The 72,089-nt window shown below is 36.2% G+C and overlaps 5 protein-coding genes across 5 annotated transcripts; 1 reads left to right on the top strand and 4 right to left on the bottom strand.

The window, feature by feature from the left end:
- Nucleotides 1-34,649: 34,649 nt before the first annotated feature.
- LOC131036339 (protein FLOWERING LOCUS D) lies at nt 34,650-39,174 on the top strand. Its single transcript, XM_057968199.2, has 2 exons — nt 34,650-37,422; nt 38,185-39,174. The coding sequence occupies exons 1-2, from the start codon at nt 34,887-34,889 to the stop codon at nt 38,991-38,993; spliced, it is 3,345 nt and encodes a 1,114-aa protein (XP_057824182.2). The 5' UTR covers nt 34,650-34,886; the 3' UTR covers nt 38,994-39,174.
- A 4,210-nt stretch (nt 39,175-43,384) lies between these two features.
- LOC131860009 (acetyl-coenzyme A carboxylase carboxyl transferase subunit beta, chloroplastic-like) lies at nt 43,385-43,768 on the bottom strand. The gene has a single exon (XM_059214349.1). It carries the CDS (start codon nt 43,766-43,768, stop codon nt 43,385-43,387), a length of 384 nt encoding a protein of 127 aa, XP_059070332.1.
- Nucleotides 43,769-45,985: 2,217 nt separating this feature from the next.
- Nucleotides 45,986-46,369, bottom strand: LOC131860008 (acetyl-coenzyme A carboxylase carboxyl transferase subunit beta, chloroplastic-like). Its single transcript, XM_059214348.1, has one exon. The coding sequence runs from the start codon at nt 46,367-46,369 to the stop codon at nt 45,986-45,988; it is 384 nt and encodes a 127-aa protein (XP_059070331.1).
- A 2,221-nt stretch (nt 46,370-48,590) lies between these two features.
- On the bottom strand, nt 48,591-48,974 carry LOC131860007 (acetyl-coenzyme A carboxylase carboxyl transferase subunit beta, chloroplastic-like). Its single transcript, XM_059214347.1, has one exon. The coding sequence runs from the start codon at nt 48,972-48,974 to the stop codon at nt 48,591-48,593; it is 384 nt and encodes a 127-aa protein (XP_059070330.1).
- A 2,221-nt stretch (nt 48,975-51,195) lies between these two features.
- Nucleotides 51,196-51,579, bottom strand: LOC131860006 (acetyl-coenzyme A carboxylase carboxyl transferase subunit beta, chloroplastic-like). The gene has a single exon (XM_059214346.1). The coding sequence runs from the start codon at nt 51,577-51,579 to the stop codon at nt 51,196-51,198; it is 384 nt and encodes a 127-aa protein (XP_059070329.1).
- Between the last annotated feature and the right edge of the window lie 20,510 nt (nt 51,580-72,089).

Below are 72,089 nucleotides of genomic sequence, written 5' to 3'. Positions count from 1 at the left end.
GTTGATGTCCAAGTATGTGGGTGATGGTGTGTGAATAGCATTTCAATCATTGCATGCAGTTTCATTTGAAGATCATGTGCATTATGGGAGGAAGTTCTAAAGCTGATAAGATCAAAAATAAGTTTAGTATCTATCCTTAAAGGTATGCATTTCATATCTCTTGTATTTTGATGAGATTGGAGTCTCACATGTTAAATTGGTGCTCAATTCTTTGGTTAAGGGATTGGTGTCTCCTATAGGTTGGTGCCTACAAATGTAATTGGGTATTGGTGTCTTTAGTAGGTTGGTTCCTAATTCATATTGTAAGTTATTCATTATATGTTTGTGAGCATGGATTTGGGTAGTATATCCAAGGAACTATTCTCATCATGGTTTTTTCTCTTTCTAGGTTTCCATGTAATTTTGGTGTTCTCTTGTGTGGATATGTGTTTGTGATTTGATAAGTTGTTTTATTAGTATGGAGATATTAGTAAATTTTGCTATGGTGATTTGGATTCATTATTTGGAAATTTTGTAATGATACTTAATGTTCAATCAAGTTGAAATTGACATATACTGATTCACCCCCTCTTAGTATATTAGTGTGCTTAATAATTGGTATCCAAACTAAGTTATTTGGAAGAAGCTTAAATAATTGAGGTAGATCTAGGATGGTACACTCAATTGCTCAATAATGTCTCTCTTCAAACAAGGCACAATTTTTTGATTAATCCAATTATGTTTTTTGGAGTGTACAAATGGAAGCATATTTGATGGCCCTTGGGTTTCATATTTGGTAATCAATTATGGACAATTATGAATTCCCTAAGAGTCTCCTAAGAGATTAGGTCATAAAGAAGGCTTGTGAGAATAATGCCAAGGCATGAAATGCTATTCTATGTGGTTTGAATTCACACCTTCGCTTGCCTACCCTTGCTTGCACATTTGGATATTTTTTAAAAATCCTATGAAAATGGTGAAGGATAAATTAATTAAATAAAAAATAAATATTGATTTAATTAATTGGCTAGGACAAGGTAGAGTCAAGTGTGGACATGTTTAGGTGTCTACAAAAAAGCATCAAAATAGGGCATAAAACTACTAAAACAAGGAACAAAATCATCAAATGACGAAAATAACAAACTATACCTATGAGTAGAATCACTAAAGTGTGTTGCATATCTACTGAAAAAGAGTGTAAATTTGCTACTTTACAAATTGTTTACTCTAGTGAAAAACACATGTCTTGATTTAGGTACAAATATCACTAAAATATATAGTGCATATGTTGAATTAGGGAGCACATATGCCAAAACATGATATTTAGATAAAAATTATAAATTTTAGATAAAAATATATTTGTCTATATAAAGTGAGATTTTGATAGCATAATCTTTGACAAAATAATAAGATTTAGCTGGTCAAGAAATATAAAAAATGGATAAAAATTTGGACTATTAAAATATGTTGCATATTTTCTAAAATGCAAAGTGAATTTTCTTAAACACATTAAAATTGCAAGGATTTTCAAGGTGTGTTAGGCTCGTAAAACTCATATTAGGAGTCAAATGGAGAATATAATGGCTTGTAAAATTTGACCCCATGTCAAAAAATTAAATTTGTCAACATTAAAAATCACTGTTTATGGTAAAAATGGAAACAACAATATTGAAAGACTAAAATAGATTCAACCACGAAACTCTAGCCTAACAACAACAAAGATCCACCACAACATATGAATATTACCTAAGACGATGCAAATCAAATGAAATCACAAAGATTATACCATCACATGTCCAATAGGGTTTGGATCTCCATTCTTCCTATCTCCATTGATCTTGTTTGATATATTTGCTCTCATATTTTATGTGTGCACAAGAGCTCAACAAAGAACGGAAATGTGGTTGATAGCTTGATCGCATATGAAAGTTCGAATGCTAGAATGCTTGAAGGATTGATTAGTAGTTGATAATGAAGGAAGCATCTCCTTATATAGAAGACACTATAAGAAATGGAGAGATAATATTGAGATGTGTAAAAGATAAATAGTCGGCTAGGATTAGAGGGTAGGTAAAAGAAATAAGAAAATAATGAGAGGGTAGGTAGTGTAGGAATTAAGAGATGAATGACATGTGTCATGGGTAGAAAAGGCTAATGAATTAATTAAATAAATAAGGATTTATTTAATTAATAGAGGAAATGGGATCAATTAAATAAATGAATATTTATTTAATTTAGGAAAAGGATAATTTAAATAAATAAATGTATTTATTTAAATGAGAAATAAGGCTAGAAGAGGGTAAATGAATTAATTAAATAAATAAAGATTAATTCAATTAATAGAAGAATTAGGCTAAATTAATTAAATAAATAAAATATTTTTTTAATTAGACAGGACAATTTTAGGTGTCTACATTTTGCCCCTCTTTGAGACAATGCAGCTTGTTGTGTTGTTTCAAAGAAGATGAGATGAACTGATACAAAGTTGCCCCAAGATGGGAATGATATGCCCCCTCGAGATATTGGATCAAAATGTCTGAAAAGATCACAAATAATCTCTCGATAAGAAAGAAAGGCTAGAATGGACTGACAAGATAGGATAGAGTGACAGAGTCACGGGATAAAGAAGACAGACTCGGGAGATGACGGCTAGGGTAGTCTATAAGATAGATTATGAGGGAAACATACTCATTGTCATCCACACATCCAAGAGATTAGAGTGCGGAGAGAGAAGAGAGCAGTCAACAATTAGCGTATTGGTTCACAGATTTGATCGCATTTGCCAATATCAAAGGCCAGCAGAGGCAAGAGAGTCGGTAAGTACCACAAAATCTCCTTGTACTTTTTTGCATTAATTATTGTCATAAATGCATGCTAGGTAGTGTAATAGATGTGCTCTAGGTAGGTCTAGAAAAATGTCAAGTTGGGGGAAAAATGTTAAGGCGCGTCTGCATTGGTGCCAGGCGCGTCTGGGTAGGCTAGGCGCGTGCGTGTTTGTGCCAAGCGCGTCTACAATTCCAATAGCGTTTGTGTTCAATGAGAGCACATATGTGTGATGCAGGCATGTTTATGTAGGACAGGCGCGTCTGGGTAGAGAAGAGACATGTTTGTGTGATTCAAGCGCGTCTGTGCAGGGCAGGTACGTCTGGGGAGGATTCAAGCGTGTTTGTGTCATGAATGTGTGTTTATATCTTCAAGGTCAAATCTACAATTCTGTGATAAACATACGTTGTCGATAAGATAAGTTGTTGAGAGGATACAGTCAAGCAGGTCCTCTAAGGAAGACTAGGATAACAGATAGGGCTAGGATTGAAAATTTTGTGATAGAACATACGTTGCCAATCGAGAAACTACTCAAGAGGATACACTCAAGTAGAGGCCCTAAGATAGGATAGATCAAAGAACTTTGTTTGTGTTGAACAGGGAGTACCAAAGAAATTGACAATTCTGTGATAGAAAACACGTTGCCAATTGGATCAGGTTGGAATTGACAATTTTGTGATAGAACATATGTTGTCAATTAGATAAGCTACTCAAGAGGATACACTCAAGTAGGTGCCCTAAAATAGGACCAAAGCAGCACTGTGCGATGAACAGAGAGTACCACTAGGATTAAAAGAAGCACTGTGTGATGAACAGGGAGTACCACTAGGATAGGAAGCAACACTTTGTGATGAACAGAGAGTACCACTAGGATAGAGTGCCATATGATAGATATAAGCACAAGGATAAAAAGCAACACTTTGTGATGAATAGGGAATGCCACTAGGATTGACACGGTTGATTTTCTTGAATGCAGGAGGACCTACCGATGTTGGAGTCATGGGAGAGATTCCCTTTGACTCAGAGTTTATGAACAGAGCTGACATTCGAGGATAGAGCAGCAGTTGAGGTCATGGGATTGCGATATATTATGTATGTGCCTGAGTTTCAGGTGACCATGGGATTGCTGACTGCATTAGCTGAGAGATGGCACTCAGAGACTTGCATGTTTCATTTGTCGATGGCTAAGATGACAGTAACCTTAGAGGATGTGTACATGATACTAAGGATACCGATCGTTGGGGAGCTAGTTCCTTACGATTGAGACAAAGACAGGGATGCACTAAGGTGAGTGTTTCAGGATCTAGGATTGGAGATGAGGGTTGGACATGTGGCTTGGGACACCATGACACAGACAAGATTGGCACTATCGGTGGTGTTGGTAGGAGTTATCAGTGGATTCCTCTGTTCGGATAGGGTGACACGAGGGTTGGTAGTGGGATGGGGGAGGACACTGGAGACATTGGTGACGGAGCACACCAGGTTTGCATGGGGGTCATGTCTACCGACACATGTGTACTATGAGCTGCATCAGTTTGTGTATCACGGATCAGCAAGATTGGGATGTGGAGTGACCTTGCTATAGGTTTGGGCATATGAGCATTTGTTGATTACACGTTCGATACACTTTAGAGGCAGGGGACATGGATGCAGTTATGTACACCTGTATGATATGATTACTTCTCAACCATAGATTGGGAGGCTAGAGTATTGGCACAGGGTGATTGACAAGATAGATAGTGTGGTATGGAGGTCGTACCAGGACTGTGAGGAGTGGGAGGATGACGCAATGGAGCTGCCATATGTATTATGTAGTAGGTATCTGATAGGGAGGACACCATATATCATTGAGTGGTAGTTGATTGACAGGGTATGCGAGCAGTTCGACAGGATACAGCGGATGCCACAGGGTTCGAGATTGTATGCACATACAGTGAGGGATCAGGTGCATTTGGTTCCATTGCTTTCTTATGATCAGGCAGTGGCATAGTTGCAAGAGATGGTTCCCATGCCTTGGGACATATGGGCAGATGTGGAGGATGCACGGATGGATACAGAGTATACATCATATTAGGCAGAGCATCCATTTCCACGGCTAGCGAATCCAGGGGAGCCGATAGAGGGAGACGGTGGAGGTGATGGAGATGATAGTGGGGATGGTGGAGGTAGAGGCTGATGGTAGAGGCAGGGCATAGTGATAAAGAGGAGAGTGCCTCTAAGGAGAGAGGGCGGAGAGGAGAGACAGGCTCAACAGGCTCATGTAGTGAGGGGTAGAGGTGGATTGTCGTTACAGGTGCCAACAACACAAGTTCCCAGATAGGTATAGGTTCCTAGACAGGTACGGGGATGGGGACAGGGACAGGGATAGGAGCAGCCATAGGGACAGGGTGAGGGGAGAGAGGAGGAGGAGGAGCTACTATCCTTGAGGGAGATCTGTCAGGGATAGGCAGATGAGATCCAGGATCCGGAGAGGGATACAGCTAGACTCAGGAGACAGCTGAGGGACATTGAGTAGGAGAGGGATCAGGCTATTCAACACTATACAGAGGCTAAGATAGCACTTAGGGTAAGGAGGCAGGAAGAAGAGGACACAAGGGTCAAATACGCCTATGTTATGCGGGTAGGGGAGGAGATAGCCTACTGGAGAGACCTATACTATGGAGTGGTGCCACTAGATCAGCGGGCTAGCAGCTTCTGGAGACCATCGTGGACTGCGACGACCTCTGGAGGGAGAGACAAGAGACAGGCGTCTAGCGGTGGGGTCATGGGTCCTCCACCACCACCAAATAGAGGGGGCATGAGAGATGATCCCGGGGTGGGTCCTTCCAGAGCTCAAACTCCGTCGAGGCAAGTCGGCTCCAAGGGAGGGAGTTCATCATAGCCTTAGTGGGCTCCCTATGTATCAGTATTGTACCATTTTGTATGATGACACCTTTGGGTGATTGTAGCCATATGATTTTGATATCATTCTATCATGACACTTATGATGTTGATATATATATATGAGATGATCCATCCTTGTGGTAGTTGTAGTCACATAAATCTGTCCACTTAATTAAATGAATACTTAGTATTTATTTGATTATTTAACCATCAATTAATAATTAATTAAATTAATATTTAATTAATTCATCTTAACCCTATTCTCCTATTAATTAAATAAATTATTTGATTTATTTGATTTAATTCACTTAACCAAATTCAGACCATTAATTAAATAAATAAATCATATTTATTTAATTAAATCTTCTCTCACATTTAAATAAATTAATATTTATTTAAAACCCCCAAAATCCCACCTCTCACATTTAAATAAATAAATCATTTATTTAAAATCACCTTTATCCTCCACCCACTTGCATTTTCCTACAAATACAAGTTGCACAATTATTTTAAATAAATAATTTATTTAAATCACCTTTATCCTCCACCCACTTGTATTTTCCTACAAAAGCAAGTTGCACAACTATTTTAAATAAATTATTTATTTAAAATCCTATTTATCCTCACCCACTTGAAACCTTTAATGGTTTCCCTTAAAGTATTCAAACTTGATGGCTTTAAAGTCTTCAAACTTGATGGCTTCCTTCTATAATCTTCTTAAGACTTTAATGGTTTTCCTTAAAGTCTTCAAGCCTTTAATGGTTTCCCTCAAAGTCTTCAAGCCTTTTAATGCTTTATCTTCATTTTTCTCATTTAAATAAATTAATATTTATTTGAATATTTATCCAAATGCAAATTACACCATTTAATTGAAATAAATGATTTTATTTTAATTGAAAATACCAAAATTTATCCCACTTGCATTTTCCTACAAAATCCACTTGTATGCCTAAACCCCTTCTAGATTCTTCTAAACCCTTCCTAATTAGCCTAATCCATCCCGTAAATATTGTCACATTCCTAAGCAAATTGGAGTCACTTCTCAAAGACTCCAAAGTCTTTGAAAAGCAATTAATGCTTTGTGTGTTCAACAAATTAACCCTCAAAGTCTTTGATAACCATTGAAGGCTTTCAACCTTCAACCACTTAATCTCCAAAGTCTCCAATAACCATTAATGGTTACCTCAAACCCTCCCACATGGTTAAAACATTTGTTTTGACTCAACCTCTACCCAACCCAAAGGTCTCATCAAGCCTTTAATGCTTTGACCATGATTATCTCTTAATCATTTGCACAAAGGTTTATCCTTGGATTAACTCTTAATCCAATGGGTAATCTTAATTTAGACTTGACCCTTACCTTCTAGATAACCATGAGGTCTTCTCAGGCCTTTAATGCCTCCAACCTCTTCTCTCAACCCAATCCTATGTTGACACTTGTCACCATTTTATTGGTGCCAATTGTGCACATGGATCCCCAACTTTCAAACTTGGCCCTTGATTAAACCATTCAATCTTAACCCTTCATTTCCCCATTTCTTCTATAAATAGAACCCTTATCCTCAAGCAAAAAGAAGCATTTTAGAGTATTGTTGTTATACTGGCATTAGCATAGAGCTTTTTCATAGCATCACTATCTACTCTTGCATAGTATTTGCTTATCATATTCAACCATCTTGAATCTCCATATGGCATCCATGGCTAGTGCTAAAAGCTGAGAGCTACACTCATTTGCGACTTGGAGAGGAGAGAAACAAGGGAGAAGCATCATGGAAGCATCTTAGGGAGGCTCTTCTCCTTTCTTTTATTTTGTTAAACTTCTTTCATGCTTTTTGAAATCTCTCTTGATATGTTTGGAATGGTTTTTAGTTCTTTGTTTTGTTTTTATGGTTGAAACTAACTTATTAACATTGAACTTTGTTGTTGCCTTGTCCCCATTTCCATGACATCAGTAGTTATATGCATGTGTACCTCTGTGATGCATGTTTCTCTATGATGCATGTTTCTATATGATGCTTATGTTATGGATGCAAATATATATATGATAAAATGCAATATTTTTTTGTTCTTTTGTGTTTTTTTATGATGAATACTAAGAGGGGGGGTGAATTAGTATGCCAAAAATCTCTGCACTTAAACACTTTGCAAGACTAATAGTAAACCGGTAAAACAGTTTAGCAGACAAACCGGTTAACACACATGCAAACCAAATAGTTAATAATGCATTCACCTACAGAAGCAAAAACACCATAACACAAGAGATTTTGACGTGGAAACCCAAATGGGAAAAACCACGGTGAGATGGAACTCACAAGTAACTATCTGCAGAATAGGAACCAGACCAGTTAAGGTCAGACCGGTTAAGGTCTTATAATATTCTTTACCAGAATAGATCCTGTTAGGAATCTCAATCTCTGTTAGGAGATAAGTCCGATTAAATACTACCTTGCTAGAGGATTTTAGATCCACAGATGTGAACCACCTTGTTAGAGGATTTACAAAAGGCTTTTGGGCCTACCCGGTTAAGGGCTACAAACTTGTCAAAGATGTGAGTAATTAACAAGTGTTTGATCTAGCTAATAGCACAGACTGCTTGGTTAGATCCTTGATAGCTCGTTCCTAATGCATTCCAGCATTACTTTAGTCTTCTACACATTCATATTCTCTCCAACTCCTCAACCACCTTAAACCCTAGCAACAACATAAACTTTTTCTACAACCACATCAACAACCTAAAACCCTAGACATGATGTCCTTATAAAGGAATTTGATTTCATGTTGGTCCAAGAGGATTACATAACAATTTCCTAGGTTCAATTAACTTGGACATACTTGGTACCACGACACAAAAAACACCATTTAGATGTCAGCACCGTCAAGCAATCAGTGGATGGTAACTCATCACAAAATGTCGGTTGGTAACTCATCACAGAGTATTACCGGTTCATATAAAATGTCGGTTGTCGGTTTGACAAAAATGAAGACTGGTAAAAATGTGTTATGCCACTTTAATCCCTCGTACCGCTTGGGATCCACGAACCGCTTGGGGTCAACATACTGCTTCAGACCGGGAAACACATTCTACAAAACACCAATAGTCTAAAGACTATAATACAACATACCGGTTGGAACAAATACCGGTTGTGCTCTAACTCATACTTATAAAGGAGATCTCAATGCAAGTGTGTGTCCATCAATGACAATCACAACATAAACATCAAAAATGCCAATAATCTCCCCCTTTGGCATTGATGGCAACACTTAGGAAAATAAAATTTTGACATCTAAAACAACAAAATCATGCCATTAGCAAAATTGCTCCCCCTAAGCACATACACTATCCCTTTAACAATACAATGTATAACACTTTTGCATATAGAGCATAAACATTGAGATATTCAGAGCATATATCAAAATTTTGATTACTAGATACTTCTCTCAAATAGAATTCTTCTCCCCCTTTGCCAACAATGACAAAGTACAGGTGAACAACCTTGTTTTCATTTGATATTAAAATAATAAAAGTTTATGACAATAAGGAATAATACTTGTCAAAAATAGATTTAAATTCCTGCAAGAATTGTTTCATTGACAAAGACCAAGACTTAAGTATGGAGGTGGCTACTTCTTTCTCTATCTGCATCCTTTTTCTTCTTCTCTTCTTCATCCCTTTTCTTCTTCTCTTCTTCACCCTTTTTCCTCTTCTCTTCTTCATCCCTTTTCCTCTTCTCCTCTTCTCCTCTTCATCTTTCTTCTTCTTCTCTTCTTCATCCTTTTTCTTCTTCTCTTCTTCACCCTTTTTCCTCTTCTCTTCTTCATCCTTTTTCCTTTGCTCGACCTATTCCTTTGCCACTTCCTGTCTATCCTCGGCTTGCTTATCAACCTGTTCAGCCTGTTGCTCCTGTCCTGTTGCCTCGGATGGTGTTTCTTGAGTAACATCTTCTATGTCTAGGGCATCAACATCAATAGTGTTGACCAGTTCATCAACCGGATTTCCTTCATCATCAAGTACTTCATCCAATTTGGATATAACCGGTTCTTTCTCAGCTTGTCGGTTGGATTCAGCCACTCGATGCATCTTCAGAGCTTCTAGAGCACGAGTGTGTGTGTCCTTGAGCACTTCCTTACCCTTCCCTTCTAGTAACAGGAGTCTTCTTCTTCTCATGAAGAAAAGACCTTTGTATTTGTTCATTACATCGAACAGTTCTGAATTTGATACATCAGGAAAATGTTCAGCAAAAACTTTTTCTCTCATTTCCTATTCCTGCTCTATGGCAATGCGCCATTTATTGTCTAAGGACTTATATAAAGAATCTGGTATTTCAGATCTAATTTCTGAAGGTGATCGGTCATTAACACATAAATATTGAATTATTTCCTTTTCAACCGCTTCCTTTTCATCATCATTAAAGTCATCAAAATACTCAATTAAATCATGTAGCAATTTTCTCCTAATATTCTTTATTGTTCTTTGACAATGCGTCAAAGGTTTATAGGAAGAGATATCTATATTTACTGGTGCAGATGATGTCAGTTCATTCTTTGTCTTCTTTCTTGTCTATCTCGCCTTCTTGGGCTGCTCCTCAGACATAGTTTCCTCTAAGTCCGGTGTGTTGCTTTTTGTCTTCCTTTTCCTCTCGAAGACTTTAGCCGATGCTGCTTCTGGTTTCTTCTTGGCCGGTGACCGTTTGGTCACTTTTGGACTTGCTGTTGTAACCAGTGCAGATGTGGATGGCACTTCTTTTCCCTTCTTCACTGAAGGCTTTTTTCCTTTCTTTGTTGGTGGTTCCTCAACCGGTGTTATCCTCTCTAGGTAGGTGCTGGTTCTCTTTGCCTTAGGATCAAGTGGTGAGGAAATAAGGGTAGAGGCATACCCTTTCAGCATTTCATACATCACTTCATAGCCCATTGGCTCCACTTCTTCCACTCTAGGCTCAACAACCTCCATTATGCATTGATCCATCTTGATGGTGAAACAGATATCGTCTTCATATTTCTTGATGATGTCACCTGATATTCTCATTCTTTGGCTCATTTTCCGTCTAAACTCATCAAAATACTTGTTCAGAACTTTAGGGTAACTGGTTGGTCCGCCGACCACTAAATGTCTCCCACTCCTAGGAAGTATCCTTGAAAGTAAAAGAACAACCCAACCAATAGTTGTCCAAACTTGAACCTTAGTGCATTATCCTGTTTAATCGACTTCAGATTCAACAGGAGTTGCCTTTGCATACCAGTGCATAGGTCAAATGATGTATCCTCCTTGATCATCCGGTAAGCAGCATTTACCGTTGCAGTAGATACAGAGTTAATTCTGCTGGCTAAGAATGTCCGGTATCTAATCACCATACATGCATACTTCACCAGATCATCCTTGATGGAATTGGCGATCATACCTCGTGAGTCGCTCACTGAACCGGTGAGCTTGGACATTTCAGTTTTGCTTACCGTCCTTAGGGCTGGCACATCCCCTATATTGCAGAAACTGGTGGCGGCATGGATTGCTTGTGGTGTTATATCATGCGTTCTATCCAGGTACATCTTGTCACCATGAACTCTGCTCAGAATGATCCTAATGTGATCATATGTGAAATCCTCCAGGAAATAAGCAACATTGTGGAGCTTCTTCTTCTCCAAGATACTATACTCCGATTTGATCTTTTTATCATGTCCACAGAACAAACCTAGCTGGGAGTGGATAGCAAGAGACCCTAGGTCTTCGAGTTTACAATCAATATAATCTGAGATTCCCTCTTCTACTATAACACCAGCCGATACTTGAGATAGGGCATTATACTTAGACTTGCGTTGAATAAAACTTGCAGACTCAATAGATGCACTAGAACTAGTATGAGATACGAAAGCCATGATATAAACTTAAAACTTGAGAAATACCTTTTGAAACACGTGAATTTAGGGCTTTCAAATTCTCCTTCACTTCACACTCCGTCGGTTGTAGAATCACCACTTTGCGTTCTTCACTTGGTCGCTTGCAATTTGAATTTGAATCTCCTTCGCGGTTTCTCAATTTCTCAAAATCTCAGCATAAATCACTTTTTCTTCGCTCTGCTCCTTGGAAAACTTTACTTCATTCGAAAAATGATAGTGAGAAATGATTTGAAAAATCCTTTTAAGCATATTCCTCACCTACCGCAATTAATGCTCCTCCATTAGGGCATAAACCCTAATTTGCCTTTCACCATTTCTGGTCTTCTGCCAACTGACAGGTATCACATGTCGGTTAAGGTCTTTTACCGGTGTAAATTGGGGGTTCGAAACATTTTTTCGTTTGCTCCCCCTAAGCTTTTCTGAGGCTTAGTTTGTCGATTCCGTGATTTCCACACTAGGTGCAGAAACTGGTTCCTCTTTTAACACCGCTGGTTTCTTCTTCCAGGTTTTGTTCATGTCCTCTTGAACAGTGTCAACATCAATGTTTCCTTCCAGAGTGACCGGTATATCATCAGATATGTTCTTTCTTGATCTATAGAATCTGGCAATGTGACCCAGTTTGTTGCAGTGATAGCAGACCAATCCAAGTGCTCTCCAAGGTCCATTGTTCATGTTTCCATTCTTCCTTCTGCATGTTGCAGCAGTGTGACCATGACCATGACAGACCATACAGTTTTCTCTCCATCTGGTTGCTGCTTGATAGCCACCATTTCTTTGCTGATGATTGAAGGCATTAAACTGGTTGTGATTCTGGTTCACAAAAGGTTCAGGACCAGCTCCTTGGGTCCTCTAAGGATATCTACCAATGTTGTTCATGATTGACCTGCATTCAGATGCTCTATGCCCATACTTGTTGCATGCATAACAGTTACCATTGAATCTATAGGATCTAGGCTTATCATTTAGGAAATAAGGAAAATTGTTGTAAGCCTTACTCCTACACACATTTGCAGTATGTCCTTTAAGACAGTTAAAGCAAACAGGTTTAAACTTTTGCTTACCTTTATCCTTTGATGTCAGTTGTTTCTTTGATGTTCTAGCATTTGTACCAGAGGTCTCACCTTCCTCATGACCAGAATAACCAAGTCCATTGGTATTCTTGACTGGTTTGGAAAATTCAATCTTTTTCTCTAGCTTGACAGTACTCTTGTTGAACTTAGCAAGTATTTCCTTTGACTCAGAGAGTTCTTTGGAAATAGCAACATTTGTTTCCAACAGGTTTTCATTCTCAGAGATGGCAATGTTCAGTTCTCCTTGCATGTCTTCCCTTTCCACTTTGCTTGCATAGAGTTGAGCAATTAGGGCACTGATCTCTTGTTTCAGCTTGGAGATCTCGTGATCTCTTTCTTTCACCAGATCTTCAGCTTTCCTCTGGTTCTCAAGCTCTTGACACATCTGGATAGTTAGTCCTTCCAACTTCTTTCTCAGGTTGGAGTTTGATTCATTCAACTTATTTACTTCTGAAATTAGGGCTTCCATGTTTGCTTCATCTGAAGAACTATTTTCAGATAGCTCCATCATCTTTTCAGCATGTTCTCTCCTTTTTGCTTGAGATGCCTTGTATTTGACCATAAGATCATCATAGGCTTCCTCAGACTGAGTGAGTCGATGAGTACGTTCCCTTATAGAGTATTCCCCCATATCTCTTTCCAAGTGGTTAAACTTATAGAAAGGTAGGCTCTGATACCAATTGATGAATACTAAGAGGGGGGGTGAATTAGTATGCCAAAAATCTCTGCACTTAAATACTTTGCAAGACTAATAGTAAACTGGTAAAATAGTTTAGCAAACAAACCGGTTAACACACATGCAAACCAAATAGCTAATAATGCATTCACCCACAGAAGCAAAAACACCATAACACAAGAGATTTTGACGTGGAAACCCAAATGAGAAAAACCACGGTGAGATGGAACTCACGAGTAACTATCTGTAGAATAGGAATTAGACCGGTTAAGGTCTTACAATGTTCTTTGCCAGAACAAATCTTGTTAGGAATCTCAATCTCTGTTAGGAGATAAGTCTGATTAAAGACTACCTTGCTAGTAGATCCACATATGTGAACCACCTTGTTAGAGGATTTACAAAAGGCTTTTGGGCCTACCCGGTTAAGGGCTACAGACTTGTCAAAGATGTGAGTAATCAACAAGTGTTTGATCTAGCTAATAACACAGACTGCTTGGTTAGATCCTTGATAGCTCGTTCCTAATGCACTCCAACATTACTCCAGTCTTCTACACATTCATATTCTCTCCAACTCCTCAACCACCTTAAACCCTAGCAACAAAATAAACTTTTGCTACAACCACATCAACAACCTAAAACCCTAGACATGATGTCCTTATAAAGGAATCTGATTTCATGTCGGTCTAATAGGATTACATAACAATTTCCTAGGTTCAATGAACCTAGACATACTTGGTACCACGACACAAAAAGCACCATTTAGATGTCAGCACCGTCAAACAATCGATGGATGGTAACTCATCACAAAATGCCGGTTGGTAACTCATCACAAAGTATTACCAGTTCATATAAAATGCCGGTTGCCAGTTTGACAAAAATGAAGACTGGTAAAAATGTGTTATGCCGCTTTAATCCCTCGTACTGCTTGGGGTCAACATGTCGCTTCAGACTAGGAAACACATTCTGCAAAACACCAATAGTCTAAAGACTATAATACAACATACCAGTTGGAACAAATACTGGTTGTGCTCTAACTCATATATATAAAGGAGATCTCAATGCAAGTGTGTGTCCATCAATGACAATCACAACATAAACATAAAAAATGCCAACATTATATGTTATGCAAATGCAAATGTGAATGTATGAAATGTAGGTGAATATGATAATGTAAAATGCGCTAATATGTGTTGTGTGCAGGATGTGATGCAATTGTGATATCTATATGTATGAATGAAATGCTAACATGTGGTAATGCAGGTGCAAACTACATGAAATGCATATATATTTGGTGTGTCATTATACTCAGTCATGTGATTGCAGGCTACATGGACTCAAGAAGGGACGATGAAGGTCAATCAAGAAAGGGACATGAAAGATAGAAGATATGGAAGTGAAAGAGCTTATTGTGCTTTATCATCATTGAGCTTTACTATGGCAAGTAGGTTATGATAATCAAGGTATATGTTCGACCCGGACTGTCATTGTACCTGTTTGCATTGAGATCATAGAGTCAAAAACAAGGAATGCCTCAGTTCATACTAGACTCACAGTGTCCTCATATCCTTGGATGAGTCATAGCATTACTAAGAGGCAATCCACAGACAACAAAAAAAAAAAGGTGACGATACCCCATCCTTGCCTTTCTAGTCAAAGACATCCTGGAGATAAAATCTCTAGTCAGAGACATCTTGGAAAAGCTAAAAGACATGTCACCAAAAGATAACATAAAAAGAAAAATCAAGACTCGACACCCACATCCACTGTAGTCCTCAAGTTTAGTGTCTCTTGTCACTTGTATAAGTCTTATTTGATTGTGGTCACAATGTTTACTTTCACAAAAGGATAGATAAGACTGAAATATAATGAATTGTCTGAGTCTGTTGAAAGATTTGATTTGTTGAAGGCCATTGTTGCTATTGTGTCTCATCTGAAACTGATTGAATCCATGAAACTGATACTTTATTGCAGAGAAGGCATAATTTTATTGTAGATTGGTGATGCAAGTGTTGCTTTATTGTGGATTGTGTGCAGATAGACTGAAGAAAACTGGAAGAAACTATACTCCTCAGAACATGTGATGCTCTTAGTTCCATACCCATCACTAGACTTAGGATTTGCCTTAGCCACAGATAGGAGCAGATTTATTATGGATGGAAAGGGGTGAAAAGGAAATTTATTATGAATGGCTAACCAATCTTGGGTAGATCAATAACAAGCCATGATGGGAATGGGTAAGTTTATTATGAATGGATAGGCTGTGAGTGTGTGCAAGGTGAAAGGATGAAATGGAATCCTGAAGGAGGGAGGAGCAATGTCTCTACACATGGCGTCAGTAACCAAGTTTTCACCACGGTACTTGCCTAGGGCGCCACCGAAGTGCTTTCACCGTTGGACGAAATGTTTTTCTATTATTTAATTTTTTTTCTGTCACAAGGCACCTTTTTGCCAGATTTTCACCATGTAGCGATTTTTTATTTTTATGATTTTTTTGTATTTTTGAATTTTTTATTTTTTGTATTTTATTTTTTGTATTATTTTTTTGTATTTTTGCATTAGGATACTTTGAAGAGCTATGTGTAAAACCTGCGAAGGTGTATGTTGTTGATAGGATCCTCCAAAGGTTCATTATTTGGGGTTGAGAGCTGATATGCACTAGATCCATAGGTTGTTGTGATGTTGTAAGGACCAAGCCAATTTGGTTAGAACTTGCCCTTCTTCTCTCTATCTTGCTGATTTTTGGGATTTTCTTTGAGAACTAAGTCACCTACCTCAAATGTGTGAGGCTTTACCTTGTGATTGTAACTGTGACTCATTTGTTGTTGATAAGCCTTGAGATGATTAAAAGCAGTTTGTCTTCGTTCATCCAATAGTTCTAGTTCTTGTAAGCGAGAGACCCTATAGTTTCATTATTGATAATGTTGTGCAAAGAGACTCATAAAGATGGTAACTCAACCTCAATAGGCAAGATAGCTTCAGCACCATGGACAAGCGAATAAGGTGTGGCTCCTATAGGTGTGCGAACACTTGTGTGATAAGCCCAAAGTGCGGGATTAAGCTGGATATGCCAATTTCGGCCAGCGTCATCGACTGTCTTTTTGAGGATTTTAAGAATAGTTTTGTTAGATGCCTCAGCTTGACCATTACCTTGGGGGTAATAGGGAGTGGAGAAATGATGAGTACTATGGAAGCGATCACAAAGTTCACCAACATCATGGTTTTTGAAGGGACTTCCATTGTCAGTGATGATGGAAAGAGGAATGTCATATTGGCAAATGATATAGTTGAGAATGAATGTGGCAATCTATTTTCTAGTGAATTGTGTAAGAGGCACGACTTCAATCCATTTTGTGAAATACTATGTGGCAGTGATAATGAATTTATGACCATTGGAAGAAGGAGGGTGAATCTTGCCTATGAGATCGAGTCCCCACTGAAAAAAGGGCCAAGGAGTCACAATCGGTTGAAGTTCTTGTGCTGGCGCATGAATAAGGTCTCCATGAATTTGACATCGCTTACATTTCTTGACAAATTGATATGAATCTTTTTCCATATTGGGCCAATAGTATCCAGTCCTGATGAGTTTCTTGGCTAAGGTAGGACCACTAGAATGTGGACCACATATCCCTTCATGAACTTCGCGTAACGCAATCTGAGCTTCATCCCTTTCTAAACATCTAAGGAGAGTGTCATCTAGACCTCGACGGTATAGGATATCGGCTAAAATGACATATCAGGAAGGTTGGCGAATGAAAGTGCGACGTTGGTTGTTGGATAAGTTTGGAGAAAGGGTGTTGTTATGAAGGTATGTGAAAATGGAACTGTATAACTGGGAATCAGGACCAATGACACATATCATCTCAGTAGGAGTGATCTCATATGAGGGAACCAAAAGGTTATCCACCAAGAACTCATAGTGGGTTTCATTTTGCTGTAGATTGATCAGTTTCAAAGCAATAGTAGCCATGGCATCTGTGGCTCGATTCTTCTCTCTTGGCATTTGCTCAAAGGTTATCTTCATGCAATGTTGCTTGAAGTCATCTACCATTTTCTTGTAAGGCATTAATTTTTCATCCTTTGTTTGATAGTCATCAATTTCTTGACGAATTACAAGTTGAGAGTCCCCAAAAACATGAAGTTCCTAGATCTTCCACTAAACTGCAATCAGTAATCTACTTGTTAATGCCTTGTATTTTGCTATGTTATTAGTGCAAGGAAATGACAATCAATATGATTTTGGAATGGAATCCCCTTGAGGTGTGATAAAGAGGATGCCAGCTCCTACACCATGCTGTGTGTATGAGCTGTCAAAGTATAGTTGCCATGGTTTTGTGTGTGATACCGTCAAGATGGATTTATCAGGAAATTCTGAAGTTAGAGGAGCATCATATATCATAGGAGCATCTGCGAACTGATCTACAATAGCTTGTCCTTTTATTGCTTTTTTGTCTACATATCCATGTCAAATTCGCTCAAGAGAAGCACCCATTTGGCTAGTCTACCAGCAAGCATCACCTTATTAAGAAGATATTTTAATGGATCAATCCTTGCGACCAACTTAGTTTTATGAGTTAGCATGTAATGTCATAATTTCTACGAAGCAAAAACCACAACGAGACATGCACGCTCAATTGGTGTGTAGTTTAGCTCATAATCGACCAAAGTACAACTGATGTAATAGATTGCCTTTTCTTTGCCCTCAACATCTTGTTGTGCTAAGAGTGCCCCTAGTGCTATTGATGTAGATGATATGTAGAGTAACAAGGGTTGTCCTGGGACTGGTGGCATCAAGACTGGTGGATTCAGAAGATAATCTTTGAGTATCTGAAAATCCTGTTGGCAGTTATCATCCCATTTGAATTTGATGTTTTTGTGTAGCAAGTGCTAAAAGGATGGCATTTATCTGCAACTTGTGCTATGAACCGTCATATGGACTGGAGTCTTCCTTGTAAAGATCGAATTTGATTGATATTCCTTGGTGGTGGCATTTCTAGGACTACTTTGACTTTTGTTGGATTGGTTTCGATTCCTCTTTTTGAAACAATGAATCCTAGGAGCTTCCCGAAGGTTACTCCAAAGACACATTTCTTGGGGTTTAGTCTTACTTTGTATTTTTTCAACCAATCAAAAACAACTGAAAGGATGTCTGAATGTGTATCTCTATCTATTGATTTTCCCAAGAGGTCATCAACATAATCTTCTACAGTTACGTGCATGAGATCATGAAATATAGTAGTCATGGCTCATTGATATGTAGCGCCTACATTCTTTAGCCCGAAGGGCATGACATTCCAGCAGAAAGTTCCCCAAGGACAAGTAAATGTTGTTTTGTGCTGATCCTTAGATGCAATTTTGATTTTATTGTAGCCAGAGAATCCGTCCATCAAAGATAACATTGCATGATATGTTGTGAGATCTACAGTCAGGTCTATGTTTGGTAATGGAAAGTCATCTTTAGGACAAGCTTTGTTTATGTCTCTAAACTCTGTACATATTCTGATGCTGCGATCCGGCTTATTGACTAGTACCAAGTTGGAGATCCATTCAGGATAATCAATTGGGGGTATGAATCGGACATCCAATAATTTTTCAAGCTCTGCCTTGACTAATAATGCCACTTGTGGATGCATCTTTCTTAACTTTTGTTTTACTGGTTTTGACCTCGGTTTGACTGTCAAATGATGCATTACTAAATCCAGATCTAGTCCAGGCATATCAGCATATGACCATGCAAAATTTATTTGTCGCTCCGTGAAGAAACTTATGAACTTTGATCTTTCTCCCTCTATCAGAGATTGTGCCAGGAATATGTTATGTGGAATCTTTTCTATACCAATGTTTGTTTTGATGGTCTCCTCTACTAGCATAGATAATTTTTCTTCATATGATGTTGGGAGAATGTCGAGCCTTCCATCTTCGGGAGCCTTAGAGAGGTTTTCACCCTCAGATACGTCCTTTCTTTTTACTGTTTTGGGGTCAGATAGTGCCACAATGTGGTTTTCACCGTAAAACCCTTGATTTGTTTTTATTTTCACATTTTTGTGATTGGAAGGCCCAACACCCTCACCAAAATATGCCATGCTATTGAGTTTTCTAGTGTATGTCGCCTTATGGTCCCCAAGCGGAAGATCATCTCGTATGCCTAGATAGTTGATAAAGGCTTCATCGTTTTGGAATGTGTCAAACTGTACAGGTCCTTCATGGTCCCAATCAATAAGTTGGTGGTGAACAAGGAGAAGGCCTTCAATATTTTCAAAGTCAGCGGGTGTTAGGGTGCAGATATAGTTATATTCAGGTATGTCAAGGTAGTTGTCGAGGTCATCGTTGGCACTCTCCTCATCTGTCTTGATCATGAACGAGTCCAAATTGTCATTACTAAAAGCGCATTCTAGAATTAGTGTCCTCATCCTTCGTGATTTTGACCTAGAACCTAGAGACAAAGACTGTGTGGGATCCTCATGGGTTGTTTCTTGACCCATTTTGAATTTTCTATGAAATTCCTCTTCTTCTGTGGGTTCACCTGGTTCTCTGAATGTCACGGTGATTTCACAGTCACTGGAGGATATGTCTGAACCCCATTCCCATTCATTAGAGTTGGTGGAATAGCAGTTCTTTTGTTGATAATTGAAAATCATGATTTGTAATGCTTATTCTATTTTGTGAGTGTTTACCCTGGAAGAGATGAAACTAAGCCCTTTCGAGCGTTGATTTTTAAATGTTAATTCTGGTTGCAAAGGTTGAGTGATACCTTATTTTCTTAATCCAAGAGGACTTTTACCATCATACCCAAACTTTTGTAGGATCTTGAATCCTTTGCCATATTTTTCACATGGTATGTTGATGTGATCTTGTGTACCATCTTCAGGGTCTTTGTAAAGAATTTTGTATAAGTCTTCTTCTTCCATTTCACCCCACTTTTGGAAAATAGTAGGATCCCATTTTAGTGTAATGATAGATACCCATTTAGAAGGATGTGGTCGTCCATATTCTTTTGGTGAACTCATAACTTGTCGTAGCACATGGTTTGATTCAAAGTGTATTCACCCATGCCTTTGTCCTGATATTTCCCTTTAAGCTCACCTTGCTTTGATGTTGAAGGTTTTAATGATTCAGGTTCAATGTATGTAGAAGAAGGGATAGCTTCTCTATTAATTGGAATGATTGTCTCAGCTTTTGGTCTCAATTTATTGCAGTATATAAATGGATTAGGATCACCATTAACTGTTACTTCAACTCCATTGTGAGGAAATTTAATGCATTGGTGGTATGTAGATAGGATTTCTCTCATCTCATTAGTTTGTGGACATCCTAGCAATATGTTGTATGTGAGATCCAGGTCTAGGACTTGACAAACCACATCCTTTGTAATTGGCCCAACTCTAAGAGGTAAGGTAACTATGCCTTTGGATGAACGCTCTTCATCATCATATGCCTTGATGGTAATTTTATTTGTAGCATTCACAACTTTAACTGAATATCCTAATTGTATTATTATGTTCAAAGTACATATATTGAGACCAACTCCTCCATCTATCAGGACTCGTTCTATTCGATGTTTGTGTAGGAAGGCTTCAATGTGTAAAGGTGTATTATGTGGTTGGCTCACTGAGGCATCGTCAGCTTTTGTGAATGTAAGGGAGTGTGGAACGATAAGGTATCCCACCATGGCTTGAAACTGGTCCACATTCAAATTAGTGGGAACAATAGTGTCTCTCAAAGTTTTGTCAAGGATGGACTTATGTGCGGGAGATATGCGTAAAAGCTCAAGAATAGAGATAAGAATGGGCGTCTTCCCTAACTGTTCTACCAGATCATACTCCGGTTTGGTTGATGAGGAAGTGGTGTTTTTAGCTGGAGCACCTTGCAAAGTGAATTTACCTCGATGAGTTGTAACATTACATTCAGAGGTAGGTTCAGAAGAAGATCTAATTCCTTTTAGGACAATTTTAGGTCTTTGGGTAAAATTTTCAGGCGTTTTGTCCTTTATGATAATGGTAGAGACATAATTATCCATAGAGATGTGATTAACAGTTGAATCATAGTTATAGGATGCTCTGGTATAGTTGGTTTGAACATTTGTGGCTTAAGCTTTTCCCTTGTCATGTTTGGGGAATGGTTCCTTAAACATCTCATGTTCTTGATTGGATGAATGTCCTTCAATCTCAATGTCACCTCTATCAATAAGATCTTGTATGATGTTCTTCAGCTGATGACAATTTCTTGTTTTATGTCCCTTGCTCTTATGATATTCACAGTACTCATCATCATTCCACCAATTTGGTTTGACCTTTGGTTCATATGGAGGATTGTTAGGAATTGTTATCATCTTGTTTGCCACTAACTTCTTGAAAGCTGACTCAAGTGGTTCTCCCAATGGGGTGTATTTCCTTCATGGTTTGGAAGTTGTTTGAGTATTCACTTGGTTAATTGTAGAACTTGATCCAGAAAAAATGATTTTGGGTCACACTGTATTAGCATCAACAACACCATCATTGACTGTGTTCTTGTTCTTATTCTAAAATCTTGTCTTGTTTTTTCCTTTACAGTCCTCTTTGTTTTCTTTGAATATTTTGATGACTCCTTGTTCATTTAAGACCTTCTCTATTGCTAAGACTTTCTCAATGACATCCTTGAAAGTGGACAAACAAGCTTTTCTCAAGTCATAACCAATGTCTTTGTTGACATTCTGGGTGAACATCTCTACCATTTGTTTTTGTGGAATTTCACAAGAGAATCTGCAGGCTAGATTTCTCCATCTTTGTAAAAATGATGAAAAAGATTCTCCATCCTTTTGCTTGGTGTTGCACAAAGTGGTGACTGATATGTCTATCTCTATATTGTATGAGAAATATTGGATAAAAGTCTCTGCTAAGTCACCCCATGACTTAATTCCAAGTGAAAGTTGGGAGAACCATTTCATAGCTTGATCACCTAAGCTTTGTCGAAATAATCTCATCAAATATGTCTCTTCCACTGCTACCTCAATGCAAGCTGTGAAGAATTGTATTGTATGTGCCTTAGGGTCTCCATTGCCTCTGTACTTATCAAACTTAGGTGTTATGAAATGTGTAGGAAAAGAAGGCATTGGAATGCTTTGTCAAATGGATAGGGACATATGTCTCTCATTGTGTAAGTTGGCTTTGGTGTATTTATGTCCTCCATTTTCTTTTGTAAGTCCTTAATTTGTTGTTCCAAATTGTTCTTAGGTGGAGATCAACTTCTTGGACCATATCTCATGCCAAAGCCACCGGGTGGAGGAGGAGCATACTACATGTATGGATGATATTGATCATACACATGTTCATATGGAGGAGGTCTATAGTGATGTTGCATATAGGGACCACTTGGTATAGAGTCATAATGAGGAATGGAATATTTGTTTTGTCCATGTATACCATACTCTACAGGCATGTCATGAGTTTGTTCTAGTGTGTTGCCCCCAAATTTGACGCGAAGTTTCCTTGTGTCCAAATTTTGAGCATGCCTTTGGATATCCAATTGCTTTTGTGGTTGGTCCTTAGCATTGGTATGTGATTGAGTATATTTTTTTGCATAAGACTTCCATAATGGTCTGCGAAGGTGAGTATCATAAACTTGACCATGTGTATGTGGGACCTCGGGTTTTTGAAACAAAGATGATGGTGATTCGAGCACAAAATGTGGTCCTCTATTGCCTCCACTATTAGGCCTCCTTTGATCCATGTTGAGTTGAGGTTCTTGCAAAGCTCGATGTTCCATTATTTGAGACATGTCAAAATCGTGAGGAATCTTGGCTCCACTTTGCACCATTACTTGTAGAAAATATTGTCTATCTCTCCTCATTATTTCCTCAACCAATCGATTAAAATAGGGATCCATAATGGAGTCTTCAACTTCTGCTGAATGTATGGAAAAGGTGTCCATATTGTCATTGTGTGTATCATTATTGTTTGTAGTGTCCATGTTCTCAACATTTGGAACGTTTCTATAGGCATCCATGTCAGGTAATGTGTTATGATCAGAATTGAAAAAGACATCATTGTCATACTCATAGGCACTCATGTTTGCGGACTCTTGAGCTTCTTTAGCTTCTCTCCTAGATTTTTGGTAATGGGTTTCAACCATGAACTAGGTCTTGACCAAGATGTGTGAGACTAGATGAAAATGGAAAGAGTATGGAAGACCAAGAGTTTCATGAAATGTAAATGAATATGAGGTGTACTTGAAATGTCCAAAGTGTAAGACCAAGTATGTATGTAGTAGAGTAGGCGTGGCTTCCAAAGAGATGATAGTTTCTCTTGATGAGGTAAGTTGACCTTAACTCTAAGTAAGACCAAATGAGACCCAAAGGTGATAGACCTTGATGAGGGACCACTTAGCAAAATGTTGTTGTATGTAGTGTTTTGACAAAGTAAGATGTCGACAAGCAAGTGACCTTTTGACTCAATTTTAGACAAACGTGAATGTAATGCAAGATGCAAGAAATGGTGGACCTTGTGAGACCCAGAAATAGGCTGAACTCTAGATGAAAACCTGGAGAAATAACCTAGGAAGCTCAAGAATATTGAAATTGATTGTTCTTCTTTGTTGGACTGTAATTTTTTTCTAATTCTGAACACAGATGTGCTTGTATACTTCACAGACACGGTTAAATGACACAGATGATGTTTAAAACTGCACAAATGTGTTTTTGAGATTTTGTGAATGTAATATTGCTTGTAATAACACAGACACATTTCTGCCCTTCACAAAAGCGATTAAATGACACAGATGTGGTTATATTAGACACAGACGCGTTTCCAGAAACTAAGTGCTATTTTTTCAGTTTTTGTGAAGTTGTTGTTGTGACCAAATCTGAATTTTTGACTGTTTTTTGTGACAAGAGGACACAATGTTGATGAGGACTCAATGTTTGCAAGTGTTTAGACTCAAAATGACTCCAAAGAAAGTGTTTTGTTTGATGTGAAAAACATTGCATACACTTGAAGACACAAAAGACATAATATTTTGATGTTTGATCTTGATTGTTTGAATGTTCAAAAGAAGACAAGCACAATTCTTATGGCTGGCTAGGATAATAGTTGTTGATCCCACATGGGGTTTCCCTCGAGGCTACACTATTCAAAGCGGATACTTAGATGCTTGACCCCACTGGCTCCACCCTCGACACTCACTTCTTTGGGGCAGCCAAGCATCAGTCCCCATGAAAACTCCACATGGCGAACTTTGTATCTCTACTAAGAACCATATGTGTGTGGGTCGCTCCAGAGGTCTGACCTCTTGCCCCAACAACTAGAAGGATTTGGGCTTTCTAAAGCAAAAAGGTGCTAGTAAGGGCATCCGCTCATGTGGCCATACATGTGACACTTTCAACTCTGTAAATACAGAAGGCTCCTAGCCGATAGGGGTTACGCCCTACAACTGATCAACTAAATTTGATCAAACGGGTTTATGGGGAGACATAGTGTCAGTATGAACTAATCAGAACATGTTACCCATGGCTTTTACCATGGATACAGTTATTTATAGTGGTTCGGAAGAGGTGGGTTTTCCTCGCTACCACTTGGGTTGTTCTCTCCTCACTAATAGTCCTAATGACCACACAGAGAGACATGCCCTCTAGAGAGTAAACAAAAAGAGCCTATTACTCAACACAAAAGACACTGGTTCAATTTTTAGTGCACCAATTGAAGTGTTTGATAATCTATGAAAACAAGGCACACAATAAAGAGCAAAAACCCTTGCCAAAAATCTGCAATAAAGATTTGTTAGTAGTTTTGCAATAATACCCCCTTCAAGCACACAAGTTAGGTAAATTTTAGATCCAAAAGACTGTTGAAAAAAGGGGGGTCTTCGACAAGACGTGTTCGCTTCAAGGAAAAGATGCACCAATTTTGTTAGCTAGATCACAAGGTGTTAGCCTGAAATAAACCAAATCTAAAATCCAAATGACAAAATTGTTACTGCGTCATTTATTCCTCATGACAAGAACGAGTCATCCTATAAAAACTCCATTTAGAGTCCTTGTCTTTCTTGTAACGCCTCGGTTCAAGCCCTTAGTATGTTTGTAAATCGTCTTTCAATCAAAAATGTCGAGTTTTAGTAATTTGTTAAACTCTGTGAACATGTTGCACCATCTTGAACTGGGTTCATTTAGGTTCCACAGGTTCCTAGGTGTTCAGGGAGGTTTTCATACTAATATTTTCTTTAAGTGTCTTGTAGCGGCTCTTTAAAGGTTTCTTGTTCGGTAATGTGTTACATCATCTCTCTCCGGGCGTTGAACTCATTGAACCAAGTTCAAGAGGTTCAAACGTGTTCAACATGTTCAACATAGCACAAATGGTCAGCAGCTTGGCATAATTAATATTCTCGGCAAGGATTTTCCCTGAGCGCGGCGTACACCTTGAACTACTTGAACTCTAATGAAGTCTGTTCAGGATGTTCATATGTGTATGAAGTTGGTGGGTCCCGCGAGTTAAATGATTTGATGGTGCATTCATTGCCCAAATATGAGGAAGGTGAACGATGTCTTAAGTGACGTCAATCCTTGGCTTTTCGAAGTAAGTAATCATTTCGGGAACTGGCGGTTACTTCAAAAATGCCGCCATGCATTCAATGCATGCATGCGATGTCCAATCCACAAACTTAACACACTCAAATTGACAATTGGAATTATTGCATTCAATGGTTACGTATCATTGTCCTCACTATAAGGTATGAAGGATTATTAGTGCTCTGCATCTTGTTCCTCACTGTTGCGGTTTTGTTTTTCCTGGATAGGAGTCTTGTTTGCTGCTAGTCGTCATCTGGTTGTTCAACTATGAAGGTGAGTCCCTTTCTTGTTCTCTCCAGTAGTTTTTACTTACATTTTCTCTCTCATAGAAAGGTTTGCTGCAACCAATTAAGGCTTATTGCTTTGAATTATGAAGTCCACACTACATTTGTTTGGGAATGTTTTTAGCCTTGCATGTACTGAACCCATAGTTAGCGATACCGACCTTAAGGGGAAAATCTTGAGGTTTTAAAAGAGAGGGTGTTCAAGGGAATCGACAAATATTTTGATGTGGAGATTTTGAGTAGCGGTCTCATAGAAGCGACAACTTTTCCCTTAGCCATTCCCTACCCAGAATTGATTCGGGAATGTATCGCTAGATACGACCCAGTCTCTGAGACCATTAGGAGAGACAATGGTGAAACCCTTCTTGCCATAAATTGTGAAGTAATTTCCTCCATCTTCAAGATACCTGATTACCAGTTCTCCAACTTTTCCCCTGCTCAGTCAATCACCGAGTTCAACGCGGATAGAACTAGACACCGTAACAACATAGCAAAATTCTGGTTGAAGGTTCCTCAAAGAGGTGGTTCCAGATTACCCAAGAATCCTAATAAGAATCACATGTTGCCTCACATTCATGATGCTATGCTTTTGTTGCACTGGGCCAGAGGGTCTGCTGAAGCTTACAGCTTCGACAACTGGATTTATTGGTTTTAGAAGGGAAGCAGTATCTTGATTGGGCTAAATTGATTGTTGATTCAATGAGGGAACAACTAAGTATGGCTAAACAATTCAAGCAGAACTTCTTTATGTCTTCGTATCTCTTGTATTGTTTGGCGTGTGTTAAGGAGTTAGTTGGAATACCAAAACAACTCACTGAGGAGGATGTTCCCGTATATGAGTTCTATCCCATGCTGCAAAAGGATAAGGCCTTGCAGGATTTCAGAAGGGTGCACAATGCTTTTCTGGGTGACTTGTGCCATGAATTGAAGAATATGAAAGCCAAAAGAATCTCCGAGGATGCACAGACATTGATAAAGAGGTTTGGCAGTTTCTATATCCAGTTTCTACACTTATGTTACATAAGGATAGGCAGCTTTGAAGAGGAGCCCTTCAAGCTCCCTCATTTTTGTTCAGATTGCTTTGTTCTGGCGGAGATATGTAGGCAGCTAACCTCTGTAATCAAAAAGGCACAACCCAAGGATAAATGGGAGGGTCATTTTCCCATCCAATTGGGTGTGTTGTCCCGCAGTTCGATGTTCGACGCTTTCAGTATTGGAGCAGATCTCAGGAATTTTAATTTTTCCCTTTATCCTAAAAGGAAAGGTTTTGATAATAAGGGTTTTTCCCGAAGTCTTGGTCTAATGCCATACCTCCTAGTGCCACAATTAGAGGATTTCTAGGAAGATTGTACTGATGAACTCGAGGTGTTCAAAAGGGGAAACATGAGGATGGTATTAGAACAAGTTATTTCTCTTCAGATAAAGCTGGACATTAAAGGGCTCGAAGAGGACTATCTGGAACTATTTGAACCCGGATACTTAGCTCGTGTAGAAACTGAAATGCCTCCAATCGATTGGGATGAGGAGGAGAAAGATGATATACAGTTAAGGACCAAAGGAGTTTTGGAGAGGACCGCGGCGTGGGTTGCTAGGAAGAAAGCAGCGAAATTAGGTGTTAAGTCTAATTTTGTGAGAAGTAATGAGGTCCCTCTACGTTTACCAAAGCGTCTTTCTAACAATGCTTCTATGCCTGTTCATGCAGGTAAAGATAAAAAGCCGCCCCAACTTAGACATAGGTCTAATTCAGCTTTGGATTTTTGTATTCCTCGACATACTCAGTCCCGAAGTGCTGCTCAAAGAAAGATGGATCAAGCAAAGGATACAGGGCTGAAAGATACGATTCTTGATGCCCAAATATTTGAAGTTGAAGACCTGGATAGAGATGTTGCTAATGCCCTGGATTCTCATATGGTGACTGTGGCTATGATACCACCTTCCAAAGCGATCGAAGGAACAACTAGTTCCAGTGCAACTCCTAAGTGGTTGACCACTTCGATGAACAGAAAGCGGAATTTTCTTGCCATGACTATTCTAATTCAGGAAATGGCCGTTAAGTACACAAAGAAGGGCCCCAAGCCGAAAAGGTTTAAAACCGCCGCCCGCTTGGACAATGATGAAGGAACTGGAAAATGGGTCGCTGAAATCGCCTCATACAAACCCAAGGACGAAAACAAGGAAGCTAGCCCCGATGGTTTTGAGATCACGAAGGTGGAGCTGGGAAATATGAGTAGGGACTCAGACAATCATTTCTTCTAGGTATCGGCAAAGAAAATTCTCACCAAATCGGAGAAGGATGGGCGGGAAAAGAGAGAGCTAAAGTGACACATAAATATTCTTGCCCAGTTCATCGACAACATTGGTTGCTTTGAGGCACTCCCTATATCTCATGCTACAGAGAACTTCGACCCAACTTCACCAGAAAATAAAAAGTTAATGAGCCAAGTTCAACGGGCCAAGAGTATTGCAGAAGCAGTGGAGAAATGGATTGAGGGAATAGTCAAGGATGGGGAGAAGTATATCACCGACTCACGAAAGTTATGTGATGAGATATAGAGTCTTATTGTCGAAGTTCAAAATCAGCTTGTGTCGTGGGAGAAAGAGGAACACAAATGGCAGAATATCTTGCCTTTGTTCGCCAAAATAGAAGAATATGGGGTTACCAGGTTTCTGACGAAACACTCAATCAAACTGGTAGCGGATGAATGTCAACTCTTTGTGCTAAAGAAAACCATAATGGTGGGTGCTTACCTTCAACTCTGTGATCTCCGATGCTAAGACCTCTATTTATGAGCTCCACGATCTCTAGTGCAGTATAGTTAATGACAACAAGGTGGTTAACCCTGACCATGATTGGCAATTGGGAATTTGCGGGTTGAACACACAGGATGCAATCAGGGCTTTCTGGATAAACATGGAGAAAATCAAAGCCAAGGGTAATTTCACTCCGGAAGATATAACAAGGGTGGCTAGGATTGAGTCTATGACCTTCATTGGAAATGATCAGTTATTGAAACATGCTGAAAAGATGGTGAAGCATCGGTGGAATAAGGAAGCGGCGAAGGCAAAGCTCAATGCGATGAAGGTTCCGAACCAATCTATTATCCAGGAGCTCACAACCACCCACAACGCCCGCGAAAGCGGAGAGGAAGATGGTGATGGGAAAGCGACATAATGCATTGATCCAAGCCCGGTTTCCTTTATTTATGTAATTCCTCATGTTTATGCAAAGACTTCAGGACATCTGTCCCAAAATATATCTTGTTGGTTTCATAACTGTTTTGGGGGAGGTCGAGTTTTCAAGGAGACCTCCTCTGTTCTAAAAACTATAAATTAAAGAAAGATAGAGAGAATAGGGGTTAGATTTGGTGATAAATTTTAGTTAGTTTTTGTTTTCCTCTGTCTTGTAAAGTTTTTGTTTTGTAGAAGGAAGAATCGGACTTTTAAATCTGGAATGGAAAAGGATTTATAGATGTATTATTGTGCCTTTGTCGTATAAGAATATATATACAAAGATCATACTATTTTTGGGAGAAGGAAAATCTGTGGGTTTTGAATCTGTGTAGACACATATCTTTGCATATGCTTATCTAATCAAAAAACAGTAATGACCTTTCTATTGCAGAAAATTATTATTTTTTTGGTACTTCTTCCTTTGAGTGTTTGTTTTTAGGAAAAGGTTTGTGTTTGAGAACAAATTCAATTTCTCTTATATGTTCGTTTCTTATTGGAATTGTGGAAATGGTGTTCTGAACTTTGATTCAGTTACTTCCATCTCTTGCATTGGAAAGATTGGAAAGATAGTTTTTCTCATAAATACGTGTGAAATATTGGCCTCTCATCCAAGAATGAAGTGGGCAGCATTACATGCTTTCAGGTTAAAAGCTACTACTCAAATAAAATTAATTAGATTATTCCTTGAATAACTAAAATAGGGAGTTGTACCTATGGAAAATTCAGAGGGAAGTGGTTTATATAACACTTACCCAACTGTTTAGTTTGAACATTTGTCTTTAAAAGAAGGTGTCAGAGTTTAAAATTGATCATTTTAAGAAAGGACAAATCTGTTCACTAACAAAAATGAAGCCTCAAAATTGGATCAAATTGAAAAATGCAAAATCTGAAACACAGATGCGATTAAACCTAACGCAGACGCGACAAAAAATCACAAACGCACCCAAATCCTTCACAGACATGCCTATATAACACATATGTGTTTCCTGAACATAGACGTGTTTGAAAAGTGCACAGATGCAGTTCAGAAATAGAAACGCAACCCTGCAACCTGCAAAATAAAATTAAAAAAATGTCGAACATAGATGCGATTTTGGACGTCACAGACGCAGCAGAAAATAAAAAATGTGATTACAAGATGCGCAAACGCGGAAATGTCAAAATATTGTTAAAAATGTCAGATCTGCAACTTCAAATACACAAAATCTGCAACAAAAGATGTTAAATGCAAAAGGGACAAGAGTCCCACCAAGCATGCCAAAATGTTTATGGTAAAAATGGAAACAACAATATTGAAAGACTAAAACAGATTCAACCATGAAACCCTGGCCTAATAACAACAAAGATCCACCATAACATATGAAGATTACCTAAGACAATGCAAATCAACTAAAATCACAAAGATTATACCAGCACATGTCCAATAGGTTTGGATCTCCATTGATCTTGCTTGATATATTTGCTCTCAGATTTTATATGTGCACAAGAGCTCAACAAAGAACGGAAATGTGGTTGATAGTTTGATTGCATATGAAAGTTTGAATGCTAGAATGCTTGAAGGATTGATTAGTAGTTGATAATGAAGGAAACATCTCCTTATATAGAAGACACTATAAGAAATGGAGGGATAAGATTGAGAGGTGTAAAAGATAAATGGTCGGCTAGGATTAGAGGGTAGGTAAAAGAAATGAGAAAATAATGAGAGGGTAGGTAGTGTAGGAATTAAGAGATGAATGGCATGTGTCATGGGTAGAAAAGGCTAATGAATTAATTAAATAAATAAGGATTTATTTAATTAGTAGAGGAAATGGGATCAATAATATTTATTTAATCTAGGAAAAGGATAATTAAAATAAATAAATGTATTTATTTCAATGAGAAATAAGGCTAGAAGAGGGTAAATGAATTAATTAAATATATAAAGATTTATTCAATTAATAGAAGAATTAGGCTCAATTAATTAAATAAATAAAATATTTATTTAATTAGACAAGACAATTTTAGGTGTCTACAATCACTAAAAAGTGTGTTAAAAGGTTTGAGAATGGAACTTCATAAACATATAGTGAAACCATTGAAATACAAAGTGGAGCCATCAGAATATAGAATAAAAACACTAAGCTATGACCTAGTGATTACAAAACAACTAGAAACAAAATAAAATGATTAGTAAAAGGGATGCAAGTCTAATTAAGTGTGCTAGAGTTGTGTACATATAAAATCAAGCATACATAAATACGCTAATTTAAGTTAATACATTTTCTCACAATCAATTGCAACACTCAAGGTAAAACACGAGAACAATAAATAGACAAAGTTGTTGCCAACACCATCTCCTATTGCACCAAGTCTGTGGTGTTTGTGCTCCAAGGTAATGATGAGAGTGCTCTTACTAGTAGTATTTTTTGGTATTTCATGAAGCGATGAAAATGTCTTAGGTTGAGGTTAATTTTAGATTTTTGACTTAAGGATTGGATGACTAGGATCAAAAGTGGAAGTCAAGAGATCAAATTGGTTGAGAACCTTAGGAAGATAAGAGGAGGGTAAATGTTCTCATTTGGTTGGTGGATGGAGATAGGTCAAATATTGAAGGAGAATCTATTGTGCAAAATACCTTTAAGAGGAGTGGATGGTGAGGATGTAGAGGGTACTTTTGAGTTCCCTAGGGAATGGATTAGTTCTTTGACCCATGTGAAATGGTACCAATGCCATGTCACATGAATAAAGAGACCATGCCTTGTGTACAAAAGGCTATAACTTGTATACATGTGGGGATGTGCAAGATTTGACTAGGATTGTGAATGCGTAATGAAGGGATTAGTGAATTAATCAATTTTAGGTTACCAATGAAAATGGATGGGTAATGGCGTGTTTAGTTGTTTTTTAGAAAGGAGATAAGAGTTTTAGGTAAATAAATATTTAAATTTCATTTAATATAAGATAAACATTAAAGGAATGGTGATTAAATGATTTTAGGTTAGAAATAGAATTGGGTGAATAGTTTTTTATTAGGTAGGCAAGTTTTTGAAAGGGCCCCAAACCTTGTACAAAGGAAAGGATAGAGCATGAACAACTAGCCACCAACGAGAAAACAAGAGGATAATTAAAATACTACAAAAGGCAAAGACTTGCAACTGACCCACCCACCCAAAGTCAAGTTGGTTTAAACAAATATTCTAAAGAACTTTACTTGATCTCAAAACAAGGATCATTCTCTTGAATCTAATTTTTTTGAGACAAGGAGGAGTCATTGAATCAATGACAAAACCATCTACCAACTCCAAATCATCAATTGAGGAGTCCATCATCAAACAATCCATTGGGGATTTCTTTTAATGTCTACTTTATGAACTTCTTAAAGGGGAGTAAAGGAATCCATCGAAAGAGATGGTAATTCCTTCTTCTTCCAAACAAAGTGTTTTTTTTTCCAAGCAAGTAGCGGAGGTATTGCCCACTATACCACAATTATGACATATAATTTGTGAGTCTTCATAGTCTATATGTTGCACCTAAGTTCCAAAATTTGAATATAAGGTACTGTAAGTGGGGAGCTTCAAGTGATTATTTATGAAGATTGATTTTATTAATTTAATAATAAAATATTATTTAATAAAAAGGGATGAAGATTAGATAATTATTTGGATAAATAGGGATTTACTCAATCAATTATAAAGGAAATGATTAGGATATTAAGTGATTGACGATGTGTTAATTTCGGTTTCTACACATTGAACTTACAATTTTTAGAATTTAAATTTGCACCTTAGTAAGCTTGTCACTAGCCATTGTGAGCTAACTTAATGCACCTTCTTGTTCATTTGTATGCTATGTTGTATTTAGAGACACTCACCAATTAATTTAAAATCACACTAGGAGATGGAATGAACCTAATATCGTTGGAAAGAATTGAAGAATATTTGTCATAAACCATTATCATAATGTGACATCAACATCACATCATTCTAGGTTCATTGCATGTTTTCTAGCTATCCTTAATATTGGTTCAATATGGTTGAATTAGTTCAACTAGGGATTCGATCGAGGAGAATATGACTCTTGCAATTTACTAGATTCTCCAAAGATGTTCCTAAAGACTCCCCATCTTTACAAATGCTTAGATACAAATTCCAATAGTACAAATTTTACTAGTTCATTTCTATGCATTAGATCACTTTTATATTTAGAAAGATCAAGTTTGCAAGCATGGGTTTGAATCAAAGTGACACATAATTAGTTTATAAATTCTAAAATGATCATTAGATTAAATCCTAAATTTTCAACACCTTAATTTATCAATTTCTACCACCTTCCACAACGTATCTCCATTATCAAATTTCAAACTAAATATCTCATTTAACTCATTTAATTTTTACATTTAATTATAATTTATTATTCAAGTCTCAACACATTTAATCTAGATTGGATATTTATACAAACATTTTATTTATTTAATAAGTCTAAATATTTGTGAAAATAATTTGCTTTCCTCTACAAATATTAAATAAGTGTTCTTTAAAAATGTCTTACAATTTTTTAATGCACATTATTATTGTAGATATTATTTAATGCACTTTTCATACTTCTTTCTATTTGAAAAATGAATTGACACAAGAAAACACTTTGTTCCAAAAGCATAAAATATTTTCCCCCAAAAACTCTTCAACTAATAAAAAAATGTTTAATATATTTATATATTTAATTACAGGGTATTGTGTGCATTCCTAGGTGGACTAGTCTCCTCCCTTCCTCGAACTAATAATAAAATGTTTTATATACTTACCTCATTTGCCACCTATTAGTGCATTCTAAAGTGGACTAGGACTAGAGTTCGAGGTACCTCGTTTGCCAGCTATTAGTGCATTCTAAAGTGGACTAGAGTTCGAGGTACCTCGTTTGCTAGCTATTAGTGCATTCTAAAGTGGACTAGGACTAGAGTTCGAGGTACCTCGTTTGCTAGCTATTAGTGCATTCTCAAGTGGACTAGTGTTCGAGGAAGCAAATAAGTCTTCAATTCGATAGTTGACCAAAATAATTAAATAAATAAAAAATCAATAAATTGTCTATAATTAGATTGCGTGAAAGCTTTTGCATCAACATTACAATCACACTCCTTGATCCATCATCACCATAAAAGATAACATAAGAAAAAATGCGTGCCCTAATAAATTATATAGTATTACCTGCCCTAATAAAAGTGTACTAGTTGGCCCCAGTAAAAATGCCAAAACCTAACCCCACATACCCATAAATACCAATCCTCCTCGAATTAACCCCAACACACGCTGCCCCAAAACGCTTTATTGACACCACACTAAACCCTCGATTAACTCCACCCCTAAAAGAAAAGCTGTGACAACACAGAAAAAAATTAAGGAAAAAAAATAATTAGAAAAATCCGAGCGGCGGAGCGGCGGCGCAAATAATCACCACCACCAAGTACTCCTCGTGAAGCATGAGCTAGCAGGGAGGCAAAATAAAGAAATCGAAAACCCGCATGATTTTTTCATTCCGGGGCAAAAATGGCAGAAGCAGAAGATGCAGCGCCGGCGGAAGCAGTGGCCGCAGACGGTGATTCTTCGCTTCTCTCTAATTCCTCCGAAGACAAGGACGGAAATGTCAAGGATTTGTGTTTGCAGAGGGATTCGAACGCAGAGGATTCTCACGTCGAGATGATTAGCAACAAAAATGCGGAAGCCAATGCCGAGGATTTCTGTTTGCAGGGGGGTTCAAATGGGGAGGCTTCTCATGTTGATTTGATTAACAACAGTGCAGAGGCCAATTTAAACCCTGTTTCTTCTTCCGTGTCTTCCCAGCCCGAAGGGGACTCGAACCCGGAACCTCCGCAGCCCCTCAATATTGAAGCTAATTTGAACCCCGTATCTTCCTTGCTAATTTCCCCTCCTTTTGAGGGGGATGGTAGTGATACACTTACTTGCTCTCCTCGGGCTGGGGATGACAATTGCCCTCCCCAGCAGGATGACAATTGCAACCCTGTTTGTTCCTCCTCGCTGATTCCCCCTTCCGAAGAGGACAATCACAATCCCCCGTCCTCCTCGCTCATTACCCCTTCTGAAGAGGACAATCACGGTCCCCCTTCCTCCTCACTATTTACCCCTTCCGAAGAGGACAATCACAATCTCCTTTCCTCCTCGCTGATTCCCCCTTCCGAAGAGGACAATCACAACCCCCTTTCCTCCTCCCTGCTGATTCCTCCTTCTGAAGAGGACAATCACAACCCCCTTTCCTCCTCCCCGCTGATTCCTCCTTCCGAAGAGGACAATCATAACTCCCTTTCCCCTTCGCTGCTTCCCCCTTCTGAAGAGCACAATCATAACACCATGTCACCTGCGCTGCTTCCTCCTCCGGAGCGTGTTTCGAACGGGGGAGCGCCCAAGCCTGAGGATGCTGGATGTACAGCCACAGCTGCACCACAGAAGAGGAAGAGAAAGCGGAAGCGCAAGGAAGCGGAGGCGGCTGCAGCGGCGGCGGCGCAGCATATGTTGTCAAGCGGAAGTAGCAGCAGCATTCGCTGCGCGCTCAGGCAGGGCGCCCGGAGTGGGTCCGGGACATATGACGAGACACTCGTTGATGAGCTCCTCCAGAAGCAGCTCGGCGATAGTAGCAAGAAGAAGAGGATATTTGATATGGCCAAGGAGGTTGACACCGAGGCCATGATTGCTTACTCCGTTGGATTCCCGCCGGATGCCCTTACGGAGGAGGAAATCGAGGCTGGTGTGGTTAGCTCTGTGGGAGGGGATGAGCAGGCCAATTATATCATTGTTCGCAATCACATTGTTTCTCTGTGGCGTGAGAAGGTGACCGTCTGGCTCGATCCCTCTCACGCCATGGAATCCATAAGGTCCCAGCATAAGGGCCTTGTGAATTCTGCTTATAGCTTCTTGCTCAGCCATGGGTATATCAATTTTGGAGTTGCTCCAGCAATTAAAGATGCCCCGCTTACTGCGTTTGCATCTGCACCAGGTGGGGGTGCAAATGTGGTTATTATAGGCGCAGGGCTTGCAGGTCTCGCTGCTGCTCAGCATCTGTTGGCACGGGGCTTTAAAGTTATAATCCTTGAAGCTCGCAGGCGACCTGGTGGTCGAGTTTTCAGCAAGAAAATGGCAGCCCAAGTCCCCGGTGATATGGTACAGGCTACAGCAGACCTGGGAGGAAGCGTCATTACAGGCATTCATGGAAATCCTCTGGGGGTTTTGGCCAGACAATTGGGCTTTCCCCTGCACAAGGTTCGTGACAAGTGTCCGCTTTATCAGCCAGATGGGCGCCCGGTGGATGCATATGTGGATGCCAAGGTGGAGGAAGCCTTCAATCGCCTTCTTGACCAGGCATGCCAGCTTAGGCAGGACATGGATGAGGTTACTGTGGATGTATCTTTGGGCACTGCTCTGGAGACCTTCAGGCATTTTTATGGGGTTGCTGAAAAGGCAGAGGAAAGGAAGTTGCTTGACTGGCACCTTGCCAACCTGGAATATGCCAATGCAGCATTGCTTTCCAAGCTGTCGTTAGCCTTTTGGGATCAAGATGATCCCTACGAGATGGGTGGTGATCACTGTTTTCTACCAGGCGGCAATGGGCGTTTTATACAGGCACTGGCAGATGGGTTACCTATCATCTATGACAAGAGTGTGCAAGCTATCAGATATGGTTCCGATGGCGTTCAGGTGTTGGCTGGGGGACAGGTTTTTCAAGGTGACATGGTCCTCTGTACTGCACCTCTGGGGGTCTTGAAGGCCGGGGTGATTAAGTTTGTGCCGGAGTTGCCGCAGAGAAAGATTGAGGCGATAGAGAGGCTGGGATTTGGGCTGCTGAACAAGGTGGCCATGTTGTTTCCTACTGTGTTTTGGGGTACCGACATTGATACTTTTGGGCATTTATGTGATGAGAGTAGCAGAAGAGGGGAGTATTTTCTGTTTTATAGTTATGCTTCCGTGTCAGGGGGACCTCTTCTGATTGCACTTGTAGCAGGGGAAGCTGCTATCGATTTTGAGAGCACTCCTCCCATTGATGCTGTTGAGAGGATCCTTCAAATTCTGAGGGGTATGAATTTGAATCTACATTTTATTAATTGGGTGTCTCTACTTTTTTATAATAAGTAGGATTTTGAAGGTTATAAATCTCAATCTGTTGTTTCATTTAATTGTGCGTCGACGTTTTTTACAAAAATATTCTGGGGGGCGTGAATCCGAATCTCTGTCTATGATCCTATATATTTCATTAATGTGCCTGTATGGTTTCTATTTAAAAGGTGTTTGCCTTTTTAATTTTGTGGCAGATTGTTTTAGTTAGTCAGATTCTTTTCTTTTTAAGGAAATGCACTTACGAATTGACCACTAAGACCTAACAAATGATTGGGCAAATATTATGAACTTGTGGATTTTGACCTAAGTGGGAACTGAACAATGAGGATTACATATAAATTGGGCATTTTGAATTCTGGAATGTGGTGAATAAATGATTAGGTATAAGTTGTTTTGAAGTGATCAATGTGGCTAACAATGGTAAGGTGGAGAACAATTGGGAAAAATGAATCATGACTAGGTATTTGTTGTTTTTTTATTGTAGCAATGTGGTTAACAAATTATTGGGTATGTACTTTTGAATAGAGCAACGTAGTAAACTAATGATTGGTTATGCGCTGTTTGAAATGAGCGATTAGGTCAAACAAATAATGGTATGTGTTGTTTTTTGAATTTGGTAAACTAATGATTGGGTATGTGTTGTTTTGAATTGAGCAATTTGGAAATTAAATGTTTGTGTATGTATGTTCTATCGAATTGACCAATTAGCTGGCATATGCAGGTATTTATGGGCCAAGAGGTGTGCAAGTCCCTGATCCTCTCCAAACAGTGTTCACGAGATGGGGTAGTGATCCCTTCAGTCTTGGTTCCTATTCACATGTTGCAGTCGGGGCATCTGGTGATGACTATGATATATTAGCAGAGAGCGTGGGAGATGGTAGGGTTTTTTTTGCAGGAGAGGCCACCAATAGGCGTTACCCTGCAACAATGCATGGTGCATTCTTGAGTGGCTTGAGGGAGGCAGCAAACATTTCTAGAGTTGCTAGCAGCAGGTCATTGCAGCATAAGGTAGATAGGTGTCTGGTTAAAGATAACGGCAATTCAGATGGGGCTCTCCTTGCCGATTTGTTTAAGGAGCCTGATTTAACATTTGGTGGATTTTCTGTTCTCTTTGATCCACAGTCATCTGACCTCAATTCTAGGTCACTGTTGCGAGTTTTAGTTGGGGGAAATAGGAGGAAAGGAGAAGAAAAAGATGTTCAATCAGAACAAGAACGACAACAACAACAATCTAAGTTGATGGTTGGACAGGTTCAGACGCTATCAAAGCAAGCACAACCACAACAGCTTCAATTATACAGTTTGTTAACAAGACAGCAGGCACTTGAGCTGCATGTAGTCAGGGGAGGAGACGAAGACAGGTTGAGGTATTTGTGTGAGAAATTAGGAGCAAGGCTAGTAGGCAGAAAAGGGTTGGGTGGCTTGGGAGATGCCCTTATTTTTTCTCTCAAGTGTGCAAGATCTTCTCAAAACAATGTTTGCACTACTCCTGTCCCATTAAATTTTGGTAACCAAGGTACCCAAGCATGAATTTTTTTTCATCCAATCTGCAGGGACTTAAGAACCTGCAGAAATGTTTCTCTCATTGAGCATGACAATTTTGATTATGTTGACTTTTACAATTTCAAATTTGTATATAAAAACTCAATTCTTTTGGCCCTTCATGTGCTTATTCATAGAAAGGGGGAAGGGGAATTCCCATCTTGTGTTATTACATTTGTTATAGCTCAGCCATTTTTTAATGTTGTCAATGGCCCACCCTGGCTGCAATGCTTAAGTTTCACTTACTAATCCTTGTATTGGTATTGCATTAGTATGCTTGTTGAGAGGGTAAGAGGCCGAAATTAATATCATAACCATGCAAGCCACTTTAAACACACCCTGGTAATATAAAAACAGTAAAGCAACAATTAGGGCAATCTTGTGTTTTAATCTGCCCAGTTTATATGTTGCATATGTTGCAACTTGCAACAAATGATTTGTTTCTGTGTAGCTCCTTAAATGGTGTTGTGGCAAGTGGGTCCATTGGTAACAGCTTACCCTATCATGTTGGATATCATCGCGTCTTGACATGATTATAAATTTTGATCGCCATGGGAGTGGAGATCTCAACTAGTTTGAACACCTTTTCTGTAAATTATTGTAGAATTTAAGTTAAAATGGAGGTTGTCTGACCTTAAGGAGAGACTTTCATTGGACTTGGGGAGGCTTTTAAATTCTTAGAGAATTCATGCTTTTGAAAATTGTAGGCCACTGGATTTTGTTTTCATTTGTTGACTTAGGGGCAATAAACATTCTTCAAATAGTACAAAAATAGTCTATTGACCGTTAGACATTAATATTAGCCTCAGGTATTTTGAGCTTTCATGTTTCTAACAAGCACCTTATTTTGTTTTTGATAATAAAAGCAGGGATTTTGAAAGGGCCCTTATTTTTTGGAAGGGCCCTTATTTTGTTAGGACCATGTGGGTCTATATGTTAAAGCAGCCGCTGTTATATTTCAGACATCTTGCTAAATGCTCCACTTCTTAACATTGGCTAGGGGTGCATATCTATTAGCAAGCAGCCTAGTGGTTAGCTAAATACTCGCGGTATTGTTACGGATGCAATTTTCATAGATAAGTAACTTGATGTTCAAAAATTTCAAGACACTTTTCATATTATTTATTTGCATGACCTTCGGTGAAGAGTTATGTATAGAAGAGGTTTCTTCAAATCCAACCCCATAGAAATGTATCATGGGAATATTTTCCCAAACTACCTATCTAATATTATCATTGTTATAACCCTTGAAGAGCTTTCATGGGATACAAACTATATATAATCTTACAAGTAAGTAGACATTGCATTAGGATGATCTTTAAAAGTTATAAGATGTCACCGAATCACCTATGTGAACTTCGAGATCTTTCCCAGTAAAAAAGTTGACGAATATATATATGGGTTCAAGGTGAGTCATACGCTTTTGTTGCTTCAGATTGTCTGTGCATTGGACTAAAGATTAAATATGTACTAATGAATTCCTAAAATTGGATGATTTGTCATGATGGGATAATCATTGGTACCAAGTACTATAGTCAACGTGTGAGCATGAAAAAATAAGGACCTGATACACGGGTATGTCACTATCTAAAGATTTGATGTATGATCTCCTTATTCGACATATTTTAAGAGAATTACATAGGGGCCACATTGGATTTTTCATTTTCCTATGAAGAACTGGGGCTCACTAATGAATGTTCTACAGGGCCAGGTGAGGATTTTGTATGTAATGGTAGATATTTAACGCATATATATTGGCACAAAATTCACAAAGATGGATTTTGGGTATGATCGAAATCTTCTAGGATTCTAGCCCATAGAGATGATTTTTTTTTCTTAAATCAACAAAAGGGGAGGCCAAGTTACATAGGTGAGACTACTAAGAATTTAATATAAATTACAAATTTTCTCAAATTTCTATTGTAAAGATGAGAATTTGTAAGCTTTTCTTATTGTGTCAATTTTCTAGCATGAGTAGAGAACATATGGCATGTTAGCAGGCAATCATTGCGCATTGTGGACAGTTTTCTCCACGTACTTTGGAATGTCTGCATCGTCTGCAGTTTGAAAATTCCAAGTTTTTGTTATATTTCTATTTTAAGCAAGTTACTCCTGTTTTTGGAAAGTGGCGGTTGCTTTTATAGAAATTCTTTTCTCGAGTACATATCTAAGATTTCGTTTTTGTCTATTTTAGCCAAGACAGCTTTTGTTTTTGACATACAATAATAAGACTCTTCCCAAAGAACATCCCCAGTCTTGAAGAAGCCATTGTTCTCCTTCAATATGGAGTTTGACATTAATATAATTTGCAAGGAAAACTTCGGTTTTTTCATAATGTCTGGGTAAGCAGAACTTAATAAACATCAGTAGATCCAAGTAATTTTTTGGTTTGTTGCATATTAGTTTCATTTGACATTGTGAATTGAAAAAAAACTCTCATGCAGACTGTGACTAACATGATTCTTTAATGAACTCAGTGTATTGATAAATTGCTGTAGACAATTTTTTCGGACAAATGAATGAACTCAATATGGATCATAAAACAAAACATTTCTATTTGTGATTTCCTATGGATTGCAGGATACCCAGCGTGGAAGGTACATATATTACCCAGATTTGAACTTTTCCTATATAATTTAGAAAAAATTGATACTCTATTATTTATTAGACTTAATTAATGTTTGTATGTTGAGATTTGACATTCAACTTTTCATAATTATACTATTCTACTCATCTAATTTAAAATCAACTGTCATTGTATAGTGTTTAATATATCATTTGACGTAGGATAGACTTTACATTTTTTTTGTTTGTCAGATTATTCATTTTTTTATTCATTTTTTAAACTGTATTTCTCATTAGATATTTATCTCTACATTATAATATTTAATTTGATTATATTTGTGTCAGATTCGAAATTTTTAATTAAAACTTGCAACATATATTTGGAAGTCATCTATTTAATTTTTTATTTAAAATATATTAGTTAAATATTACAAATAAAAAATATTCGAAAGTATTTTTCAATTAATATAACTTAAGTTTACTTAAAATACACAGGATACTTAAAAATTTATGTCTCATATAATGAGATTAAAACACTTGCATAATCTTAGGTTGTTCTATGTCTTGCCTTGGCCTATACAACCAAGGTGTTCTCTTTTTAATCTTGTATCCACTGGCATCCCACAATAATACAAAGAATCATAAAAGTGTGATAGAAATACTAGATTTTGTATTTTGTAGAGGCTTGAATTGCAAATGCACGTTTTGGGAGATCAATGGAGCAAACTTGAGCTAACTTTTTTTTGTCAATATTTAACTTTTTTTATTGAGAGAATATTATTGTGAATATTTTGAAGATCAGCAATGAAAAGAAACTTCCAATCATTTGAAAGAATATTACATTCAAGATGACAACAATAGAATATTTTGTTTGGTCAAACAACATATTCCAACAAGGCTATAGCTAATGTGGCTCAAAAAATGTCACAATTTATAACACTGAGGGTAAGCGGAAAATTACAAATCTTGGTCCTGTTCAACAGAATTAACCGCGTCTTTCATTTTTCGGCTGTGTGTATAACACTAAGGTTAGTCAGCCATTTTGGGAGCCAAATTAGCCGTGTCCATTCCAACAATGTCATAGAATATTTCTTTAGTGGAGAATATTCCATCTACTTATGTCAATAGGTCAACCCTTCCAATCCACCCCCTCATGGTTCTTAGTTTTGATTTTGCATCAAATTTTCAGATGCACATAATTTGGGCTCAAAGCTTTTGTTTCTCGAGCATTTTTTTGTTTGGGCTATTTTTTTGTGCTCTACTAGTGGTGTAGATAGTTTCTAATTTCGATGCATAAATTTTGAAAAAAAAAATAATTTGTCATAGGTGTTGAATAGTTCTCATGTTAGAAACTTTTGGGGTTCTGTTCAAGCTCATATAGAAACCTTTATAGGTGCAATTTTTTTAAAAATGTACTTCATAATGGTGCTATCAATTTATAGTCATTGTGACAAACAATTGTACTTTCGACATATGAACTTATTTTAGCAATTGTAATGCATTGAGATAAAAAACCACTTAAGTTTTTCTTGCAAGTGGCACAATACTTTCATGAAAAAGATCTTTAATAAGTCACTCGAAAACAAGAGGTGGAGGAACAATAAATGATGGAGTCATTGCTAGTTTTGGTATTTATTAGAGAATGTATTAGAAACAAATACATTATTTATAATATAAATTTATACTATAAAAAGGTAAAAACCTCTACATAATTGAAAAACTTTATTTGTTATTCTGATCCCCCAAAAAACAATTCTTAAGGGATCAAGACTTGTTTTTGGGAATCTTAAATTAGAATGAATTATTGTGACCTTTCAATCTCTATACATGTACATTTCAATTGTCTTGCTTAGAACATTTTTTAAAAGAGCTTGTGGAACCATGCTATCAAACATTCCAAAATCAAATAAAGAATCAGATATTTGATCTTCATCATCTACTATCTGGTTTAATGTCTGTTCAATAACTCTTTTACCTGCAAATGCAATGTATGCATTAGGCTCGACAATCGTGACATTAGCCAACATACCAAAACTAGCAGTGACTCCACCAGTTGTCAGAGATGTAAGAACTGAAATATATAGTAATTTTTTCTCCTTTTGATATGTATGCAACACAACAGCTATAACAGGAAGGCTAGCCGACAGTTTCGGAAAACGTGAATTCTCAATTGCAAGGTAACATGATAACGCGTGCATGTTTAATAGATGATGCACATTGATAATTTAATGAACATTTCTACTTTAGAATTGTACATGCTGAAATTAAGATAATAATGCAAGACAAACTTGTTTGTTTCATGTTCATGTACATTATTGTTTCATGCATCTTTCATGCTCTTGTACATTATCTTTCCTTGTTGTCGACTAATAGGGCTCTATTGGCAATGTTTGTAGGGACGACAATGGGAAAATTAAGGACGAGAAAGAGAAAGGGCACTGAACTAGCCAACACAAAATGCCATAGTGAAACATCCTTTCAGGGGGAGGGAAATCTTGCCAGGACTGCACCCAAACATGGGGCCTCTAATGTTCCCACCTTTGATGGTTTAGGAAAGACAAAAAGAAAAGCACCGGCCCCCTTGCCAAACTAGAAGGGTCTCCTAAGCCCTGATTGCATGGACAAAATGAAGTTTGATGCCATGCATGTACAACTGCTAATGGACAAGGTCGAATTGACTGAGGCTGAAAATGAAAGGTTGAAGGGGATGGTTACTAAGATGCAAAGGAGATGCACTGAACTAAATAAGAAGGTCATGGAGTTGAGCGATAAGAATGTGGACTTCGAGCTAGAATTGCGTAGAGAACAGATGGTGATCGAGAAACAAGAGGTAGGGCATGAGGCAAACATGAAATACCACATAATTTTAACTGACCTGTATAATGGCATGTTAGATGTCTATGAGGCTAACATTGCACACTGGAAATGGAGGTTCCAGGAGGCCGGTTTGCTTACCGATGAAGTTGATGGAAAGGGTGTGCCTCCCCTTACCTCGAGTAGTGGGGGAAAAAAGGACTTAATTAATTATTGTTGTTTGCCTTCATAACAAGCTTATTATATATGTTTGGGAGGTGTTATATACTTCTTTCTGTGGATGTCGAAAGATTCAAGTTTTAGAAGTTGCAGATTTAAAAACAATTTGAAACGCCGATGAAGGAAATTAATAACCCTGCTGAAGTTGATGATAAAATGAAGAGTTTGAAGTAGATGAAATCTGAAAAAAAAATGCAAATCATTTTAACTTTTGAGAAGTTCCTAAATTTTGATTTTTCTTCCAAACATTGGTGGACAATTTATTCTTTTTGTTGACTTGATCGGCCATTTTGTAATGGTTATATATTACATTAAAAAATGCACAACCTTATGGAGGTTAATAAGTCTCTTTCTCGAACATTGAACAAAAGGAAATTTGAACATTATACAAATGCGGATGCAAATTCATTGATCAGGTTAGTCAATAGTTCAGACAAAAGCAAATAAACACATAATGAACTCAGAAAGTAAATAAGCATACAATGAACTCAAAAAGTAAATAAGCACATAATGAACTCAGCTAAACATACTAAATCTACTCTGAAAATGAACTCAGAAAGTAAATAAGCTAATGTGGCTCAAAAAATGTCACGAAGGTTAGTCAGCCATTTTGGGAGCCAAATTAGCCGTGTCCATTCCAACAATGTCATAGAATATTTCTTTAGTGGAGAATATTCCATCTACTTATGTCAATAGGTCAACCCTTCCAATCCGCCCCCTCATGGTTCTTAGTTTTGATTTTGCATCAAATTTTCAGATGCACATAATTTGGGCTCAAAGCTTTTGTTTCTCGAGCATTTTTTTATTCGAGCTATTTTTTTGTGCTCTACTAGTGGTGTAGATAGTTTCTAATTTCGATGCATAAATTTTGAAAAAAAAAATAATTTGTCATAGGTGTTGAATGGTTCTCATGTTAGAAACTTTTGGGGTTCTGTTCAAGCTCATATAGAAACTTTTATAGGTGCAATTTTTTTTAAAATGTACTTCATAATGGTGCTATCAATTTATAGTCATTGTGACAAACAATTGTACTTTCGACATATGAACTTATTTTAGCAATTGTAATGCATTGAGATAAAAAACCACATAAGTTTTTCTTGCAAGTGGCACAATACTTTCATGAAAAAGATCTTTAATAAGTCACTCGAAAACAAGAGGTGGAGGAACAATAAATGATGGAGTCATTGCTAGTTTTGGTATTTATTAGAGAATGTATTAGAAACAAATACATTATTTATAATATAAATTTATACTATAAAAAGGTAAAAACCTCTACATAATTGAAAAACTTTATGTGTTATTCTGATCCCCCAAAAAACAATTCTTAAGGGATCAAGAATTGTTTTTGGGAATCTTAAATTAGAATGAATTATTGTGACCTTTCAATCTCTATACATGTACATTTCAATTGTCTTGCTTAGAACATTTTTTAAAAGAGCTTGTGGAACCATGCTATCAAACATTCCAAAATCAAATAAAGAATCAGATATTTGATCTTCATCATCTACTATCTGGTTTAATGTCTGTTCAATAACTCTTTTACCTGCAAATGCAATGTATGCATTAGGCTCGACAATCGTGACATTAGCCAACATACCAAAACTAGCAGTGACTCCACCAGTTGTCAGAGATGTAAGAACTGAAATATATAGTAATTTTTTCTCCTTTTGATATGTATGCAACACAACAGCTATAACAGGAAGGCTAGCCGACAGTTTCGAAAAACGTGGATTCTCAATTGCAAGGTAACATGATAACGCGTGCATGTTTAATAGATGATGCACATTGATAATTTAATGAACATTTCTACTTTAGAATTGTACATGTTGAAATTAAGATAATAATGCAAGACAAACTTGTTTGTTTCATGTTCATGTACATTATTGTTTCATGCATCTTTCATGCTCCTGTACATTATCTTTCCTTGTTGTCGACTAATAGGGCTCCATTGGCAATGTTTGTAGGGACGACAATGGGAAAATTAAGGACGAGAAAGAGAAAGGGCACTGAACTAGCCAACACAAAATGCCATAGTGAAACATCCTTTCAGGGGGAGGGAAATCTTGCCAGGACTGCACCCAAACATGGGGCCTCTAATGTTCCCACCTTTGATGGTTTAGGAAAGACAAAAAGAAAAGAACCACCCCCTTTGCCAAACCGGAAGGGTCTCCTAAGCCCTGATTGCATGGACAAAATGAAGTTTGACGCCATGCATGTACAACTGCTAATGGACAAGGTCGAATTGACTGAGGCTAAAAATGAAAGGTTGAAGGGGATGGTTACTAAGCTGCAAAGGAGATGCACTGAACTGAATAAGAAGGTCATGGATTTGAGCGATAAGAATGTGGACTTCGAGCTAGAATTGCGTAGAGAACAGATGGTGATCAAGAAACAAGAGGTAGGGCATGAGACAAACGTGAAACACCACATAATTTTAACTGACCTATATAATGGCATGTTAGATGTCTATGAGGCTAACATTGCACACTGGAAATGGAGGTTCCAGGAGGCCGGTTTGCTTACCGATGAAGTTGATGGAAAGGGTGTGCCTCCCCTTACCTCGAGTAGTGGGGGAAAAAAGGACTTAATTAATTATTGTTGTTTGCCTTCATAACAAGCTTATTATATATGTTTGGGAGGTGTTATATACTTCTTTCTGTAGATGTCGAAAGATTCAAGTTTTAGAAGTTGCAGATTTGAAAACTATTTGAAACGCCGATGAAGGAAATTAATAACCCTGCTGAAGTTGATGATAAAATGAAGAGTTTGAAGTAGATGAAATTTGAAAAAAAAAAAATGCAAATCTTTTAACTTTTGAGAAGTTCCTAAATTTTTATTTTTCTTCCAAACATTGGTGGACAATTTATTCTTTTTGTTGACTTGATCGGCCATTTTGTAATGGTTATATATTACATTAAAAAATGCACAACCTTATGGAGGTTAATAAGTCTCTTTCTCGAACATTGAACAAAAGGAAATTTGAACATTATACAAATGCGGATGCAAATTCATTGATCAGGTTAGTCAATAGTTCAGACAAAAGCAAATAAACACATAATGAACTCAGGGAATGTAAATAAGCATACAATGAACTCAAAAAGTAAATAAGCACATAATGAATTCAGCTAAACATACTAAATCTACTCGGAAAATGAACTCAGAAAGTAAATAAGCTAATGTGGCTCAAAAAATGTCACGAAGGTTAGTCAGCCATTTTGGGAGCCAAATTAGCCGTGTCCATTCCAACAATGTCATAGAATATTTCTTTAGTGGAGAATATTCCATCTACTTATGTCAATAGGTCAACCCTTCCAATCCGCCCCCTCATGGTTCTTAGTTTTGATTTTGCATCAAATTTTCAGATGCACATAATTTGGGCTCAAAGCTTTTGTTTCTCGAGCATTTTTTTATTCGGGCTATTTTTTTGTGCTCTACTAGTGGTGTAGATAGTTTCTAATTTCGATGCATAAATTTTGAAAAAAAAAAAAAATTGTCATAGGTGTTGAATGGTTCTCATGTTAGAAACTTTTGGGGTTCTGTTCAAGCTCATATAGAAACCTTTATAGGTGCAATTTTTTTTAAAATGTACTTCATAATGGTGCTATCAATTTATAGTCATTGTGACAAACAATTGTACTTTCGACATATGAACTTATTTTAGCAATTGTAATGCATTGAGATAAAAAACCACTTAAGTTTTTCTTGCAAGTGGCACAATACTTTCATGAAAAAGATCTTTAATAAGTCACTCGAAAACAAGAGGTGGAGGAACAATAAATGATGGAGTCATTGCTAGTTTTGGTATTTATTAGAGAATGTATTAGAAACAAATACATTATTTATAATATAAATTTATACTATAAAAAGGTAAAAACCTCTACATAATTGAAAAACTTTATGTGTTATTCTGATCCCCCAAAAAACAATTCTTAAGGGATCAAGACTTGTTTTTGGGAATCTTAAATTAGAATGAATTATTGTGACCTTTCAATCTCTATACATGTACATTTCAATTGTCTTGCTTAGAACATTTTTTAAAAGAGCTTGTGGAACCATGCTATCAAACATTCCAAAATCAAATAAAGAATCAGATATTTGATCTTCATCATCTACTATCTGGTTTAATGTCTGTTCAATAACTCTTTTACCTGCAAATGCAATGTATGCATTAGGCTCGACAATCGTGACATTAGCCAACATACCAAAACTAGCAGTGACTCCACCAGTTGTCAGAGATGTAAGAACTGAAATATATAGTAATTTTTTCTCCTTTTGATATGTATGCAGCACAACAGCTATAACAGGAAGGCTAGCCGACAGTTTCGGAAAACGTGGATTCTCAATTGCAAGGTAACATGATAACGCGTGCATGTTTAATAGATGATGCACATTGATAATTTAATGAACATTTCTACTTTAGAATTGTACATGCTGAAATTAAGATAATAATGCAAGACAAACTTGTTTGTTTCATGTTCATGTACATTATTGTTTCATGCATCTTTCATGCTCCTGTACATTATCTTTCCTTGTTGTCGACTAATAGGGCTCCATTGGCAATGTTTGTAGGGACGACAATGGGAAAATTAAGGACGAGAAAGAGAAAGGGCACTGAACTAGCCAACACAAAATGCCATAGTGAAACATCCTTTCAGGGGGAGGGAAATCTTGCCAGGACTGCACCCAAACATGGGGCCTCTAATGTTCCCACCTTTGATGGTTTAGGAAAGACAAAAAGAAAAGAACCACCCCCTTTGCCAAACCGGAAGGGTCTCCTAAGCCCTGATTGCATGGAAAAAATGAAGTTTGACGCCATGCATGTACAACTGCTAATGGACAAGGTCGAATTGACTGAGGCTGAAAATGAAAGGTTGAAGGGGATGGTTACTAAGCTGCAAAGGAGATGCACTGAACTGAATAAGAAGGTCATGGATTTGAGGGATAAGAATGTGGACTTCGAGCTAGAATTGCGTAGAGAACAGATGGTGATCAAGAAACAAGAGGTAGGGCATGAGACAAACGTGAAACACCACATAATTTTAACTGACCTATATAATGGCATGTTAGATGTCTATGAGGCTAACATTGCACACTGGAAATGGAGGTTCCAGGAGGCCGGTTTGCTTACCGATGAAGTTGATGGAATGGATGTGCCTCCCCTTACCTCGAGCAGTGGGGGAAAAAATGACTTAATTAATTATTGTTGTTTACCTTCATAACAAGCTTATTATATATGTTTGGGAGGTGTTATATACTTCTTTCTGTAGATGTCGAAAGATTCAAGTTTTAGAAGTTGCAGATTTGAAAACTATTTGATACGCCGATGAAGGAAATTAATAACCCTGCTGAAGTTGATGATAAAATGAAGAGTTTGAAGTAGATGAAATTTGAAAAAAAAAAAATGCAAATCTTTTAACTTTTGAGAAGTTCCTAAATTTTTATTTTTCTTCCAAACATTGGTGGACAATTTATTCTTTTTGTTGACTTGATCGGCCATTTTGTAATGGTTATATATTACATTAAAAAATGCACAACCTTATGGAGGTTAATAAGTCTCTTTCTCGAACATTGAACAAAAGGAAATTTGAACATTATACAAATGCGGTTGCAAATTCATTGATCAGGTTAGTCAATAGTTCAGACAAAAGCAAATAAACACATAATGAACTGAGGGAATGTAAATAAGCATACAATGAACTCAAAAAGTAAATAAGCACATAATGAACTCAGCTAAACATACTAAATCTACTCGGAAAATGAACTCAGAAAGTAAATAAGCTAATGTGGCTCAAAAAATGTCACGAAGGTTAGTCAGCCATTTTGGGAGCCAAATTAGCCGTGTCCATTCCAACAATGTCATAGAATATTTCTTTAGTGGAGAATATTCCATCTACTTATGTCAATAGGTCAACCCTTCCAATCCGCCCCCTCATGGTTCTTAGTTTTGATTTTGCATCAAATTTTCAGATGCACATAATTTGGGCTCAAAGCTTTTGTTTCTCGAGCATTTTTTTATTCGGGCTATTTTTTTGTGCTCTACTAGTGGTGTAGATAGTTTCTAATTTCGATGCATAAATTTTGAAAAAAAAAAAAAATTGTCATAGGTGTTGAATGGTTCTCATGTTAGAAACTTTTGGGGTTCTGTTCAAGCTCATATAGAAACCTTTATAGGTGCAATTTTTTTTAAAATGTACTTCATAATGGTGCTATCAATTTATAGTCATTGTGACAAACAATTGTACTTTCGACATATGAACTTATTTTAGCAATTGTAATGCATTGAGATAAAAAACCACTTAAGTTTTTCTTGCAAGTGGCACAATACTTTCATGAAAAAGATCTTTAATAAGTCACTCGAAAACAAGAGGTGGAGGAACAATAAATGATGGAGTCATTGCTAGTTTTGGTATTTATTAGAGAATGTATTAGAAACAAATACATTATTTATAATATAAATTTATACTATAAAAAGGTAAAAACCTCTACATAATTGAAAAACTTTATGTGTTATTCTGATCCCCCAAAAAACAATTCTTAAGGGATCAAGACTTGTTTTTGGGAATCTTAAATTAGAATGAATTATTGTGACCTTTCAATCTCTATACATGTACATTTCAATTGTCTTGCTTAGAACATTTTTTAAAAGAGCTTGTGGAACCATGCTATCAAACATTCCAAAATCAAATAAAGAATCAGATATTTGATCTTCATCATCTACTATCTGGTTTAATGTCTGTTCAATAACTCTTTTACCTGCAAATGCAAAGTATGCATTAGGCTCGACAATCGTGACATTAGCCAACATACCAAAACTAGCAGTGACTCCACCAGTTGTCAGAGATGTAAGAACTGAAATATATAGTAATTTTTTCTCCTTTTGATATGTATGCAACACAACAGCTATAACAGGAAGGCTAGCCGACAGTTTCGGAAAACGTGGATTCTCAATTGCAAGGTAACATGATAACGCGTGCATGTTTAATAGATGATGCACATTGATAATTTAATGAACATTTCTACTTTAGAATTGTACATGCTGAAATTAAGATAATAATGCAAGACAAACTTGTTTGTTTCATGTTCATGTACATTATTGTTTCATGCATCTTTCATGCTCCTGTACATTATCTTTCCTTGTTGTCGACTAATAGGGCTCCATTGGCAATGTTTGTAGGGACGACAATGGGAAAATTAAGGACGAGAAAGAGAAAGGGCACTGAACTAGCCAACACAAAATGCCATAGTGAAACATCCTTTCAGGGGGAGGGAAATCTTGCCAGGACTGCACCCAAACATGGGGCCTCTAATGTTCCCACCTTTGATGGTTTAGGAAAGACAAAAAGAAAAGAACCACCCCCTTTGCCAAACCGGAAGGGTCTCCTAAGCCCTGATTGCATGGACAAAATGAAGTTTGACGCCATGCATGTACAACTGCTAATGGACAAGGTCGAATTGACTGAGGCTGAAAATGAAAGGTTGAAGGGGATGGTTACTAAGCTGCAAAGGAGATGCACTGAACTGAATAAGAAGGTCATGGATTTGAGGGATAAGAATGTGGACTTCGAGCTAGAATTGCGTAGAGAATAGATGGTGATCAAGAAACAAGAGGTAGGGCATGAGACAAACGTGAAACACCACATAATTTTAACTGACCTATATAATGGCATGTTAGATGTCTATGAGGCTAACATTGCACACTGGAAATGGAGGTTCCAGGAGGCCGGTTTGCTTACCGATGAAGTTGATGGAATGGATGTGCCTCCCCTTACCTCGAGCAGTGGGGGAAAAAATGACTTAATTAATTATTGTTGTTTGCCTTCATAACAAGCTTATTATATATGTTTGGCAGGTGTTATATACTTCTTTCTGTAGATGTCGAAAGATTCAAGTTTTAGAAGTTGCAGATTTGAAAACTATCTGAAACGCCGATGAAGGAAATTAATAACCCTGCTGAAGTTGATGATAAAATGAAGAGTTTGAAGTAGATGAAATTTGAAAAAAAAAAATGCAAATCTTTTAACTTTTGAGAAGTTCCTAAATTTTTATTTTTCTTCCAAACATTGGTGGACAATTTATTCTTTTTGTTGACTTGATCGGCCATTTTGTAATGGTTATATATTACATTAAAAAATGCACAACCTTATGGAAGTTAATAAGTCTCTTTCTCGAACATTGAACAAAAGGAAATTTGAACATTCTACAAATGCGGATGCAAATTTATTGATCAGGTTAGTCAATAGTTCAGACAAAAGCAAATAAACACATAATGAACTCAGAAAGTAAATAAGCATACAATGGACTCAGAAAGTAAATAAGCACATAATGAACTCAGGTAAACATACTAAATCTACTCGAAAAATGAACTCAGAAAGTAAATAAGCATATAATGAACTCAGAAAATGAACTTTGACGAGATCTGTTATTTTCGACTAATATATTATTTTGGATGAATTCTTCTTTACCATTGCTAATTCATCTGAGTTATCATGAGTTGAACACTATATTACACTAAGATCTCTGAATGTATGAGTTCATTATGTGCTTATTTACTATTTGAGTTCATTGTATGCTAATTTACTTTCTTAGTTCATTTTCTGAATTCATTATATGATTATTTTCTTGAGTGCATATCAAAGATTTAGTTTGTCTATTTTAGCTTTAAAAAATAAAAATAAAAATAAAAATAATTTTTTTTTTCATATTAGTTTCATCTAACATTGTGAATTGCATAGATTGTTACTAACATGATTCTTTAATGAATTCGGTGTATTGATAAATTGCTGCAGACATTTTTTTCGGAGAAATGAATGAACTCAATATGGATCATAAAAATAACATTTCTATTTGTGATTTCCTAGGGGAGTGCAGGATACCCAGGATGCAAGGTACATATATTACCCAGATTTGAACTTTTCATATATAATTGAGAGAAATTTGATACTCTATTATTTATTAGGCTTAATTAATGTTTGTAGTGTTGAGATTTGACATTCAACTTTTCACAATTATACTATTCTACTCATCTGATTTAAAATCAATTGTGATTGTATAGTGTTTAATATATCATTTGATGGAGGATACACTTTAGATTTTTTTTGGTTTGTCATTTTTTAAATTATATTTCTCAATTAGATATTTATCTCTACATTATAATATTTAATTTGATTATACTTGTGCCTGATTAAAAAAAAATTCATTAAAACTTGTAACATATATTTTGAAGTCATTTATTTAATTTTTTATTTAAAACATGTTAGTTAAATATTATTAAAAAAATAGTTTAATTTTCAATTATTAAGTAGTTGTTGGTGTGAATAGTGGTATTATCTAACTAGTTTCACTCTTGAGTTCCTCTCACAAATTATATAACTCAGGTTTACTTAGAATACAGATATGATACGTATCATTTTATGTCTCGTATAATAATATTAAAACACTTGTCATAATCGTATGTTGTTCTATGTCTCACCTTGGCCTATATAACCAAGGGGTTATTTTTGTAATCTTGTATCTACTTCTATTTTATTTACATTCTTTGATAGGAATTCAATTTTATTTGTCATATTGATTTTTTGAGTAATTTGTGTTTTCAACTAGGCCTTTGGATTTTGGGTGGCTATCTCCATAGACAAATCTTACATGATATCAGAACAAGTTGAATCCTTTTGGTTAGTCTTTTAGGAAATTGTGTACTTTCTTGAAGCATTGAGTATGCTCTTTTTTGGCATCTCAAGATATTCTGTAGAATTATATGTGATAGAAATACTAGATTTTGTGGAGGTTTGTATTGCAAATGTATTTTGGGAGATCAGTGGAGCAAATCTGAGCTAACTTTTTTGTCAACATTTAAATTTTTTGATTGAGAGAATATTCTTGTGAATATTTTGAAGATTGGCAATGAAAAGAAAATTCCAACTATTTGAAAGAATATTACATTCAATATGACAACATCATATTATTTTGTTTAGTCAAACAACATATTCCAATAGTGTCATAGAATATTTCGTTAGTGGAGAATATTCCATCTAATGTCAATATGTCAATCCTTCCAATCTACCCCCTCATGGTTCTTAGTTTTGATTTTGCATTTGATTTTTCAGATGCACATAATTCGGGCTCAAGGCTTTTGTTTCTCCAACATTTTTTATTTGAGCTATTTTTTTGTGCTCTACTAGTGGTGTAGATTGTCTCTAATTTTGATGCATAAATTTTGTTAAAAAATCAATTTGTCATAGGCGTTATTGAATCATTCTCATGTTAGAAACTTTTAGGATTTTGTTCATGCTCATATAGACTCCTTTTCAAGTGCAATTTTTTAAAAAGTACATAATTTTTTATGTACTTCATAGTGGTGCTATCAATTTATAGTCATTGTGATAAACAATTGTACTTTCAACATATTAACTTATTTTAGCAATTGTAATGCATTGGGATTAAAAACCACTTAAGTTTTTCTTGCAAGTGGCACAACTGTAACCACACTAAATATAAATAAATCATATTTACCTTGGGGGTTTTATGATTGAGTGAGTTGCTTGGGGTGGGAGGAAGGGTAGAGGAGGTTGGTTGTTTGTAGTTTGCATTTCCTTTTGTTGCAATAGTCTATTTCTTAACTACTTTGAGGAGATTATCATGAGCATATTAAGTCATCTTTCAATTATTTATTTGGAAAGAGAGAGCTATAAGGCTTGGTGAGATAGTATGATGCAATATTTCAAATGGGTTAACCTCTTGCCCCACTTCTATGAAGTGCTTCCTCAACCATGAAATGATTGGGAGAACAAAGAGTGGTATCTCAAGACATGACATATTATTGGAACCGTGTTAGTGAACTGACACCTAAACTAGGTTATTCTATTAGATTTTGATTCCCCTATTTCTTTTTGGATTAAAATTTGGGATATATGGAGATCCATATGATTCTCTATTTCTAAATGAACATTTCTTTGATTATTCATTTTTCCTAGATGATTGTGTTAATATTCCATATGATGAAGATACCTTAGAAGTACTAAATTATTGGCAAAACATTGAACATAAAAGGATCATCAAATCTTCTCCTCTTTTCAGAGACAACAATTGATTCGTCAACATTTGTGACCTCTATTGAGGCTTCTTCTCCTAAATCTTTGAGGCAGTATCAAGAGGTTGGGAGCTCTTCACTTTCAACACTTACAAATTCTAAAATTGTTCTTGATCAAGCTTGTTGTGTGGAACTACATCATGAGAATCATCTCGTATTGATCATTGGGAGGACTCCTTACAAGACATACATTATTTGTTTGTGTAATCCGAAATACAAAATGTCGATGACCACATACAAGATGTTGATGACAGTTTTGAGGATATTTATCTCCTCTTTGATGACATTTCACAAGAATGTGCATCACTTCTTTAGATGCTTTGAGGGTATATTTAGATCCTTTTGTTCCATTTCCACATCCATATGCTTCCATAATAATAGATTTTGCAAATACTCATGAGTTAATAGTTTCAACTCGGTTACTATTCATGTTGACATTTTCTATAGTGGTACTCAATTCTCTATATTATTGTTTATCACATTTTGGCATCTTTTTGGAGTAACATTTGGAGGACTCATCATCATCTTTGGTCCATGCTCTACATTAGTTTTCACATTTTTCTTTATTGTCACCTTCTTTAACTAAGATCGGGACTCCTGATATTGTGATGTTTGAGTAGATTCTAGAGACATGCATCTTTCTTCCCTTATATTCCTTTCAAGAATCGAAAGATGTCCTACATCCATCATTGGCTTTATTTTTTCCTAAGGGGAGGAATGTTGTTCGATGATCGTGGACCATCTTCAGAGTTTCATGTCAAGGATCGACCATTAGTGCAAGAGATTATACATTTGAGGGGGTCACTCTACCTTATCTATTTAATTTCCCAAGGGAGAGACTTAAATAGACTTTATGGTTACTATTTATTAATTGATTATTAAAATTTATAATTAAAAAGACTTTTAAGTTTGTGATATGAGTTGAAATTCCTATTTATTATTTTGTATTGTACTTGTGTACATATTGTTGGTGTAAAAAAGGGTATTACCTAACTAGTTTCATTATTAGGTCCTCTTTGCACCTTATCATTTAAGTTTACTTAGGGTTTTCAAGGGATACTTATCACTTTACATGTGATCTTGTCCTATCTTATCACTTTATGTCTCATATAATAAGATTTAGACACTTGTCATAATCTTATTTTATCTTATCTCTCACTTTGGCCTATATAACCAAGGGGTTCCCTTTGTAATTTCATCCATTCATGTTTTATATTTGCATTCGTTGATAGAAAAATAATTAATTCTTGTCATATTGATCTTCTCAGTTCATTGTGCTTTTCATTAAATCTTTATAGCTGGAGTGTAGATTTTGGTGGATCTTGAAAGGTTGAGTATGCTCTTCTCTTGTATTGAATGGTGATCTAGAGAATTAGAAACTAGAAATACCCAATTTTAAGGGGGACTTCTTTGTGGCTTTGTATTGCAAGTCAAAATCAAAACTTAGTGGTGCAAATTTGAGCTCACCATTGGCTTTAGAGGGTTCAAGAAAGTCAATTTTTCTTTTTGTTTCATCCAAAACAAACATTAGAGGTCAAATATATGAGGACATGAAGTTGGGAAGTGGTTACCAGATCCAAAACGTAGCTAAGGACCCCAATATTTATCAAATCATCAAAATTAGACCACTTGCCTAAGATCTTAGAAAAAAATTGCTCTCCTTAATTGTGTGAATGCCATAAATTTAAAAAGTAGTATGTTTGATTAAAATATATATTTTATTTTGATTTTAATTTTTTTTATTTTTACTATAGTTATTTTTAAAATTTTAATTTTAATTTTTTTATTTTTTTTTAAGGTCTACACAAGTGCAAGTACTAGTTGGTCTTACATGTCACCATTTGGTACCTTTAAATTCATTGAGTGTGATCCTGCACAACCTATGACACACCAACATGGTACCATAATAGAATATGCCTCAAAATATTTGCCTAGAGATTCCTTAAAGATTTTGGCCACCAAGATTTTTGAAGAATATTTCATTCTCAACACCAATAGAGAATATTTCATCATAGTCAATGCTGACATCAGGAGCCCCTTTTCAATTTTTCTCTAATGTAGCTTTTGTTTTTGAAGGTGAACTTTAGAAGGTCATATCTCAATCATTCAAACTCTTTTTTTGAGCAATTTTTTGGTTTCGAGGTAGAATTTCATGCTCTTCATAGTAGTGCAGATGATTTTTGTTTTTGGTCTTTGGATTTTTCAGAAATTGTAGATTCTCATGTTGTTGGCAGTTCTCATTTTGGGAACTTTTGAGGCTCCTTTCTAGTTCCTACGGTAAAACATTTTGGTGTCATTTTAAAAAAATGTATAAATTTTCTTGTACTTTGTAGTAGTGTGATTATATTTATCTTATTTTATGTAAAAGTCACGCTTTGAGCTTGTCGATCAAGACCACTTTGTTGTTTTTGGCATATAGCATTTATAAATACACTAATCATAAATGAGCAAGATTCTATATTGTTGGGGGATCTTTGATTGAGTGAATTTTGGGGGATTCTTCTTGTGGTTGTGGTTACATTCCTCTTTATTTGTGTTCATGTTTCATCATGGAGCAATCTACAATTCCACTTATAACACCTTATAACTATCTTAAACAAAAACTTAAAATGAACAAATTGCTAAGAGTTAAAAGGTTGTATAAGATCGTTTATGGGCTTGATGGTGAGCCAAAAGATGAAGCTAAATAGAATAAGTGGTTGAATAGTTGTGAAGAAGCAATTAGATATCTATGCTTGTATGTCTCTCCTAAGTTATTGTTTCACATTAAGAGCTTGGATACACCCATGGCTATATGGAGCAAATTATCAAATTTGTTTTGGCAAATAGATGAAATTCAAGGACATACATTGGAGAATGAATTAATAAGTCTTAATCCATGGAATTTTAACAATATAGAGGAATTCATAACCAAATTAATGTTAAAATTGCATGGATTAAGAACATAATTGAAAGACTGTTAAAATTAAAAAAATAGATACACAATTGGTGCTAAGTGTTCTTTCAAAGCTAGGACTTGAATGTTCAGTATTTGTTTCTAATTTTTCTATGCTACAAAGAATGCCTTTGGGAGTAAGTTTGATATGCCTTCTTTTGAGGATTTTTCTATGCAAGTCACTAGAAAGAGAGATAGGATTATTAAAATGGGTGTTTTGAAGTCTTCAAATTTACACATGTTGATTGCAGAGGATGATAAGTCTTCTATGACAAAGATAAGAAAAATAAGAAGCTTAAGAAGAACACACAATCCACATCTAATTCCATATAAGAATATGAAAATTCCTCTCTTAGAAGGGGTAATCATCTAAGAAGGAGAAGCCTACTTGTGCATATTGCAAGAAGATATGACATGAAGACCACTATTGTAATGAGAAGGTTATTGATAAATTGAAACATCTTCTTGAGAAGTATGGAATCAATTTTTCTCCTAGAATGTTTGTTTCACATTCTTCTTCTCATTAATAACAATCATAATTTGATAAAGAAAAGAGTCACTTTTGGGATAAGTAAGAAAAAAGGACAAACCCTTTATGTTTTTTATAGGTCATGGATCAGGGACATGACTTCTAGATTCAAGCACTTCTCATATATGCCATGTTCACAATCCATTTTCTCTTTTTTTGAGCCTTGTAATATGCCACCTATTTTGATGGGAAATAATACTTATATGAATGTAATTAGGAGGGGATTTATTGATATAGGGGTTGACACCTTCATTGATGTTTTGTGTGTGCCTCACTTGACAAAAAATCTCCTTTTTATATATCAAATCACTCATGGTAGAGCAATAGAGTGTGAAATTCACTTTTGATTAAGTTATCATCAGAGACTTGGAGATTAGAGAGGTCATTGGTACTGGGGTGGTGGATCATACATTCAATTGTACTCCTTTTCAAACTTTATTCTAGTTGACGGCTTTGATTCTTTAGATGATAATCATACTTCTAGTGCGGACTTTTATTTTGAGGAGAACTTTGGTTACTTAAACTCGAGTTTTCTCACATGTGATCCAATTCTTGATCCTTGCATTCCATCTCCTCCATCTACCATTGTAGTTGATGATGCTTGTGTTGCTACAAATTTGGCTTCTAGTGATATACATTGTCTTCTAGATACAACTTGGGATGACTACTTGTTAGACATTGCAAGTTTGTTCATGGAGTCCTATCTTGCAGATTTGGAAGACACCATTGACTGCATACACCTTTTATTTAATGGATTTGATTATTCTTCATTTGTGAGGGAACACTTTGACCCTCTTATTCATTCTCTAAATGATCATTCTTTATAGTTTGACACGAGTGTGGATACTTTGGAACAACATTAGGATTTGAGGTATCTTTGTCTTCAAAGGAGATCCATGAGTCTGGATCTTGTTCTATATTCATCTTCCCTAGATCCTAGATTTTGTTTTTAGCAGTGTAGCCTAGAACACTTGATTTGGAAGGGATAACTTTTAGCATCGACATGGGGAAACTTGAGCTGCTTTTAGAGACTATGCATTTTGAGTTTTGCTCCTACCTTCCTTTCATGAATGAGAAAACATTTTATATACATCTTTTAATTTTGTTTCTTCCTAAGGGGAGGAACATTGTTCATGATCGTGGACCATATTCTACATTCAATTTCAGGCATCTACTATTGGTGTATTTTCTACATTGAAGGGGGCTACACTGTCTCTCTTCTTCTTTCTTATGAAGGTACTTTTTCCTAACATAGAGTTTCTCCGTCTCATTCTTCTTTGAGAGTATTTTGTATTTTCATCTATTTTATGGGGAGGAGTTTTGTCCCACTAAGATTTCTCCTTTTCTCTGTTTGTGAGAGATTGCATTTTGTTTGTACATGGGTACCTAACATGGCCTAGCAGCCAAAACCCATCATTGCATCCTTGCATCTTTGCACATTCCGCCTAAGTTGCACTTAAGGGGGGTGTTTGTGTGAAAAGAGGTATTACCTAACTAGTTTCACTATTATCTTCTCTTTACACCTTACCATTTAAGTTTACTTAGGGTTCACATGGGATACTTATCACTTTACATGAAATCTTATCCCATTTTATCACTTTATGTCTCATATCATAAGATTAAGACACTTGTCATAATCTTATGAACCTTATTTCTCATAGTGGCTTATGGTTTCCCTTTGTGAGTTCACTCATTCATGTCGTATATTTGAATTCATTGATAAGAACACAATTTATTCTTGTTATATTGATCTTCTCATTTCATTTTGATTTTCATTAGGCCTCTAGAACTTGGGTGACCATCTCCATAACCAAATCTTACACATATAAACTAGCAATTGGACCTACATGTTCAATAGACATGCTGATTTACTCTAAAAAAAATTTAGAGATAAATATTTTTATTAAATGCATTGTTTATAGAAAAGAAATAATTAAAAATAATTAGAACTAAAAAACATGTATCTTAGCTAGAATTTATTAGTATATTTAATTATATCATGTCCAAAAGCCTTAATTTGGTGTTGAAGTGAATAAAGAAGATGCATTGAAATTGAGGTACACTTCTTGATAATATTTGAAAGTTTTCATTATGAACGGGCAAGTGGCTTAGTGGTGGAAAATATCACTAGCCACAAGTAGGATCTAAATTTGAGCATTTGCCTATTTAATATTCTTATTAATGTAGTTATAACTTCTAGTAGAAACAAATACAATACTTATCACAAAGTAGTAGAAAAATAACTAAAATAAAAATCTATGTAAACCTACAATTGCTTAAATAGCTCTTGTGCGTAACAATATATATACATTTCAAGCACTTGCTTTTTATTAAAAAAGCAGCGTTAACTTGGGTGCTGACCCTTAACATAGAGATCTCAACCCCTCTACAATTAGCATTAATTATTGCTAATTGTTTTTGAAAAACAGCATCGTTAAGAAGGGCGCTGACCCTTTACAAAGCCAAAGGCTATCAAATTTAAAAGACCAAGCAGGGGTACAAACCCCAAAAGGACAAAGTCGGACCGACCAAACCAACCAGTCAAACCATCAACAACCCAACCCAAATCAAGAGTGGGGAGAAAACCCCGAATCTTGACAAAGGAGGGCTTGGGGAAAGTGGTTAGATTTTCCTTTCCGCCTACAAAAAACAATCGTCCAGGCAACACTATCAGTAGGAACTTTCGAAGAAGAAACAAGAGGGGAAGACCCTGCAGAGTCACTTCCAGACTATTGTTGCAGAGCGGCAACAGGCTGTTGCAGCAGAGTAGCAACAAGAGAAGAATCGCTAGGAGCAGAGTGAAGGTGAGAAGTAGGAGCAACAGGAGGAGGAACCAAGGGGGCAGAAGGGACCGCAATAATAGTAACATCAACCAGGGCTTCATCAACAGTAAGGGGCACCTCATCTTGAGATGAATCAACCGAAGTAGAATCTGAAACATTAATCATTATTATTCAAGAACTTGTTAATGAATCTATATTTTTATATTATTCAATAGTTTGAGCTCTTTTATTGAACATTACTCAAATCAATATTTAAGAAGGCATAGTCTACTATGTTTGTATTGTGATAGGTATCTAGTGACATGAAATGGTTAAGTAAAAGACAATCCCCAAAAGGTAATATTGTAATCCTAAGATCATAAATTAGGAAAGCCTCATTTTTAAAAATATTAAAGTTAAGAATAAAATTAGTACAATATCAAAGAATATTAAAGTTTCTCAAATTATTGGTATATGTGTCCATAATCAAGCAATTATTAAGTTGGGCACACATACATTTTTAAAAAAGAATAGTGCCTTTTCTCTTCTAGTGTTGAGCACTTGAGGAGGAGGAAGGTGGTGTAGGTACCTCATCCTTTGTGTGATCCTCAAACATGATGAGGGTCAATGCCACTAGAGAGATCTATTCAACCATAGAAATCATATCTATTATGAAATCTTGGTCAAAGTTAGACTCAAAACATAGAATAGAAAGACCTATACGAAGCATCATCACCATGCTCCCGTACTTGCACAGAATTCTTTCACCAGATGATTAAAAAAAATCATTCTTACAGGGTATAAGCACAAACCTGTATCACACTTTTATAAAGGAACCAGCCAACACAACTAAAACTGTTTAACTTTGATCACATAAAAGTGACATTTCTAAATTTAATTTTGAAATGATGTAAAGTGATTAAATGTAGAAATATTAATGAAATTTAGGTCTGTTATTTTTTAAAAAAAAATTAATAAGTTCAAAGACTGATTTTTCATTGTTGAAAAATGTTGAAAATCAGGGGTTCTAGTCAACATCACCAAAAAAAATGAAAACAGACTTTATTTTTTCTGATTTTTTTTCCAAATGGAGAATGTATATATGCAATGTTAAAAATAAAAATAATAATTTTGACGTATATTTTTCTCATTATTTATTTTGAAGTCCGACATAGCTAAATTTGACAGTTTTCATTCGGCGTCACCTTTTGACTACTAAATTTTTCATTAACTAAAGAACAAATACCCTTTCCAAGAAGACTCTTTCATCTAGTGAAAAATATTTTTTAATTTTTTTTAATATCATTTAATATATTATTTTTTAATTTCTAATCAACCTCTTTTTTAACTTTCAAAAGCTACTCGCAATGTTTGATTAATAAAAAATATTAAAATTAATCAAAATACTAAAAAAATTATGTCTAGATTCGTGACTTCAAGCTCTGCAAAAGGGTATTTTTAGATTTTTGTAAAAAAATATTCTGCCTGAAGAAAAATTAAGAAGTGAGAAGTTTGAGAAATACAAAGTTTTTCACCATTTTTGTGCCACATCACATGACACATAGGCTAGTCCAACTCAGTTCAGCTAGACTAACCGTAGTTATAACATTTAAAAAAAAAATTATTTTTTTTTAATGGAAGTAACCGAACTAAGTCCGACCAAACTAACCTTAGTTATAACATTTAAAAAAATGATTTTTTTTAATGGAAGCATTTGAACGAAGGGGAATTCAGCCGGACTCTCGATGCCATTTCGATGTCATGCTACCTGAGGGTAGTCTGGTAGGACTACCCTCAATTGACCCAAAGTGTGACAGGACTCCATGCTTTGCCCCTACAAAGACAATACGTGAAGAAATAAAAATAAACCAAAGAAACATTCTTTGATAAAATCAAGTAATTTCATCATTAGTAAGGAAGGGATTTTGACCATCCAACTTATCTCTAAAATAACCTTCCCATCTTTGTTGTAGACATAGAAACTACAAAGGAAGATATAAAATTATACCATCAATTGAATAGAAGAGATATGTTGAATGGCAAAAATATGTGTTTACAATTAATTTATTAATTAAATTGACTTTTAAATTTGAAATATTATTTTATACTTTACTTGTGTGTAAATATTAAAATATTATTTAATTTTTTTCATGAATTATATAAAGCCATAAATATACAATACTAAATCCCTTTCTTAATGTAAAATCTAATTAAAATATTTAAATTTTTTACTTAATTCAAAAAAATTTAAATTACTTCATTTACTGGTAGTTATTAACATTTTGTTGTTGGCAACATCAGCTATGATATATTTGATAGAGATGATTAAGAAGAATATAAAAAAAACTATGATAATGTATATGAGTGCTATTTTTTTATATTTTTTTTTATTATAAATTATTGTTAGAAATCAAAATAGATTTAAATTGTCATTTTGTTAATCTATAAATTTTTATATAATTTTAAATTTTAAATTAGAGTTGATATTCAATAAAGAGAGAAATCATTTATTATCGATATAACATAACTTATTTGTGATGGTTAAAAATAATAAGTAAATCAAAATTGTTTCTAGTATCGAGATGGAAGTCTATATATGCCTCAATATACATTTTTTATTTGCTTAAAGAGGCTTATGTTTGCACTTATTAGTTGTCATCAAATGGACAACCGAGAGGTTGTTATAGACTTATTCAAAAATAGGATATGCAGAAGCCTACATTTGGAGGTGGGATAATGCTTCTTTATATTCAAACTAAAAAAAGGAAGAGAAAATTAATAATAATTTTTGAAAGTCCATTTCTAATAAATTAAGCTTCAACATTGTCAAATGGAATGAGATGAAGAGGGTAAGTCATCAAATCTTTCATAATGGAGACTTGTGTTCAAATCTTAATGAAACATGTTACATTCTTAAAAACATACAAATGTTTAAATATTGATGTAGGTAAAAAACCACATTTAAATCTACATGTTAGGAAATTTATAGCAATAAGCTATAAATCTCCACATAACTCAAAAGATAAATTTATATAAACAAATATTTAGAATCCACATGCAAAAGAATAGACAACATGTGCCATCAAAGATGACACAAGATATACCCTGGAAAAACTTTTGAAACAAAATCTCTCTACAAGCACTCCATGTGAACAAACATGTAACCACACATCCCATACCATACTTCAAATCCTCACAAATGTAGCAAGATATGATCTCAACTCAACCAAAATAGCGAATTAGCCTACCCTAGACAATTACCCTTATGTGCACTTTTAAGATCAAACAAAACTACCAAGTGATATTACATCAAACCATGTGAGTGATACCACAAGATTACAAAACCATTGACCCCTCATATAATATTGAGTACTAAGTTTTCATTTCATTAATATTTCTCCAATAATAAATTTAGCACATTTCCCATGTGAGACAACATGAAATATATTTAGCAATGTTACATAAAACATATAAAATGGCCCCAAGAATGTTAACTCCTTGCGATGCATGTATCCCTAGGTCCCCCTTACTACACCACACATAACAATAAATTAAAACTTATAAATATCATGTAAGGTGTACAAACATTTATTCCTAACATTCTCTCACTTGTATTTGTTGAATAAGGGGTAACAAGTAACCTCAAACATGAACAAGAGAACAATCCCTACAACCACATATACCATCATGGAATCAAATTACTCCATTTGATCCATCAAGATACTTGTGGCAAGAATCAAGGTAACCATCATCACAAGCATGAATTCTCTCATCCTCCATCATGCCAATACACAAAGATAAGAATCCATCCAAAGAGAAGCCACACTAATTGTCACAAAGAAGCATAAGAGTTGCCTCAACTAATATCCCAACACAAACACTCAAACTAAAGGTATCAATATGCATCAGTAGCTATCAAGAAACGCACTCCATAGCTGCAATAACATCCACAACAAGTCCTTACACATCCAACTATCCATACTTCAAAGGAATACAAAATATACTAAACTCATGCCATCAACATATACAACCCATAACATGCAATCATAAGCTCCAAGTGCCAAACCTATCACTGAAGGACGTACACACCTAAAAGAATTCACTACATAGGTAATGTCAAATTTGAAAATGATTGATATCCAAAGATCCACTACTAGCATCATATAGGAAATGTAATCATCATCATCATCATCATCATCATCATCATGTAGTACCAAGGAACATCCACAAAGATATGGCAAACTTGTAAAGATCTACAAGTACAACTCTCACCACAAGTCTCCATAGTTCTCCCAAGTTTATCACACTCAACAATAGAAAGAGATAAAAGAACCACCATGTCACCACCCAAACTAAAGAAAGTCACAACACATGACCACAAACTAGTGATCACCATAGCTCCAACTATACCTCAAAACCAATGTCGCACAAAATCAAACATCCAAAAAGATAACCAAGACCAAAGAGAGAATCTGCAAATCAAAGCCTATGGAATGTCCTTCTACATACACCTCTAAATACAAAGCTATGATAAGAATGATCTCCTTTGTAAAACCCCAAATATAATAGCATCAACAACACCCATCCATTATATCTCATAGACCAAGCATGACATATATCATGTACCAACATGGATGTATACCTCCCAAACCAAAGAAGATCAAATCAAATGCATTCCCAAACAAAGGGAATAAACCCAATACCATCTCCTAAACTCAACATTAATGAATGCCATCATAAATGAATCATAACTTATAAGGAGATAAACATACCAACACTCATCAAATGAACCCTCTAGAACCAAATAATTGTAGCTCAAGATCCATATGCATGAGAAGATAAAGCATAATTCATAATGCACCTGAAAAAAATAATGGGCAATACCTTTCATATGGTAAACCATCAAGAATATCATTAGTTCGGAATGCTACTCCAAGATATTTATCATAATGAGTCATCTAAGAATGATCTCCTCATAGGTCCATGTTTAACTCAAGTCCAACCAAGGTTTAAGCTTGTCAGACTTACTGAAAACCCCATCAAGAGTATCCATCTCAACAAATTTCTCTAATCATAAGGAGCTCCATGCTACACCCATGTCTCCATGTATCCATGAGCACTTGTAACCAATCAATCCATGCTAAAATAAAAAATGCAACATAACATCATCATGAAGTAATCGAACAAATGATCATGTACTCAATACCAAGAGAACCAAACAAGATTAATGTCAAAGTCCAACCATGAAATTAAGAACATAAACATGACATCATGATCTCATATCTCCGCAAATGAAGAACATATGCTCAAATGTGTGAGAGTTGAGAAACACAACACCACATGAGCTCAAATGATCTCTGCAAGCTGAATAACCTGTTACAAGGAGAAGCAAGGAAGCAAATAACAGATAAAACAAATACACAAAAAATATGCTAAAAAAGATGAGAGCTCAATATTCACAAAATATGTAATGTGATAATCCTTACAATACAATGAAAAGAATAACCTCTAATAGGTCAAGAAACCCTAAAAAGGAAAACCTAGGCTTGCACATAATAATTAATAAAAGAATTAATTATTATGCACCTAAAGTTAGCTAAGTGTAAAAGAGATAAAGGGAACTTAAATAATTAAACAAATATTGTTTAATTAATCAAGTAAATACTCGAATACTCTAACACCCCCCCTTAAGCTAGACTTAGGGAGAAGCTAAAACCTAGAACAACTACTGAAAGTGGGAAAGATGGGTCCCGACAACAAGGCCTGATCAGGTACCCAAATACAACCAAATCTCTATCAACCAAAGAAATAGAGAAAACCACATGGGAAAAAAACTCTACTCCAAACAAAGATGGAAAAAGCAAGAAGAAGGACTGAAAAAACCTCCAAACAAGAATGTTCCAAAAAGATAGGAACAAGAGAAGATCAGAGAATCACTGAAGCATGAAGAACCTACAAACACTGTCGAAGAATAACTGCTAATCTGAAGAACCTCCACTGAAATAGAACATGACCAGGTCGAGAAGACTGTGATCTGTATGAGTGCCCTCAAATGACACTACTCGAATCAAAAGGCAAACAAAGGCAAACAACTGAACTCAAAGATACAGATGGTATGAGAAACCAAAGCTTCAAGAGCTGATCAATCGAACCACGGAAGCATTAGAACCAACAGGACAAACCTCCCCCATAATGTTGAAAAAGGGAGAGGGACAGGTACACTAAAAAGAATGGCCAACAAGAACTACACGATGAAGAATCAGGAACATCGAAGGCACAGAGAAAGTACATAGTGTAGTGGAAGGAACACTCACTTGACACACAACATGAGGTGAATGTCATGGAAGGAACACTCACTGGACAAAGTTAGATGACAAACAAAAGGCAAACATCAACCCCCTCATGGCACTTAAAAATTAGTGCATGTACAATAAGGCACAAGATGTGCAAGATCCCAAGTAAACAATGCATAATGGCACTTTATCTTAGTGTGTTCGCATAAAAGAAGCTACAATGATAATAAGACTGGAAACAAAAAGAAGAACCAAAACTAAGACATCCTACTCAGAGAAGAGATCCCAAGACCTAAAACAACCAAGATATCCACCAGAGTGCTGAAAAGCAAAAAACTGAATAAAATATTCTTGGAGAAGAATCTGGAAAGAAAACCCATATGGCTGGAAAGTATACAGAACAAACTTTCCAACAATATAAAGTTTTTGAAAAATGGAGTTCGGATGGATGCTCAAGTGATGTCTCCCGGAGTGCAAAAAGGAACCTCTGGCTTTGACAGAAAAAAACACTATCAAAAAAGAAAAATCAAAATTTCAAACCTCCAGATTTGGATAGAGCTCGGAAAGCGCTTTCCGATGATATAAGATTTGTCGAAAAATGTCTCCGTATGACCAAGTTACGGCCAAAATAAAAAAAACCTTTTAGGGCATAAAAAGGGTTTTCTGACGCATTTGCAGGGACAACCGTACGGATTTTTATGCCTTGAAAATTGTGCCAAGAAAAAAATCGTGCCCCAGATACCCCTATCACCGAAAATAGGCAAATTATATATCAAAATTCATGGAATCAGCCTTCTAAATCCAACTATGAGGTTCTTTTGGCACCAAAATGTACCAAAAAATCAGCTACCCCCAGAAATGGAAAAAAACAACTGTACAAACCCGCGAATATACAGATTTGAAGAACAACTCCCAAAATCACCCAGAGGCTCAGGAGTAAAAAATGGTCAAGTTTTATATGACCGTAGAGATTTTTGGGCCTTCTGAGCACGATGGTGAGGTTCGTTTAGGCCCAAAGTGCTCAGAAAAAAAGACCTTTCCCTAGGTGCATAAAAAAAACTTCCGAAAACCCCAGATCTGCTTCTAAGGCAAAAAATCTTAAAACAAGAACAAATAGCTACAGATATAAAGCTCTGATACCATGTGAGAGTTGAGAAACACAACACCACATGAGCCTAAATGATCTCTGCAAGCTGAATAACCTGTTACAAGGAGAAGTAAGGAAGCAAATAATAGATAAAACAAATACACAGAAAATATGCTCAAAAAGATGAGAGCTCAATATTCACAAAATATGTAATGTGATAATCCTTACAATACAATGAAAAGAATAACCTCTAATAGGTCAAGAAACCTTAAAAAGGAAAACCTAGGCTTGCACATAATAATTAATAAAAGAATTCATTATTATGCACCTAAAGTTAGCTTAAGTGTAAAAGAGATAAAGGGAACTTAAATAATTAAACAAATATTGTTTAATTAATCAAGTAAATACCCGAATACTCTAACAAAATGAACTTATCAAATAAATTTATCATGCAACAGCTCTAATCTAGAATCAAGAGTATACCATGACATAATAGTAGACATCTTATGAAACAAGGATAACATGTCGAATACTAAAGCATAAACAACACTTCAACCAAAGACTTCAAGAGTCCTCTATGGCTCTAATATGTCAACATATCCAATCACCTGAAGATAACCATCTCTTGTCAATGAAAGCCAAGATGTCAAATAACCCTCACTACAAATAAAATATAATCCAAGAGTCCAACCATAACACCAACAAACACTAAAGAAGAGCATCCAATGGTGAATCCAACATCACTGCTACAAGCTCCCATTGAACCATAATACTGAGCTATCCATGGCATCATAAAAAACCATCCTCTAATTGAAGATCATTCGTGGACCCAACATGATCAAAGAACTCAACACCAAGAGCTCCTAAAGGGAAGAGTCAAACCATGATCTCCAAACCAAGAAGATAAAACACTTCCAAACATCACTTTCACTAGCTTTCACTGAAGTGTGTAAATAGGCTATCCATGACATCACAAATAAAATATCCTAAGTAAGAATCAACCAAGGCCCTCACACAATCAAATAATTCAAATGCAATACCATGAGCTCCAAAAAGTCAAAGTAAACCATGATCCTCAATCAAGAAGATACACCACGATAACCAACTAGGGATTGATGCAACACCACCAACAAAGAACCTGTATAAACAATCATGTCATGCCAAAGTCCCGAAACACAAGGAACATCCATGACATCATGATTGCAACCAATTGAATCAAACTCCCATTGCATCACATATGTCTAGATCACATAGTCGATTACATAGGTCCCACATCATGACTACACCTGGTAAAACCATCTCTCCTCCTCAACCTGAAAAACAAACTAGAAAATCAAGTGACTAAACCAAACCACTAATTTAAATTTGCATTGTTGTCCTCATTTTTGTTTTCAAAAATGAAGGACCATTACATGAAAGTTTTGTGAAAAAATGAAGATTTTACTCTATGGCATGCTTCTCGAGGAAGAATTTAGACTAATCCTTAGACTGGCTTAATCTTCGGTCCATCCTTGAACTACTTTTCAAATTTTGTCACATTCTGGATTCATTTGCTATGTCTTTCCTTCAAATTCGGGTTTTTTCTCCCTGACTACAGGTGGAGAATTTTCCTCGAACTGCAAGTTTTAATGATTTCCATTGTTTTGGTCTTTGTAGGGAAATTTTTAGCTTATTACATGTGCACTTTATTGAAAAATAAAAACTTGTAATTTGCTTTTTATTTCCGCTTTGTTGTTTTTGTTGTTTTTTGGCTTTTTCAGTTAAAATAGGGATTTTTTGGTTAAGTTACAAATAAAATTATAATTCTTTCCAAAAACCCCTACTATAATGGTTTTTACATGTAATAAGGATTTTAAACCCCTATTACATGTGTGCAAGTAAATTATAATTTGTTGTGGGGATTTTATTTCCCCTTTGCAAGTGATTTTAAACTTGCACTTTGTCTCCAAAAACCCGATTTTGCTTATAAAGTGCATTTTTGACATTTTAAACTTGCTATTTGGTCCAAAAATCCCGATTTTGCCTAACATGTTGAAAAAGTGAAATTTTAAACTTGTTATTTCCTCCAAAAAACCCAATTTTCATTGGTTCATGCAAATTAAAACTTGCTATTTGTTCCAAAAACCCCAATTTGCAAGGGAAAAAACGTTTTTTGAGGATTTTTAGCAAATTTTTGTGGAGAATTTGTTGGAGGAGGAAGGCGTTTAGGATTCCTTCCTATTTTCATGCATTGTTAGACACCTTTCTCGACACATGGAGGTTAATATTGTTGGTTTTTTGCTTTACTACAGCAATCACGTTTTTACCAAAACCACATTTTTTGCCATTTGAACTGCCACGAATCAACAATCTTATAAATTGTTTTTGCTTGGTATGCTAAGGCGTTGAGGTTAGAAAGAGTCTTGGCCACTTTCCATTCCATTTTCCATGCATTTGACACAACGTTTTTTGCAAAGGATGTTTTTCAAAAAACGTGGCAAGGGTTTGGGATTGCAGTTTTTGTTTATTTATTGGATTGTCTTCTTCATTCCAAGATTGATTAATCATCTTGTTGAAGAGGCATTTTCAGATTGGAGCAAGGTAGATTTCTTTTCTTCTTGTTTCATTTTTCTTGTTTTCAAATATGTTGGTTCTTCCCCAAAAAAAATTGGTTTTGTGAGAGAGATTTTCCCCTTTGTAAAGCAATTTTAGAATTGCATTGTTCTTCCCCATTTTCCCTCTTTACTCGTATTCAGGATTTTAAATCCTGATTACAAGTTGGATGAAAATAATTTTTCTTCCCTTACGAATAAAATAT

This window comes from Cryptomeria japonica, chromosome 11, assembly GCF_030272615.1.
Source record: "Cryptomeria japonica chromosome 11, Sugi_1.0, whole genome shotgun sequence".
NCBI classification, from domain to species: Eukaryota; Viridiplantae; Streptophyta; class Pinopsida; order Cupressales; family Cupressaceae; genus Cryptomeria; species Cryptomeria japonica.
This window is presented reverse-complemented; position numbering and strand designations above follow the sequence as displayed.

Coding starts and splice junctions, on each gene's coding strand:
- LOC131036339 (XM_057968199.2), top strand. CDS start 34,887: ATGGCAGAAGCAGAAGATGCAGCGCCGGCGGAAGCAGTGGCCGCAGAC. Junction 37,423..38,184: donor GATCCTTCAAATTCTGAGGG/GTATGAATTTGA, acceptor TGGCATATGCAG/GTATTTATGGGCCAAGAGGT.
- LOC131860009 (XM_059214349.1), bottom strand. CDS start 43,768: ATGCACGCGTTATCATGTTACCTTGCAATTGAGAATTCACGTTTTCCG.
- LOC131860008 (XM_059214348.1), bottom strand. CDS start 46,369: ATGCACGCGTTATCATGTTACCTTGCAATTGAGAATCCACGTTTTTCG.
- LOC131860007 (XM_059214347.1), bottom strand. CDS start 48,974: ATGCACGCGTTATCATGTTACCTTGCAATTGAGAATCCACGTTTTCCG.
- LOC131860006 (XM_059214346.1), bottom strand. CDS start 51,579: ATGCACGCGTTATCATGTTACCTTGCAATTGAGAATCCACGTTTTCCG.